This window comes from Vanellus vanellus (genome assembly GCF_965231255.1).
Source record: "Vanellus vanellus genome assembly, chromosome: Z".
NCBI lineage: Eukaryota > Metazoa > Chordata > Aves > Charadriiformes > Charadriidae > Vanellus > Vanellus vanellus.
Window position 1 is genome coordinate 59,871,749 of NC_138908.1, and position 72,089 is coordinate 59,943,837.

The window sequence follows — 72,089 nt, forward strand, 5'->3', positions numbered from 1 at the left end:
GACATTTTGCAAACACAGCCGATGGGTTCAGACAAGATTGTAGAGCTGCACGTGTGTGAGCGTGAAGTCACCTAACAAAAATGCAGTCAAAAAAGAGTCAGGGCCAGCCAAGGAAGTACCAGCAGCATGGCCCTGGAAGAAATCCAAAGAGGGAGAGAAAGTTCTAATTTTGGACAGAATGCTGGCTTAAAACAGATTTGATTTTCTGATCAAAGAAACTGCCTCCTGTTGTTTGTCCTTACTGTATTCAAAGAGACAGAATTCTGTATACTTTCTTTGTAAATAGAGAGCAACACACCCCCCAAATCTCAAACTCTCTGTATTTAACTTGTTTTACATCAAGAAACTTGGCTGAAAGGAGAGTTATGTGCCTGGGGTACTTGATATTTAGTTCACAGCTATTGTTTTTCTAAAATCTGCTGCCTTTGTTAACTCTGTTCCTCAGTGTCTCTTGCACAGCTGCAAATGGGTATTGATCTTTGGCAGAAAAAATGGTCAATTCGAGAGTCTAAACACCACTCATTTTTTTCTCCTTGCATATTGTGCATTGATGAAAACAGCAGAACAAGTTACCATTTTCTTTCTCTTTCTGCACTATGCCCTGGCGATGTGGAGCACCCCTCTAGAAAGGCATAGAATCACAGAATCATAGAATCATCTATGTTGGAAAAGAACTTTAAGATCATTGAGTCCAGCCATTAACCTAACAATGCCAAGTCCAACACTAAACCATGTCCCTAAGCACCACTTCTACACGTCTTTTAAATACCTCCAGGGATGATGACTCAATCACTTCTCTGGGCAGCCTCTTCCAATGCTTGATAACCCTTTCAGTGAAGAAATTTTTCCTAATATCCAATCTAAACCTCCCCTGGTGCAACTTGAGGCTGCTTCCTCTTGTCCTATCGCTTGTTACTTAGGAGAAGAGGCTGACTCCCACCTCACTACAACCTCCTTTCAGGTAGTTTAGACAACAAGAAGGTCTCCAGGCTAAACAACCCCAGTTCCCTCAGCCATTCCTCACAAAACTTGTGCTCAAGACCCTTCACCAGCTTCTTTGGCCTTCTTTGGACACGCTCCAGCACCTCAGTGTCTTTCTTGTAGTGAGTGGCCCAAAACTGAACACAGTATTTGAGGTGCGGCCTCACCAGTTCTGAGTACAGGGGGACAATCGCTTCCCTAGTCCTGCTGGCCACACTGTTTCTGATACACCCCAGGGTGCTGTTGGCCATCTTGACCACCTGGGCATATATTCAGCCAGCTGTTGACCAACACTCCCATGTCCCTTTCTGCCGGATAGCTTTCCAGCCACTCTTGCCCAAGCCTGTAGCACTGCATGGGGTTGTTGCGACCCGAGTGCAGGACCCGGCACTTGGCCTTGTTGAACCTCCTACAGGTGGCCTCAGCTCATCAATCCAGCCTGTCCAGACCCATCTGTAGGGATCCTACCCTACCTCAAGTATACCCTTGAGGGTTCCTACCCTCAAGCAGATCAACACTCCCACCCAACTTGCTGTCATCTGCAAACTTACTGAGGGGACGGTTAGCACAAGGTCCTCATTCCTGGGAGAAGCTCCCTGGGTGCTGGCCTGGGCTTTTTTCAGCCAATGTGAACCCACATCCTCCTTTGTGACACAGCAGCGTTGTGAGAACACCCCTTGCCTGAGCTCACCTCTCAGTCTTCTGGGAAGATAACGGAAATGATCAGCACATTGTGAAAGATGGTCATGGGGATCTGACTTAAAAAAAACATGGTCACAATGATGAAGCAGCTTGGAGGGGACCTTATTGTGCCTGAAGCATGATATTCTTCTATGAATACTCTATTCCTAATGTGGATTTCTTATCTTTTTGGCTTGGACAAATACACTGTACACTACAGAGCCTACAATTGGGTATTAACAAACTTCCAATGATTTTCCCTAAATGTTTTCTTGTCACTGACTTTGATTTCCAATTACTCAACTGAGCAATATGGCAGATCTCCAATATCTACCACCTTGCTTTCAGGGTTGGAATGTAAACCAGTCCCACAGCTACAGCCATAATACAATGGTGTAACAACCAATGAGAATGAGTAAAAATGATGAGAGTGTGAGGGTATGAGCGGTAATAGAAGATCTTTGTTTCAGTTGGAAACTAAAATATAGGCTCCCCATTTCTTTCCTCCTGTTATTCCGAACCTCTCCTTCCCCTTCAGAGAGGGAGCTTAGGAGACTTTTATACAAACACATGGCTCGAATTGGTGCCTTGGTGTTCTTAGATGGGACGGATAATTCTTCTAACTTGCTGTCCTCCAGGAAGAATATTGTGCATCAGCTCAAGTGACCAGTCTAACTCATTGTAGGTTGATGTAGCCTTTTTTTTTTTTTTTTTTTAAATAGGATTAAGAGTTTCCATGAGGACAGAAAGGGAGAGGAAGAAAGTGATCTCATATAACCAGTTTAACCCACAGATGAAGAAGCCCCTTTTAATAGGTTAGCATTCTTTACAGCAAGATGAATGTAATCACAGTGGCACTTAGAATTCCAGTTTAGATTACCACCTCCCGTGGACCATTTTATTCACCAAAGATTTCCAAATCACATATTTGCATATGGGGTAAGCGCTGCTATAGAAGCTGTAACAGCAATTCTCTATTACAAGTACTCCTTTCTATCTTTCCAGAATTTGACATGGGTAATAATGTTTTTGCTACTGGCTAGCACAATGAAGCTGAAGTACAGCCTTGGGTCAAGACCCATATCTTTACAGGGTCAAATTGTTCTTTATCTAGCTCAGCATCTTTGACTGCCTGCAGTGCTGCTCAGGCAGAAGAAGAAGGAAGTTTGCATGTCAGGAAGATTGCTTCCTATTGCAGCATGAATAACCCAACTGGTAGCAAGTTGGCTGTGTGCCATTCAAAATTGAACAGCCAAGTCATACTGGGTCAGGTTTGCACTTTAGCAGGGTTATGCTGTCTAGTCAGACACTGGCACAGGAGCATTTTCCGATCAGAGTCTGCTCAGCCGTGGGAGGAGGAAGAGAGAGCAAAGGAAGTTTGGCGGTCAGAAACCTTGTTTTATCTTCTATTGTGAATAGCCAACTGGCAGCTGGTCAGGGATTCCAAGTTGAAAGGTCTAGTGGCACCTGTTTTAGGTACATCCCTTCCTCAGTTAACGGGCTGAAAGAGTAAGCGTCAGGCAGCAGCCTCAACTGACAGCTAAAGCCGTTTTCCATTTCAGCCATGTGGTGGATTACATTGATCTGCAGTTTCTGTCATGTACACCCTGCCTATGGGCACACAGCTCAGGTTGATATACTCATCACCAGTGGATGAGACGACTGGTGTCTTGGCTGTTAGGCCCAATCTGCTGCCCATTAAAGACAGGGCACAGACCTCGAATGCTGTTCGTACGTGCTGAACTGGCTCCATGAGGTTCCTCTGTACTCTCATATCTGTTACGATTGGTTTGTGGTAAAGTGAAAGTCAGTTCTTAAAGTCAATTCTATTTTCCTGTGGATCATGGTTTTAAAATTTACCCTTTTAGAAACAACATCCCTGAGATGGCTAAAGACAAGATAATTAAAACTTTCATCTAAAGGTGGAGAGTGCAACTGAATCTGCCATAAATAGGAAGCTACTGTTACTTCCTTGCACAGTGAACCTTAACATATTCTTCAGCTGTACAATTAGGGCAGCAAGCAGTTTTGCTCTATATTTTCATTCAGTCTTATAGACTGACTCAAATAACGACCTACTGCTTCCCACTTGAAGAGAGGATGTGCCAGTTGTATCTGCATAGAGGAAAGAATAAAAAACAAGCAAAAGGAAGAAAGAGTAGAAAGGACAAAAAGAGTGCTAGAAAAGACATGGAGCACAGTCTGACTGCACTTAAGGCCAGTGATGCTATTCCTCCTCTCACAAAGGAGAGCTCTGTAATAACAAAATGCATACCCTAACAGAATATTATTTGGATTGTAAAGTCAAATGCTCAAAGGTTGGGGGAAGACAAAGTAAAGATGGTGTGAGGAGGAGGGTTCTGACCAGAAGAGGAATGGGTTTGAGTGCCTCCATGGGTGTGGAAACCACGTCAACTCAGCCACTCAACAAGGGAGTTTCATCAGTGGGAGCAGTGAGGTGGAGAAAGGCAGTGAGGATGCCCAGAGGGAAGAAGCCCTGTTTCTCCAGTGCTTGGAGGAAAAACTGAGGTTTTGATATGTAACTTTGCTTTAAACGTGTTGTAAACCTGTAACGAAAAATGAGAAGAGGAGCTTAAGGACTGGTTATTCTTGCCAGATGTTTTCTGGAGGTGCTAGGAGAAGGACTTGTACCCTGTGGTGGTGAATGACCTCAGAAAATGGAGGCAGGACTAAGTGCAGGGAGAAGCTAGAAGATGTGAAATACACAACTGTGTCTCAGTTATGACTGCACATTTCTCCCCAGATGAGCTCTGGGGCTGGTTTTCAACAAAGCTGGTTGCTCCCAAGAGCATTCATACTCTCCTGAAAGGCATATTTCTTAAAATAATTCCTGCCAACTCACAGAGCAGGTCAAAACAAGCCTTATCTCTTGCATCTGCTCAGATTGAGCTTTATGAGAGAAAGTATAAGTTGTTACTCATGGTAGTGGTAATGCACAGACGTAGTGTAGTCCATATTTGTACGCCTTTTTCATTGCTACTGGGCAACCCTGGCAGCTGTGGTGTGGCCGCTTTGACCCTGGGAGCCATTGGGTCCATTTGGAGCTTGTTACCCTCTAACGTGGTGGGGAAAAGCTTCACAGCTTTCTTGTAAAAGTGATTGCAATGTCTTGCACCCCGGAAGACCAAGCTGGAAAGCTTTTGCTCAGTAACCCATTTGTAAAATGCAGTGATCAGGAGGTACCAGCCAAGGACATGCCTTGGCTGGAGAGGACAGGGCTGGAGGGTGAGGGAGGTGTGGTTGCGGTGATGGCCTTGCCTCCAAGCATGCTTCAGCGTAACTGAATCAGGATATGACAGTACAATATAAGAAAAAAAAAAAACAAAACCACAGAGTAGATATTTAATTAAATATTTTTGGAGGGTTTTCAAGTTTGAACAGTGTAGGATAGCTTTCTACTTGCTGGGCAACTAGGCCTTGTCTTCATGTTAACATCACAAAGACACTCTAAAAAGAAAGACATTTTAGGGATGTTTAATATACAGGTTGGAAGGTGTTTAATATTGGTAAGATTACCTATTTCTTTATCAACCTAGATCTCCAAAATGATTATGTTGTCTTTCCCTGCTCCTCTAACTTTTTTTTCTATGAGTCATGGCAATTCAGGTTGAGATTTTAAGGTCAAAAGTTGAAAATAGTAGAAAACAAAAGATTAAAATGGGGAAAATCTTCAGATGCACAAGCAAATATGTCTTTACACAACACTGTAATTGAGGTGCTTGAGTTGCAGAACAAAGAAAGTCGCAGGTTATTTTTGGCTAAGGGATCTTCAACTGTGCACTTACAAACCAGCATTTGCTGAAGAAGAGTAAGTCTAGGTTTGCTTTATGAAGCTGTTGTTTTGGGATGATATGAACAGGATGAGATGACCCTTCATATCCTGATTGGCAGGATTTTATGGTTACTGTCAATCCAAAGGGATTTTTTTCATGTGTCTTTGAAAGAACTCACATTTGGAAATGGCTGCATTATAAATTTAGTCTGTCTGACTAGACTGCTCATTCATGGGATATAAAGATAAAAGAGAGATTAACAATCTTTGTCCACTATGAGTGAATCTGTGTGTTCCCACTGCCTGCTATTACTCACATACACAGTCTGTAATCTGAAAAGTGCAAACCCCAAAACACTGAAATGGTTTTTTTAAATCAATCTAAAAATGTTTAAATCTGCATTTGCTTAGAAGCAAGGACTAATGTGCTGTACTCGTGGTGATACCTCTTGAAAATTATACTAAGTGCATCTGGCTCTGTCATTCTGTCTGTCTGTCACACTGGGGTATTTTTTTTCTTTCAAGCATTTCATAAGAAAAGGATGGAGATGGCTCTGCAGCAGTAGTTCAGAGTAGATAACCCTGAACACTTAGGAATACCTGTAAGGAAGCTGATCCGTGGTCTATGCACTAGAGTCCTGAAGAGTTAATCAGAAAAAGTAAAATGGAAAAAAGAGGAAAATGTTAAAAAAATATGAAATAAAAAAGCAGAACACAAGAAAATATAATTTGCTGGTTTGCTACATCCGTCAAAAATTAATGCAAGTAATCACTTGCACTTATTCTCCCCAGTATGCATGATAACATCTACACAAAAATTGTTTCTACATGGAAGCCTAAAAATGCAGAACTAAAGCCTTGGAAAAATAAACCTGGAAGTATGTGATTGTAAGAAACTGAGGAAGCAGGTCAAACCATCTGCAAGGTTATTAGGCTCCTGCAATGAGACTACTGGGGCAATGGAAATGAAAAGACCCTGCATTATCCAACAGGGTGTGAGTAGTTGGGTGTTTTCATGCTTCACAGGGATTGGATCTGCTAAAAAAATTCAGGCAGAGGGACCACTGACCTCACTGCTGAAATCAGGCATGTTAGTAGATATCCTCATCAGTTGTTCATTAGTGAAATGGGTGCAAATATCTAAAATGTATTTGTCCTACAGCTGCGCGTTACAAAAGAGTGAGTGGAACAGGCTGCATGAGCATGCCTCATCCCCTTCAGAGTGAAATTAGGCAAGTTTGATACACTTAAGGATTATATAATTAAAATGAACTAAATGCAGTGGAGTGGGTGACATTTGCTCAGTCCTGTTTCATGATCCATTCTGCTGGTTGGCTGTGGGGTGGTTGCCTCCCACAGAGTAATAGTAACAAGTATTTATAAGCTACTGTTGTCGTAAGCAAACATTTCTGCCAGAAATTTTTCAGAGTGGCATTAATTTTGCTGGTGTCTAGTCTCGATTGCTCATGTAAAGTCTACCTCATACAAGCCTTTTAGAACATGTAATATAGTTAATCCCAGTTTAATAAAAAAATCTCATTAGGGGACAGCTTTTAATTTTTTTCCCTTACATATTTCTTTCTAAGCTCCCAGGCAGTGTTTACATGTGCATTTTTCAGACCTGTATCATCTTGGACCTGTCTGGTCTTGGTGCTGCTCTCATAGACCTCCAAGATACATTGCACTAGACACAACCTTCTTTCAATTTTACTGTAACTTTCTTCAAGGCAAGACTTCACCATTGTCAATTTTCATTGTACTTATGTGGCTGGCTGGAGGCTTGATTCTGTTTCTTGTACAAATGCTTTATATGTTGATTTAAAAAAATAATCTTGGCCTATGAAACACATAAAAAAGATCAAGAGCTAGTGTTTCTAGAAAACTGCTATAGCTTGCAGTAGAAAACGGCACAATGTGTAAAGAATTAAGAAGCTTGCAGAATTCCTTGGCAAGATATCACTCTGTACTGGTAGAGGTTTTTCTGGATTTATATCTGCCACTTATTTTGCTAAACTATATTTCTTTTAGTGACATTTCTGTGATATCTTGACTGTCATCTTTATACTGTTCCCATGTCCCTTAATTTTATAATAGCTCTCCACAGGGTAGAAAAGCATTTCTTGTTTTCAAGCAATGCCATCATTCTCATTTTATTGCACCTCATCTTTTAGTTGGCTATTCAGTGTCTCAGTCATAATCTGTCCTTTAACAATTTTTCATTCAGAACTGCGAGGGTCCTTAAGTACTGAAAAAAATACAGCACAAACAGACAATCCCAGTTCCAAAAACACAAGCCAACATTCTCTACTGATGTAAATCGACAGAGGTCTGTTGGACAAAAATGCTCACACTACAAGAGATTTTTCAATCCAGGAAGTAATTCACTGAAAGGGAATGGTGTCTGGCTCCATCCAAATTAAATCATTTATACGATTGGACTGGATATACAGTATTTTTTCAGACAGGGTAAACAGAATGATAGGACACCAGACGGCTTGTTCACCAAGTGTTTTTTCTCTGTTCAGCTGTACTTTCATTGCAGGCTGATCACTAGGGAAATTTATGCTGTATGATTCAACATACCATCATACCGTATCTTGGAAGAGCATTAGCAGTGATCCCTATTTAGTGTTTAATCATTTACAAGTGCTGAAATGACTAACAACCTGCATGTGTTTTTAGATCAGATTTTTTGCCTCGTGAACCAGTGGGCAAAAACATTTAGCTGTGTCACACTACACAAGCCATAGAGTGTATTAATGGGACAAATTTAACAAGAGGTTGTGTATGCAGCCTTGTTACTTAAACTAGGATTTTCATCTGCTGAAGGTCTAACACACTGCTACTTGACAGTGACTTGCTCTTCTCAAAGGTACCCTGTATAATTTCTACCTAACTAGGGTTGTTTTTCCTTCTAATGATTCACTGCTTTTTGTAATATCTTCAATATTAATTTGGCTATCTCCTTGAAAATGCTTTAGATATATGGGGCCATTTCACTACAGGCACATAAAAGTCCCTGTGAACATCTGAGAGGTACTCTTTCTCTTTTACTTCATTTCTGCTTGTTTGAAGACGTAAGTGAGCATATCTCGGTTTTCAACAAAAATGAAAAGGAAATTTGTGAAAAGGATGAAACCCGTTTTTCTAAATTATATTTTTGTGACTGGCAAAGTGAGATTCACTGTTACTGAGTCACATGGGAATGAACTAGGTCACTCCCCAACATCATCCTCCTACTCATGTAGAGGTATCTTATAATCTTTATAGCTGTTGTTACCTGCAATCAAAACAGAAGGGGGAAAAAAAAAAGAAAATAAGAAAAACAGACAGCAAAAAAGGCTTAGTTCTATTTTATTTAGCCACTTACATGTATTTCTAGTGTTTGTATAAGGCTTTTTGCGCTTTTTAAGGTACATACCTCTCAGAATTAGAAACTGAATCTCTCTATTTTCATTATTACTTGAGTTATTTTACGGCCGACATTCCAGTTCCTTTCTCTCTCTGCTGAAAATCAGCTTAAAATGTTCTCTCTAAAGTCTGTTGTCAATTCCATCAGGATCTCATTAAACCAAACAATTCCAAGAGTTTACTCATCACTTAAAAGTGATGCTTTCTATTAGAAAAAGAAACTCTGAGCTTCTGAGTTCAGAGTCTTCTGCTTATTCCTTAAGGTATAAAGATATTCCTGCTTTCTTAATGTCAATCTTATAACATGTTTTGGTATTTTTTCCTGTCTTTTTATACGATGCAGATCTTTGAAACATCTTCAAGATAAGGATTACATCTTTCTTTTTTAGCTTGTCAGAGGCCAAGTTAACAAATGCCATAATCATTCCAGAGCATTCTTCATGTTCTCCCTGCAGTCTGTAATAATAAAGTGATCTCTCTGCATCAGAGGACCTGAGAGCTCTTTTGCCCTGGTCTTCAAACTAGTCCTCCGTCATTGGTTTAGGCTTCCCTTTACAAGGACCACTCTTCAGTGGTGCTGAGTGAAGTATGACCTTGTCAGACCAGCCCCATGCATTTACTATATGAAAGAGCTAGAGCGCCAAGAACTCCAGATCCATTTCAATACAAAATACAGCAGCTTCTCCAGTACGTATTTATTTGCTTAAATTAATACAATACCTAATACATGCTTTTATTATTGAGATAGAAAGCCAGAAACTAGATATTCACAGAGAGTTGGCCCATTTCTTGAGTTAGGGCTTTGAATAGGAACATGGTGTTCTATATGAAATATTCACCACATTATTTGCAAAATCTGTTAGGAGTACAAAACGTTAGCTCTGTTACATCTTGTTCAGCTAAGCAGACATTACTTACTTTCAAAACTGTTAATAATTATTAAAAACTTCTTGGAATAATAAATACAGTACTTATATTACTTCTTAACTGTACACTCAAAACAGCAGAGTCCAGCAGCACCATATGAAGAGAGAAATCAGAGAATAGCTAGTAGACCAACACAGAGCTGTAAAAAGGTGGGTACAGTAGCATTACTTGGTCTTTCCAGTAACTTGTTTTGTAGGACACAGCACAGGATAAATTCTGTTATAATATTATCGTAAAGTGTTTTATCCTTTGAGCTGCTGAACACAGAGCACCCATCTTTACCTTCACACACTGGAGGCTGCCTGGCAGCCAGGAGAACTCAGGTTCACAAGGAGATGGCTGAGTTCTTGTGGTCAGACTCAGAACAGCTTGTTCCAGTGTCACCTGCAACTTCACTTTCTCAGTAAGCGAGTTGTATTTCTTTACCCTCAAATTTTACTAACCCAACTTTTCATCCACCTACTCTGTTCTATGCAGTGTCTTGCAGAATTCTCCCTGCTGCCCTTAACAGCAGAAAAGCCTCGCTTGCCCAGGCTCATTATGGTGTGGCCAATTTACCTTTCCTCAGCATGGCTTCTTGAAGCATCTCAGTTTGCACGAGTTTGGAAAGCATATAAGTTGTATGAGTTTGTGGCCACTCTTATTTGGTCTGCTGCTCTCCAAGAGGATGAACTTAGGCTTCACATAATAATGCAGGGAAATGGTATGGATGTAATTTAATAGAGAGAGGGTGGAGACAGGGCTTTAATTTCATGTGTTGCCACAAGCTGTGTGTTGGTTTGGTTTCTTTTTCCACAACATAGCAAGAAGAAAGTAGATAAACTCAGATTACGAAGAAGGAAAAAAAGAAAATATATCCCCAACAGTCCAGGACTGCAATATCTCTGCAGGACTTCTGAACTTCTGTTCAAAGCAAAACAAGGAAGCTAATCCCTCAAAAGTTAGAAATGGGAAATAGCTTCATTATGAGAGCAAATTTTTATAAAGCATTTTCAAAGCTATTAAAAAGCAAAGGCTGTTACTGTCTGTTCCCGAAACGGTGCCAATGTAAATAACGTGAAAATAACTTATGTTTGAAAAGCAAGGTGCTTGACAATGAAGGCTGTTATTTCACTTTTAATTTGTCCCTTGGGGCCTCTTTGCAACAAGTTTCTTAGACCCAGCTGCATTACGTTCTGCAGTAGAGAGGACTATCTTCTCCTAATCTCTTTGCTTGGGTCACTTGACACTGTCTCTTTATCTCAGTAATAGTTTTGTTTGCAATTCCTCTGACTGGTGACTTACGGTTTTAGATGAGTTCTTTACTATTCTGACATGAATTAGCCGTGAGTGTTTGTGAATTATCTTAGTGTGACTATGTGACTGGGCATAGTCTCAAGGCCTCATTGTAATGGAATATCCTCCGCTTTCTAGGAAGAATGCAAGAAGAGGGGTTCACATTACAAATTATTCCCAAATAGCATGGCCATTCTGGGGACTTCTACTCCTTTCCACCTGTTTGTATGTGGTTGGCCATTGCTTTTCCTCCAACGAGAAGTGGGATTTTAGAAGTCAATAAATTGCCTGTGGTGATGGTGTTGTTGAAAGTGTTTGGGTTAACCATTCAGACAACCCAGAACTGTTTGCAGTTATTTCCTTTCCTAAGGATACATCTGGCACTTTCCCTCATGAGGTCTGTAAGGAACCTCTGGACTCCAAAAATCCAGTAGACATAATTTTTGTGGTTACGATGTTATCTACTGGGAACTTAGCTCTGCTGAAAATGTCTCCATTGCTCCACTTGCCTGGAGTGCTCTTGATATGTAATCATTTGTCTGTTTCTTCATAGGGATTGTCTAGCTGTCCCATAACACTCTCCAATGCACAGGCAACAGGGCTTTGCAATGGAAGGGCTGCATGTCTTTCTACTTTACCCACCACAGAAGCGAAGGGACTTGCTAAGTTCAACTCATCTATGTGATCACCATTCTAGAAATTGCAACCAGGTTCCTGATTCCTTGCTTATTCCTCTTATCATAGGAACTAATAAGGCTGCAAAGGTGGAGCGGACTGGTCTTGAATCGTGCACAGCTGGAAGCTACACCACCTTGAGAGAGACATTTCTAAGAGTCAGTGGCTCCCAACTCTTGGCTGTAAATATTCTCGAATAGGAGCTTTTGTCTGGCAGAGACAAAATATTGCAAAAAAGGTAACCAAAGCACTTGTTCCAATTTCTAAGAGACAATATCCTAGAACATGCTGATTTTCTACCTGATCATTTCCCCTCTAGTCTAAGAAATAATAGCTACACACATTACTCTGAAAATTTTCTGAATCTTCTGCTTGACCACAATGTCTTCCTTGAAAGCAAGATGGCTCCTTTTTCAAGAGGAGTTATCTTGCAGTGGAAGCAAGGAAGCTGAATGTATATGATAAAACAGTTCATCACTGAAAAAAACATGGCTATGTACCTGTGAAATTTTGAAAGAAATCAGTAATTCCAGGCCAAAAGTGACCTACATTCCACTTCAATTTGGTGCACCCTTTTTACTTTAAAAAAATATGTGCATTAGCTGTAGAGTTAATTACACTTAGAAGAGTCATCCGTATGTTACAGCTTCTTTTATCAAAAGCTTTTCATGCTTTTTGTTCAAAATCTTTATTATGCCATGTTCAAGCCAGGAAAAACAAAACCAACTTCTGCAACCTCAGACTACACAAACCCAGTTTTATATGATGAATAAGGGCTGCTGCCCTGTGAGCGTTGATTACCTGGTAGGTGTGAGAATTATTAGTTCTCTAAGGTGAGTGGTTTCTTATAATGGCAGAGAGCTGCAGCTACATGGCTCTAGACTTAGCAAGCCATAAGTATATAACTATATTGAATTATTACTTGCTATATATAAAGCATGATAGCAAGGTATTTCAAATCAAGAACTTGGCAGGTAAGTGAAGAAGGTAGTAATACTTGGAAAAGATGTACCAGATATGTAGATTTTAATATTTTGAGCTGGGATGTCAGAATGACATAGGACTAATTAAAGGATGAATTAAACATTTATTTCCTTATAAGCAATAGGATGGTATGGGGCTGTTTGTCATCTATCTTGAAGATACAGGAATCAAGGTGCTGGTCAAACTATTCATGCAATTAATAGAATGTGCTTAATGGAATGTGCTTTTAGCATCTTTGTTACGAACATATAATTGCATGGGAATCAGAGGTTGAAAAGTTGGGAATGACTCAGTAAAAAGAGTGCTAGTGGAATTCTTCTGAAAGGCCTGGAGCTTACTAGTCAAGCCATGTTGATAAGGGAAAATTTCTAACTCCGATAAGAGGAAATCCAAAACCAGTTTTCCTTTGTGAGGTACTGCCTGCCCTGTAAGGGCTCTTTGCTGGCATACCTTCTAAAATAAAATCTGATCAGACCTGTGTATTTTGAAATCATCCTTGCTAGCCAAGATAAACTGAAGAGATAAACAGCAAAATTGCATCATTTTCTCAATGAAATTACTCTTACTGCTTTATGTTTAATTACAGCAAGACTTGCAAATGCTACATGCTGCTGCTGCTCGTTAGATGTATTGGTCTGAACAGACAGTAGAACAAAATGTCAACACAGTCCATGCTATTTCACTTGAAGAATTGCTGAATACGCCTGTACTGACTGAAACATAGCAAAGCACAAACATCCCTTGTCCCAGAGGAAAAGCTTCTGTGGCTGTAATAAATTACAGTCCTTTCAAAGCCTTACAGAGCTGCCTTTCACTATCTCACAAGTCATTAGCATTTCTTCTTAAATTGTTTCCCATTTCTCATTGTAAGTTGTTGAACTAACAGTCACTTCAGTACATGAAAGTATTTGGACTGTGTTATTTCTAACAGTGACAGCACTTTCATGCACACCATGTTTAACAGTACTCATGCTTATACTGTCAAATACTTCGTATTTTCAGATTTTTTTTTGAGACATATGGTTAGAAGTGTTCATATATGTTTAGTCAGATAATAAATCAAATGCTAAAGTATGTTGGTTTTTGATAACCAGAACATTGCATATAAGTCTCTACCACCTCACATAAGTGAAAATAAACTTCTGTACCCACTCCATTGCCTGCTTATACATCAAATGGATAAGTATAAAAATGTTATTGTTCAATATCTGTTGCATTTCTTGGTGACCTTGGACTGTTTTATTCTTTTAATGTATGTGTTTTACCTTAAATTATTTTTATTAATTTGGTTTGTTTATTTCTAAAGACTACTACAATCTTCCAGGCTTTGGTAAATTACAGTTCATGTTAAAAGCTATCTGGTTCCCATTTTCCAGCTGCTTTTAAATGTCCTTTTCAAATGCCTATAAGCATTGCTTGTTTTTCCATTTTTCTTTCCAGCAATTCTTTCAAACTCTTGTTCCTGTGCTTGAAATACAAGTAATCAGACAGAGAGTGGCCAAGTCTGGCCTTTTCAAAAGATCTAAAGCTGAGGTGTTCTTTGTTGTTCGCGAGGTCTCTCTCCCCTTGGCTCTCCTGTTTGTCTGAATTTCCTATTCTCTTCTCCAGTCCTCCCTCACTTAGCACTTCTTCCCTCTCATTGCAGTAGGACTCTTTGAAGTCCTTCACCGTGCACTCAGATTTGCCAGACAGATCTTGAACTGCGTACAGCTTGTTGTCATCATGGTGGTACATGGCAGGGCTGTACCGCTCTGCCTCATAGCAGTTGTCTTCCTCTTCTTCCTGACATGAGCTTCCCTTGGCACTCTCTCCATCCGAATGAAATGAAATTCCCTTTCCTTGGCTTTTCTGGGAAAGATCAAAGGGCTCTTCCTGTTCCAAACTTCTCAAGACATTTGTCTGGGACAGAGCAATTCTTCCTCTTCCAAAACCTTGTTGTGGTTTGAGGGGAGGACAAAAAGGAACAATTTATATATAGGAAATTTTACCACATGATACATGGTTAAAAAACAAAATGTGAGGCGGCCTTCTATTTCATATTTTACCTTTTTTCTTCCACTCAGCTATTTCCAAGTATTCTACGGCATCTGCTTTGAGATGCTGTTAAAAGGAGTACTATTGTATACGCTTCACAGCTAGGTCAGGACACAGAAAACATTGTGCTGTGCATGCCAGACGCTTGATGAGGGAGCTAGGAATAAAAGTGAAGTGGCCTGGCCTCTTGTAAACTATTTTTGCTAGTGAACCTACCCACTTCCTCTTTCCTTTTTTTTTTTTTTAAATGAAAACTTTGATCTAAAGCATCACAGGCCATAATCAAAGTCCCAGGTTTTGTACATTTATTTTCTAGAGGAGTCGAGCAGATTTAAAACATGTTAATGTGTTTGTTCTATGGACACTCTGGATCAAAGTTACTACCTTAAAAATGAGAAGACAATCAAGTCTCAGCGGCCTATGACCTCCACTCTCCTTGAATTTTCCTCATTCATCCACTGAGAAGCCACTCATGCCACTGAAAAACTCTGTGCACTAGCCAGTGCTTCAGCTTGAGGAAATCATTACAAAAAAATAATGATCTTGCGATGTGCAGTATAAGTCTGAGCCTGGGCCTGGTTTGTCTTAACATGTGTCAGAGTTTCTCCTTTCTTGCTATAAATCTGGACATTACCCAGGAGGCATCTGTGGACTCAAATACGCTCTGAGCATCAGGATGCACCGAAGAAGTTTCAGGCACTGCAGGCATAGCCCATCTTCATTAAAAGAATGGTGACACTACTGGGATGAAGATCAATATTCGCCAATAGCAATTATCCATGAAAGCCACTATTTTACTCGCTTTGTTTTGTTCTGTTTTTTCCCCTCAGTAATTGAATCCACTTTCTGCAGGATCTATGCAGCCTCATTAGATACAGCTGCTACTTTGCAACAGGTTGTATTTGTTAAAATGGTTCATGAGCAGGTGGCAGCCCTTACAAATTGTCTTGTGTCTGATAAGCCTCAAGGGCTGAAGAATCTCTGTGTACTGAAAAGCTCTTAGGCTGTCTTCAATTACAAGCAATTGTATAACTAGCATGGTGCTGTAGGAGAGTTACAGAAAAAAAAAAGAGCCGTTTATTTCTTTACCCGTTAGGATCTTTGTAAATTTTAGGTCGAATGTCATTACAGTGTGTGCTTTACGTATATGCTAGGCTGGCCTAAAACCTGAATTTGAGGAACACGAAGAAACCTTACCCATGAAAGAACTGTTTATCCAGAAAGTCTTAACAAACAAAATATTTTGGATACTCAATCTCTCAAAACGATCCTCCCTAATTCCCCCACTTCTTTAGATAGCATTGGCATGTGTGCCACACGACACTCACTTTAGAAAGTGTATGTGGAGGGTGCGAGATAGGAAATACTTTGCAGAATACCCTGGGTAGTCAAAAATCCATATACTTTGAGATGGGGGAGGAGTATCTCCTCCTGTCCACATGCTTCTTTGTAAACTGGGTCTTGAGCCTATGGCCTTCGCCTAACATCAGCTATGTCAGGATGGTACAAAATAACCGTATCTTGAGCAGAGAGGGTCCTGAACATAGAGCCATTCAGGCTTCCATTCCCATTCCAAACTGGAATCCAATAAGCAGTGAGCAAGACCCATGAAATCTTCTAGGTTTTTTTGCTTCTGTCAGCTTTGAAGGAATTTATGATTTATGATGGATCTCAAACATGAGAAAAAAACTATAAAGTCCTAACCAGAGATGTGCTTGGGGAAAAATATCTGCTTGTCCATGGCTGCAAGGCTGTGGTCTATCAGCTTCTGGGAATCAAGCCCCTTGAAACTGTAACATTTATTCAAAAATAATGGAACTACTCCCTCAGTCAGGAAGATCATGTCATCCAATCATTCCCCTGGCCAACTACATGTGGCATGGTCTCACTAAGGCTGAGTCTCCCCCAGCTCACTCCCATTTGTGTCTCAGGGTACCCACATACTGCGAGAAGCTCTGCAGTGCTGTGGATATTGCACCTTCTCACAGTGATGGATGGGGAGCACTGAGCTTAAGTACAAGAACGTTTGGTATAGCTTGATAAACCCTCTGCTCTCACACTACTGACTGTATTCTCCCTAATACCTGATGGCAGCAACTTAGTGCACTAAAATTATTTCCTTTGTGCTCATAAATACTGTCTCATTTTGTCTCCATCTATTAATCCATCTCTATCTGTACCTCTGTGTCATCAGATATGTGGTCTGAAAGGTCTCTGAGACAAGGGTCGTTACCTTGGGGATCTCTGATCTGTAGCACTGGAGTAATATAGATAGTTAATAACAACTTCCCAGGCCTATGGGATTCAATCTCTTCCAATAGCATTGGATCTATGGTATGGGAATGTGGATCTGTGGTATAAAGCCCCTTTGGGTTTACTGGTACACAACTTCAAATCTCTCAGAGAATAACCTTGCTGAAAAATATTACCTTGAGAATGAAATCCTCTTTCCATGACCCCGTGTTTGACTTTCATGTGCCTGGTTAGGTTCCCCTTCAAGGTGAATTTGCTGGGACAGTAGAGGCACTTGAAAGGCTTACTGTCCGAGTGCAAGTGCATGTGTCCCATTAAATTGTGCATTCTGTTAAATTCCTTTCCACACAGCTGTCAAAAACAGTAAAAATGAAAATGATTAGTTCAAAGGGGTAGTTCCAAGGAGAACATTTTAAAAGGAAATAGGAACTATCTACTTTTCTCAACTTGAGCCCTGGCGGCTTCTTGATGCAATTTGTTTTTTCTTCAAAGACCCAGGCAAAAATCCTACAGACAAGAATGTGTGGTTAAGTCTGATCTCTCTCTGGCCTTCTGCACTGCTGCCAATTTTTAAATTTGGTGACTAGAACACACAGTCAAGGATTCCCCAAAAGCAGAGAGTAGTGTTGCAAGGAGCGGAGAGGCTTAAGTGAATAAACTGGAAGGCTCTTAACTTGAATGAAATTCAAAGTATAACTTACTGCCCTGGTGAACCATTTCATTTGCAGTTTATAAATCTAGCCCTTAATCAAGGAAAATGCCAGGCAGAGATGGAGATACAAAATAAAACCAAGGAATGGTTTCTGTGAAACAGTCAAGCAGAATATTACTTCTCCTTAAGTGGAAATGAAATGGCTGCACATTTTGCTTAAAGCTAGAAAAAGCAATTCCCTTTTTTCTTTGTTTCTTGCTCCCCCATTTTTCTGTGATCCTCTTATCTTCTGTTTACCAACTTCTGTGTTTCAGTGTCTCTGGTGAGTAAGGTGGAATTTAAACAGTCATGGGGCTGCAAGAATGACTCAGCTTTCCCTGAAACACATTCCTGCCAGCTCAAGCCATTGATCATGCAAGTTTCCCTTTGATGAAACAATAAGGGTGGGTTTTTTTCATTGTTGTTGTTTATCTAGATGGGTCCTTTTGTAGTCTGGTCCCTTATAAATCAAATCTGTTTTCAAGACATGAGAGTTTGACATCACTATTACAAGCTTCTAGTCTTACTTGTCTTCTGGCCTTTCCTTATCAGGATTTATAATTTTATTCACATTCAAGTGGCTATTTCCATCTTCTGCAAACTTCTGTGTTTGCTTTCCACTTCAGGTCTTTTTTTCTAATGGCTTTAGACAAATGCTTTCACCATCAGATTTTTTTTCCACCCCCCCACAATCTTCATTACTATATGAGCCAGAATCACCATTACTGAGCAACTGAAACTTACATCAAGCAATGTACTCCTCTGGGAGAAAATTAGTAAAAACCAATTACCGAGATTCCACCAAATTCTTGGTCTAATCTGCCTTTATTTTGGTAGTACAGAAGGTCTGCTTTTTGATTCAAATTCACCAAACCATCACCTGGAATATCTGGATGAAATGTAGATAGTGGAATGATCCCTGGTGAAATAACACTGTATCCTAGCCTTTGCATTTTAAACCATCTCTCGAGGGAAAAAAGAAACAGTGCATTAATTTAAAAATTTGCAGACGTATTGTTTTTAAATAAAAACTAAAGCTGAGTCAATGCTGCGAAAAGGAGTCTGTAAATACTTGCTTTTAAAAAATATTTCCTTCAGCTGCACAAGTTCTCTTTGGTTATTTGCTCTCTGTGATTTTGCTAAAATGAACATTCTAGCAAATAAATTTATAAGTGAAGTGTTCACCAAGACAGTGGAGGGGAAAAAAAAAAAAAGAATAGCCATTAAAAATGAGTTATTAATTTATAAAAGTAAGACATCTGATTCCAAATGTCATCCATGCACTTAGGAAAGAGGACTGTCTCTTCTTTGCATTCAAAGAAAGCTAATATGCTGGTTGACTTACATTCAGGAAAAATAAATGCACTAAAAAGCCATTCTGAAGTGTTGGGAGGAAACAAAGAGGAGAACACTGATGAGCACAGAAAATCTGCAAGGGGGAACAGCAGCTGATTGTATCTTGACAGCTGCTGGAATGACCTCTGACATGTCAATATCTCTCTGGCTACAAGAATGCCAATGATAATACCTCTCTATTACCTCTCAGCAGAAGGCTTCTGGTTATCTGTTTGTATTGTGGCTGACCTGTGTTCTCACCAGCTTTTGCTTTCTGATAGCTAGGTCTTTACTTCTCTATCTAAACTGGTAATCAGGGAAAATCATGTGGAACAGGTAAATGGCTAGAGTATTTCATGCAAATCTATATCTTTGTAATGTACTGAGTATTAAAATGGATATAGTAGGAGCATTTATATTTTTTTCTGTCAAGACAATATTTATTTCTGTTTCTTCGTAATGAAAAGACAGGGGACTTTGTAAAGGATAGTTTCTTACAGCATGTAATTTTTGTCTCTGTATAAAGGGGGTAGATTTTCCATTTCCCTAAGTCATGCACAGTCTTAGGGATGTGTAATGTGTTCCTGTCCTGAAATCTCCTCTGGGGACATGAGGAAATGGTATTAAAGAGGAGAGGTGTGGCAGGAAAATGAAAGAAATGCAGATATGAAAATTGTTTTTCAGAATGATGGCTCTGTGTGGCATGGTCTCTGGGTAACCTATGCATTTCTAAAGACGCTAGACAACTTTCAGTCCACGATCCAGAGGGTGAAGGGAGCAGATTTTGGGCTCACATGCTGGAATACAGCCACTCAGAGCTATCTGGGGTTTCTCAGCTACTGCTTAAAGAACAGCCTGAGTGTGCAGACCAAACTAGGAAGGTGTACAAGATTTTCTTTCTCTGTGACCGGGCAGGGGTGTGAGCACTGATAAACAGAGTGTGAAAGATGATCCTGAGCCAGTTGCATGAGAGGGAGCTCCAGCAGAAGTCACCACAGAGCACCTAAGCACTCAGGGAGATGCAAGGCTCATGCAAGAGATCTTGGGATAGCAGGAACAACAGGGTTTACTTGTGGACCTTTTGTTAGGCCGTCTACTTTAGTCAAAATAAAATACAAACCCTGAAGGGAAAGACCACAGCTGCAAGTCTGCTGAACACACTTTGTTGCACTGGTGAAATGAACTTCAGTACAGTTTGCTAGAAAAGCTGAATTATTTCAACACTAGATTTTGACTTCTGAAGACACCACATGAAGTATCTCCCTTCTAGATTTGTTAGTCTGTTTGGTTTCTTCCCAAAGTACTTATCTCATATTTTCCTTGGTTTTGACTCCTGATCTAAACCCATGATTTTAGATGGGGGAAAATGTGGAGTTCAAAATATTTGCTGCAAAGTGTATTTGGCTGGGCTGAAGAAAACTTCATTGCATTCTTTATTGGAGGTCTGAAACATTGCTGACTTCAGCACTAAAAGCAACTGTAAATTTCATAGAAGCTTCCTCTACAAATCAGAATTAGCAGTACTGCACCCGTTGGTGCAGCTCCTTCAGAACACTTCAGTGGGTTGTGTTTTGTTTTTTTTTTTAAACAGAAATAAACAAGGCAGCATGGGCTTAGGCCTTTAAAAGCTACAGAGAAGTTCACTCTTCAGAGAAAAATCAAACACAGATCCAGGGTGCAGCTGGATGAGGAAACAGAAGGGACAACTATTTGCTACTCCCTCACTTCAGATAGTCTGTGCTTAGCTGTGATTAGACGCATAGGAAAGCCTCATGTTTTCTTTTTCTGTGAGAAAAAGGTAAAGAAAACCATTGCATGTGGTGAAGTAGAAAGGCTACTGCTGTGCTCTCTTTCCCTTGCATTCTTCTTCTTCTTTTTTTTTTTCTTCATAAGAAGGGTGTTCCTTTCCTCAAAGAGAGAGGGAGAGGGAGAAAGACTGTAAACTGTCCAAAAGGACCGTGAGAAAACAGGAAGCTTTGAAAAGTACAAGAGAAAGCAAGATGAAATCTATTTGCAGGCGGTTCCCCAGGGACATGTGAGCCATTGTTAAGCAGGCTGTTCATACAGCTATATCCTTCCTTCTGCTGAGGAGGAGCTTGGTGCCAAAAGGCTGCTATCTGGTCATTGCCTTAACCCTCTGAATACCAGCCAGAAAGACTTGCTCGAGTCTTTCAAGGGTTCTGCCAGAGAGGCAAGGGATGTTCCTAACACCAAAGAGCAATCCCTGATTCTGCCTTTGCTTGTTGTTACAACCTCAGCTCCGTTCAGGGGCACTGGTCTTGATTCGTGCCCCTTCAGCCATAGGAGAAACTGGTTCTCTGTGCTTACTTGTTTCTTTCCTCTTAGGAACATTGGGTGGGGACAGACAAGTGAAAAAAAAAAATAAGAAAAACAGGTGTTCCTGTAGAGCTTTTGTTACTGGCTGGAAAACACACTGGTGGTACTCTGGCTACTGGTTCAAATTATTGCCATCTCCAAGTTTTAATCGTCTGTCATCTCAAACCCTAGCCTGAGCACAAACTTCCAGCTAATCTGCACACGCCTAAAAAAATAGTGTGGGTCCAGATACTGCATCCAGAACAGCTGATCAAACAATTGAGCTTCTTTTCTGAAATTTGAGGTGTCAGAAGAGAACTTTGACCAAATGGGAACAAAAAGACAGGTTTGCAGGTATTCTGAAAGAATGAAAGTGTCCAGTAGACTTGACACGGAACTACCCAAGCATTTCAGTAACAGACATTGTTTTATCAATATAGGCTAACATAAGTCCTAGTATACAAAATAACATTTTAATAGGACATAAATTAAAATGGAAAAAAATGCTGAAGTTGAAAGGCTTTGCTGTTATGTTTTCAAAGTGAAATGTTTCAAAGTTACTAAAGCAAAATGAGGAAGTCAAAAAGATTCATTTTTACATTCTGCTATTAGAATTATCACTGAGTGCCATATTTTCCTATGACATTTTGAAGTTCTACATTTTTCAAGAGAAATTTTTCATTCAGCTGTGCTTCTCGATGAAAAGTTCCTTTCAAGAAAATATTTAATTCCATAAAGATGTTGGATGCAAGAGTTCTAGAAATTGCTTCCAGATCAATCTTCAGTTACTTAGGCATAAACTGGGTAATACGCTCCACTCTGTATTTATAGACCTCTTAGAGCAGATCAAAGTGGGAATAAAACCTACAACCTTTGACTTCACAAGGTATGACTGCAATAACGAACCAGGTAGGCAGCAAAAGGAACAGATGTAGTGTCCAATACTGAGTAAGAATATAAACATGAATAATTCATAAGGAAGATATTAGAGATGAGCATGGTCAAGAAAGCCAAAGCCTCGAGGGGTTTATGGGAGGGAGGATAAGAGAGGATGGAAAAGGAATGTCGACTTCCAATGTGCTGGAGGGAGGCAGCAAACGAATTCACACAGGATCCTAAAAAGGCCACATGCTCTCAGAAATTTTTTTTTGTTGGGCTACCCATGTCCTGGCCTGAATTTCATTCTGGTAATTACACCTGGCCCATTCAACCCCTTCTGCAGTTGTATTTTGCTGTGGTTTTCTTTGAGTCCTTCCCTGAACTGTTGCATAGCATCACTGTGTGAAGCAGTGGCTGCTGCTTTTCCATGGTCCTCTGCGGCATGCACGGCTTGATCTATGTTTTTAGTCAGTGATTCAAGCTATTAAGCACTTAGACTTCTGTTTGGATGGCTGTACTGAGCAAATGTCAGGTATGTTTAGTGTCCTCAAACCGCCGTGGCATTTAAATGCTCATGAAGCAGAAAAAAAATATTTGAGGATGAAAGTTACTGATATTGAATGTGAAGGGAATAAACCACAGATATTTGCCTCTGTTATTTTGTGCTACATAAGTAGAATCTGGATAAAGAAAGAAAACCAGGCTGCTTTATGCTAATTTAAATGCAACTGCTGTATGTGTTTACAAGTCTTGTTTTTCTAATTCTACCATATCACAAGATTATAGTATCACAGAAATTATCCAGTGGGCCTCTGCCACCAAATGCACTTACCTTGCATTTAAAGGGTTTGACATCAGAGTGAACAATCATGTGGGCCTTGAGAGTCTGCTTTTGCACAAAACTCTTGAAGCACAAGTGGCATTGATAGGCTCTGATGTTGGTGTGGATCAAGACATGTCGCTTCATGTTGGCCAACAGAGTAAATTCCCGGCCACAAATTCCACATTTGTGCTCTTTCACCCCCTGTAAGAAAAGAAAAGAAAAAACAAACAAACAAACAAACAAAAAAAAACCCAGAAAACTGAAAACTCTGTAGATGGAAAATTTTCTAGATCATTTAATCTTCAGTAGAGCAATTATGAATTATTCATTCTGCTTTAGCAAAGCAGGTAATACATTTTTTCACTTCTAACATCATTTGCTCAAGTAATAGATACTTATGAATTTTTTTCCTGGCAAACTCTTACAAGAATCTGAGAAGCAGAGAAGGCAAATAAAGTGGAAGCTTAACGAAATAATGTGTTTTGTTCCTATCAGTAAGTTTACAAATCCGTGAGAGGTAGTCAGCAACAGAGCTTCTCTGTCCTACTCTGCTGCTTACGTAAAGTATTGGTCAAATGCATACACTTACTGACCAAGAATTAAAGCTATCCAGTCAAGAGACTAAAGTGGTGCTTGCCTTTTATAAATGAACATCATTGAATTCTAAAAAAAGGCATAGCCCTGTTTTGAAGAAATCTACAGAAAATAATCTGAAGTAACCCACACATAGTCAGGCAATGTCACTAAAAAAAGGATATATATGTTACGTTCAAGGACGAGAAAAAAAACTGTTCACTTTTAGTGGGACCTGCCCTAACCCTGATGGAGTGATCTCATTTTATCTGGTGTTTACAGAGCATTTCTAGCACCTTTTATGCCACCCAGTCAATTTACTAATGCATAATTCAATATTCTTGCTCACACCCACGTGGTCTAACTGCCAGCTCCACAAAAAGTCATTTAGAGCCTATAAAAATCAATGAATTTACCACCGCACACTTTAAGAGTTTGAGTATAACTTGCTGAAGGTAATGACAATTTACTAGTGAAGTGGAGAGAGCAATTATTCTTCCTGCAGGCCCCTGTTACAAAGATGACTTGAAACCATCTCTACAGTCAGTAGTTTTCACAGTTAATTGCAAAGCTAAAACTGTGAACACCAACAGTGGTTTTAAGTGTCTGCCTATTTGATGAGAGGCTGCATTTGGGCAGCTAAGTACTGTTAATTATGTTCACAGCTGAATCCACCTGCAGCTGTGGACAAAGAAGCAGAAGCTCTCTAAAAGCTCAGGGGCATTGCATTTCCTGTGACAAAAAAATTACCAAGTCTTAAATTAGTAGAATTTTACATGGTAAATCCAAAAACCAGGGAATCTCCAGAAAGAGCTGAAATTATAATCGTGTAGTAGGGAAGAAAAAGCAAATGTGGAAGTAGAGGGTGCTGTCTTTTTAAAGAAAATTTGTCTATAAGACTGAAATGCTGTAGTTTTCAGCATTTTTAATGTTTTTCATATAAAAGCCAAAACTCAAGTGTTAAAGGAAAAATATTCAAAGCTGGAAATGAATTTTTATAAAATATGTGGGGTTTTGACTTGTCTTAACAACATTTTTGTAAAGGTGGATAAGCCCATTTCAGACATTCTTGAACGGAACAGTTACATTTTTCCTATTTTTGAAAGTGATCTTTCCGAAGTATTCCAAAACCTGCTCCTAGCCTAAACCGACCCTGCTGTCTTTGCTGTCAGCAGTGGCATGACTGCCACTTGGTACGAATTGGCTGGAATTGTGGTCCTGCTTGTCTACTTTTAACTGGCATTCTGGATAACTTATGCACAAAGGGGAATATTATTTTTTTAGGTTGTTTGGGTTTTTTCCCCCAAACATCTCATTATAATAATTCTTGAAAATCTGATGAGTAATAATATACTCTCTTTTGCTGCATACAGTCTACTGCAAATCCAGCTACTTCCCAATTAAAGAAGCAAGTCTTCTACTGGTTTTCAGTAGAAAATTTCTGTTAGAATTTTGGGGGGATTATGCAGCTCTACAAAGTTATGTGATGCTACGGAAGGTCATTCTGAGGACAAAACCTAGAAATGGAGAGATGAGTACAGTTTGGGGAACGAAGACAGGTGGTTTGATTGGACTTCTGTTGACAACAAAGCGCGTTTCTTAAGACTAACAGAGACTTCTAGCTTCTACTGCTGCCGGCGCTGCTGGGGCTTTTGCTCTGCATAAAACTCTCCAGCTGGCAAAGGGCCAGCGTGAGGCTCTATAGACTGATTACCTTCTTTCCGAGGAGGTACGCACGTGTGTGTTTGGTAGCCTGTAATCCTTGTGCTACCTTCCGACGCAAGGTGAGAGCGCAGCCCGTTGATGGCTTACCTTGTGAGTTAGGGAGTGCTGTTTGAGGTGGTGGGGCTGCACGAACTCCATGCCGCATTCAGTGCAGATGTACGGGCGGATATCTTTGTGCTTCATCATGTGGTTTTGCAGCTGGCTCGGGTACTGGAAGGTCTTATCACACTCAGTGCAATTGTACTGTATAGGGCCACGGTGGGTTGTTAAGTGTCTCTTCAGCTGGGCCAGGGTTGGGAAGTCCAGACCACACTCTACACAAATGTTCTCTCGGCCGCTCTCGTGCTTAGACTCGTGTGCTTTCAGCTCACTGGGGTAGGCAAAGCCTCTGCCACAGATCCTGCAGTTGTAAGGCTTGATGTCACTGTGCTGCATCATATGTCTCTTAAGGTGACTGGTTTGGGTGAAAGCCTTGTGGCACACCTGGCACTTATGTGGCCGAGTGCCCTGGTGTGTCAACATATGAGTGTGCAAGTGGCTCAGCTGCTTGAAAAGCTTGCCACATCGGGTGCAGGCATGTGGCTTGATGCCACTGTGCCCCAAGATATGGGTCACCAAATTGTACTTGGATGTGTAGGACTTCTCACACATGGGACATTGCCAGCGTTTCTGTTCACCCCCGACATCAACATAGTAACTGTCATCTATCTGAAGGTTGACATCTACTCTTTCCACTTTCTGTTTATTTTCACCACTTTCTTTTACTTCAGCCCTCCTGAAGGGCGGCTCTGGAGGTCTTTTCATTTGAAAGGGGTTCCTGAAATGAAAGTTTGGTGGCACAATAAAAGGAAACATTAAGCTAGGGTGGACTTTAGGATAATAAGGGTAAGGAGCCTGCATGAATGCTGGGCTACTGGGCCATGCCACGTTAGGCTTCACTGGTTCTTGCTTAATGGGCTTGGCTCCAAAGTGCTCCAGAGTTCTGTAGAACTGAAAACCAAAGTTGCAGAGGTCAATCATCTGGGAACTGTACTTGGGCTGTGCCGGCTGCTGGAACACCAAGGGGAGACTGGAAGGGCCTATGTCATTGTGATCTTCAGGTCTGTCTGGTGGTGATGAGGAACCCTCGAAGGCGATAGAAGGTGGCATTTTTGTTGGCATGCTCTTGCGTTTCCGAGACCCTCCTTCCAAGGACCCCTGGAATGTTTCCATGTCTCCAAGAGGGGGAGGGCCATAGCGGAAATGTGAGAGGTGTGGTCTGAATTCTTCACCAAATGGAGTTGTTCTGTGTGGCTTTGTAATGGGGCTTAGCGGCTGCAGGCAGCGGGAGAAGGGAGAGGCTTGGGTACTGTCCACATTAAAATTTGTTTCTTCGTTCTTCATCATATTTGATTTTTTCTGTGTTGTCCAAATTCCTTAAAACAAACAGAAAAGCAAATCTCTTTATTTTTTCCTGTTTTCCTGGGTTTAGCATTTTATTGTCTATTTTATTGTTTTGGAGGTTGTTGAGTTTTTTTCACTAAATGCAACTAATGGGTCTAAGGCCCCTCTAAGACAAAAGCCTTCTAAAGCAGAATTAAATTGGTTAGTGGACAACAAAGAGGCTTTGGTCTTCCTGTCGTAGAATTAGTGGTTTAAATCAAGTTTGATCCATACAACATCTTTGCAACATAAACATGCTGTACCATGACACACTACTTTACGGCTGAATCTGCATGGCAATGTTTCTGCTTAATTTAATTCAGCCAGGCTGTTTGTGGGCAAAATCCTGTCCTTGGCTGTGCATGCACAGGCTCTAGAAATTGGCGGTGCATCTAAAGGATATGGCACTACAAACAATAATGTGCACATTTATTATGGTTGTGACATGAAAAGCCAAAGCCAAAAAGTATTAAACTTCTTTGTATCATTAACATGTGCTGCTGTGAAAGAAAACAATGGCCAAGTGATCTAAGGACACTGTGTACCATCAGGTTTTGCGCTGTGTTTCCTGGCTTCTCTCACTTTGTATTGTAATAAGAAGGCGGAGATTAATTTATTTTCTTTGTTTTAATCCCAGCAATATTTACCTGGCAGATTTGGGGGAGGAAAGACCTTTGACGACTCTCCAAATTACATTCAGTTTTATAGACTTAATCTAGGGGTTTTTTTTGTTTCTAAACAGGTGGGCAAAATCTCCACTATAAAACTAATTATAGAATTAACATCAACAACGCCCTAGGTCTCCAGAGTAATTGACACCTAAGAATGCTCCGTGTCTTTGTAGTGGTACAGTGTGACAAGGCAGATTAATAATTGCCTTCTGGCAAAATTTTAATTCCCACTGATCATACAGGGAGATTCTCCTGAATTTGGGGTTCATCTAAAATATTGGTTATGAATTTGGTTCATCTTAATTAAGGCTGCTGCCTTTTGCCTTGGTTCTCGAGGGGTGCACTTATCTGCCTGTGTGTCTGTCTTTATCTGTGTTTGTGTACACGCATCTATCCAACCAGGCGGAGGTTATGTTGGAAAACTAAACATATTTTCCCTCTGTCACCTGTGACATGCTGATGCTATTTATAACACTGTTCTTGGAAATGATGGGTGGATGGCACGAAGGTGGTTGGAGTACTAAAGACACTCCTGTTTCTTTTTCAGGAAGCTCTGTGCTGGATAAACCTGCTTCTAAAGATAGATAAAAGCACATCTCTGTGACCTAGTTAGGCTGTGGACAAGAGAAGGCATCTTAAAAACCTGCTTGCAAACAGCTTACTTCCTTCTAGCAGGGTAGACTGTGGAACTGTCTTTGAGACACTGTGTGAAGCCAAAGGCTCAGTGACAAAACTTTAAGATGGAAAATTTAGACAAAGGAATCAATCAATGCCCAAAGAAGGAGTAGTAATTGAAGCAAAAATTGTAGGAACTCTAAAATGATGATTCAAAAACACCTGTGGTGGCGGGAAAGGGTAAAAAAAATTGCTTACAACTGGGACAAGTACCTAATAATTTTACTTTCAGTCCCTAGCTCACTGATTTGCAATAGTATACATATATATACGCACACTACATATACACAATTATTTGCGTATGTATGTGTATATATGTAGTGTATGTAAGTGAGTATATTCCATCAGAGAGGATTGTTAGGAAGTATTCGTTCTGCTATGTTTTCTTATCACTCTACCTCCCTGGGCAAAATAAGTAACAGTTAGATCTTGAAGATGCTTTGGGTGCAAAGGCTTGACTTATTAAACAGGGAGAAGGGGAATGGAATCCTCTGAATACTGAAGACTCCACTTCTTTCCAAAAGGGAAAAAAAGTTTGGGTTTCTTTCTTTTTTCCAGAATACATTTTAAGAAAAGTTAAACTTACACAATTTGAACATTAAATATGCCTGTAGACCAAAATTTTCCCTTCAAAATATGGGCCTGTCCCGGAATATCTTTCATCTTGTGTATCTAATTCCTTCCCAGCAATATGAGTATAAAATGCTTCAGAAAGCCCATAGCAATTGAAAACCCAGATATGTTATTTACTGCTTTTGTTAGAGTATTGAAATGCTGCCAAAAATACACAGCAGTGACAGTGAGTTGTGTCTATTTGCTCTCTTGTCTCTTGGCTGCCGGTGACTCCCTTCTTCCACAGCATTTTGAAATGCAAAATTTCAATCTTTCTGGAACATGGAGTTATGGCAGAGGCTGTAGAACTGCTTGAAATTACTAGAAAGACATCATTTCTTTGCACTACTGACCTTTGGCTGCTTTTACTGAGCATATGGCTTTATTCCACTGTCCATGGCTACACACATCACGGGACCAAACCTGTGAGGGAAAGTGTTTAAACAGTCAGTGACCAGCACAATCAGAAAGGTCCTATCTAATCTAACAGGAGAGCAGCTAAAAGGGGAGGGAAAGTACAGATTTACAATCTAAATATGGATCACCTTGCTGCTTTTTTTTTCCCCCTTCAATCTGCCAAACCCTATGATGTAGAAATTAATTGAGAAAAGATTAAATGTAGCATCTCTTCTCATGTCCTTTGATGTTGGCAGCAAACTTGTGCTAATTTGAATGGAGGCATGGTCTTCACCTTGACCAGAACTTGATTCCATAAGATGTGTGTCCTGAGGAAACGTAGAAGAGACTGCAGATTTGACCACCATGCAAGAAAGAGTTAAGGAGCGGTCCCTTCTTCTTTAAACAACTTCAATAGAGAACTTTAAAGCTTTCAATAGCACAGTTCCCCAATAATTTTGTTCTATCTGACTCTGGAGTAGCTTATCTCATTTTAATATTCAACATCAAACAAGGGAGGGGGGGAGGACTGAAGAATTTTTGTTTTAAATGTCTTCTAGGGACCTTTTGTGTTTCCTGTATAAACGCTTCAAAAAATCCTTCTTTTCTTCAGCACTTGGTATTTAAAATGTAATGTTATGTAGCACAGCAGTTTGTGATTCTAAACACTGAGGTTAGTTTAAATCTGGACAGACTTTAAAAATTCTACCTTTTATCAGTAGTTTTTCAGCTCCTCAGTTTTGAAAACTTGTCAGGAAAGCTCACTGAGACAGAAGTTTCTATGCTGTATTGGCACTTAAACATAAAAAAAAACCTGTAAACCTAGCACTCCGAAGCTTTTCAGAAAGTCAGTTACTTTAGAACAGACAAGCATCCTCACAGTTTCTTTCTTTATGTAAATACGTGTATTTGAAAACACACTATTTTGAAAAATAGAACAACAAATAAGCTCTTTCCCTCCCTTTTCAAAAAAGGAAAAGAAAGACTACAGTGAGTTCAGATAGTTGTTAACCTATTTCCAAAATAGAATATCTATGCAGCAGCTAATAATGTTGTTAACTTCCATGAAAGAGGAAGAGACTTTAATACAGAATATGAATCACCATTTACTTTCTCATTTCCACTCATCGTATTTCTACAGACAAAGGATTAAAAAAAGGACGTAAATCATGCTATTCACTCTACAAGCATATGCATTGTTACAGTCTCCAGTTAATATTCTGCAGTGAACGCAACAGCAAATTTTCTTTAGACCTCTGTAGAACCAAGATTCAGCTTCCTGTATGAAAGTGCCTCCTGGCTATAGACTAATAATAAGCCCACACATAAAAATACGAGGTTATGAAGTTTCTCAAGCTTAAACACTCACTACTACTGTTCTGAATTTGTCTTTGGGCAGCACAATGATAAAACCAGAAATGAGACCAAGATGAGTGAAAGTGATATTCACCCTTTGTCAAAGGGAAATAGGCTACTTTATTAGGAGTTTTGCACTTGTGTTTGCTATTTGAGAAGAAGATGAAACAGAAGAAAGGAAGTCTAAATGTGGCTGAATAGGCTGAACAGCTTCTTACAGCTGGAAGAGAAATTGCACGTTTAATTGAACATGCATCACTGTAGAAACCATGCTCTGTAGGAGTTTGCTTCTGCTTTGCTCTTGGGGCCTGAGATATTGGCATCTATAAGGGAAGAATAACAACTGTTTCTGTGTTGGATGTGGTGCGGATCAGTGACAAATGACACAGTATTACATTTCTTGAGCTAAAGTTGAGAGTTGGAGAGCTTCAGCCTTATTGAACAACCAGCTGGCTTTTTTTCAATCGCTGAGTTTTGTAAACTATTATAGAGAGGTTTATGGTTGTCTTAGGAGGTTTCATGGGGTCTCTTTCATTCAGTTCACACTTCCAAATAGGTTTTGGTTTTAAAGATATTCAGTCATAAAACTGTTGAACTAAGCGCCAAATTCTTTACTCAGTTTTCACTCATTTGTTTTTATGCACAACCTGCATCAGTCTCAGGATCTGACCAAAGAGGCTTTACTACGGTAATCTCATTTCAGCAGGTTGAGTTATTTGTCAGAATTTGAAAATGCCAGGAATACCTATACAAACATGAATGTATCCATTACTGGTAACCAAGTATTTTCAGTTAGTTCTGATCCCTCCTTACCATTCTCCCTGCTAGTTTCAATCAATGGCAGCATGAACCCTCCATAAGCCCCTTTTTTCTTTCTCTTCCACTTGTTTTCTGCTGCCTCCACTGTGTGAATGAAGTCATGCAGTAATGTTGTCATTCCCCATTTCCTTTTCTATTGGGAATTTCGTAATTTTGGAGAGTTGGAAAACAATCATGTGGATGTTGTTAACCTTTAATTTTCAAGTGTATCCTGCCTGTTTTGCTGGTTTTAGGCCACTCTTGAGTACAAAGTTGGACTAGATGGTAGTAATGTTCCATATCTGCAAAATCTGTGCACCTACTTTTCATTTGTACAGACAGATTTTTGTTTGTAGGTGCTGCCTCGGTGAATGATGCAGAAGTTCTAAATATGATCAAAAGAGTCAGAGTTAGTTCAATACGTGGTTCACTAGATATTGGTTGAAACTGACATTGTTATTCAATAATGGATTATTTATACAGGTTTTTTTTTAAAATTAAGGCATTTCATTTACTCTAGGCTTTAGTGACTACAGTCATTAGAGGAGGGCAGAAGGTAAAAGAACAAGTTCAAACCCATACCAGAACTTGTCTAAAATCAGTGTCACCCCTACTCTATTCTTTAGCGAAGTCTGGGCAAGGTGTGTTTTCCATCCATGTTCTCCAGGCATAAATATCCACATTTCAAGCACACAAATTTGAGAAATGGATTCCATTAACATATACCGAGTGTATCTTAATATACGCAAGCTGAGTATTTAAACTGAGTACATATTAATATACCGAAATCAGCTTTGAAGTCTACATTATTTGAAGTGCTACATTATTTGAAGTTAACCTAAAAGATAATTTATATTTGAAATGAAGAGAGCACTTTTTCTGCCACAGTGTGGATCCTGGAGAATACAGAATTTTGGACTACCTTGCAAAAATAAACAGGCATTTAGGGAAAGTATCCAAAATCAATGAGTGCAGATACTGATTAGGGCGACACAAATGTTGGGGAAGCCGTAAAAAAACAGGGTTGAGGTGGGAATAATAACGTTGTGGAGTTCAGTCAAATCTTTTCCAACACCACTTCTACAAACACTTCTTTCCGCTCTCTCACATGCATGTAGACTTGGCGTCAAATGAAGTCCATGATTTAACCATCAGCTTAATTGTCTTCTGAGATAAGGCTTCATGTCCAATGCCTTTTATGAGATGGATGTGCCTGATTAAATGGATAACACTATCAAGATTAAGATATTGCCATAAATATGTCTCTTCCCCTTTTGGATTACCATCATTAATAGAATTGGAATTGGAAACAAGTGAAAAATTGTTCATGAAAATGATCTGGAATGACTGAAAACGAGAAGTGGACCAGATCAGGTTTTTTCTTCCTACATTACCGTGATAGTACTGAGGAGCTTGGCGTCTTTTCACTTCTCCCTGGGAAATTACCTTCATCTGCTGGTATCAGGCTTCAGGATAAAAACTTCTTCTTTCCATCAACAAATGTGGGTTTTTCTCAGCAAATGCTTGGTAAAGGAAAACTGATAACTCTGGTAACTCTTCCCAGGGCATAATCAGAGCTCACTAAGACTTATGGAAAGACTTCCAATGAACTCTGAAACTAATCCTTCACAGTTTTCCTTGTTATTTGTTATGGGTTCTATTGTCCAAGGAGATATGAACCCATCTACGCCATGACCAAAATTGAATACTTTTGACAAACGTATTGCATACGTGTAGAAAAAAATAACTTATACCCTGAGACAATATGCTAACAGATGGTAACTTTGCAGACAAACTTAAAGGAAATCATACAATTACACACCTAAGAAACCTAATTGATTAAAAAATCTGACACATTTAAACAGTTTAACATGACACAGTAAACATGCAACAAGCAATGAATTTTCAAAGATATCTTATATATCAAATATTTTTTTTCCTTCACTGACAATTCTGGCATGTCTTCCTTGCTTCATGTTTGAAGTTTGATCATTTTAGGTATTCATTCTGCTCTAAGGGTTTTCCTCTGCAGTGTATCTGGACTAGTATTGTCTGGGAGATGACACCAATATAAAGAAATGGGTCTTCTCTCAGAAAACTGCTCTATAGAAATACCCTCCCTGCTTTGTCTTTGTTATTCCCAAATTTTAACATTTTAACTTACATCATTTTTGTTTTATTTTAGCTGGGAAATGCAAAAGTGTAAGAAACATACCCATTTCCCTGCACTGCCTCTAGAGTGGCTTTTGGATTTGTATTGGATATACGCGTAACTTAGTTTTGTACTCAATTTTCAGGGAGCAAGACACTATGTGCACTTTTATGGGAGTATAGCTACTCTGGTATTTCTTGTAATAGAGAAAATGTTTAAAATAGTTTCAAAATGAATGCACATTAACTTTTTTGTAATTTACAGATCATTTTTGTTTTGATAATTATTGAAAGTGTTAAACTAGATTCCTAGATTTCCTCCACTGAAAGTTTGGAGCAGTCCCACCACCCATCCTGCCAAAGCTGGGGCACTGTTCGTGGCATTAGATGTGCTTGTAGAGTGTTTTATGGCATACTTTGCTTCTTAATGGTGGCATTGATTAAATTAAAAAAGAAAAATGCCTGGTGCTGTAGATACTTTTCTTCTCTCCAGTATAAGTGCTGTGTTCTCAGTTTAACAGAATGGTTTGCTATCCCTCTCGTTGCTTTTATGTGTGCTCTGTCCTTAGTTTAGCAAAACGTTTGCTATCATTTTCATGACTTTTCTGTTGCCTAACAAGACAGTTGGGTGGAGGTCACAGAGTAGTATGGCTTGGTTAAGCACTGAACATCTGCCATAGGGCCTTATTAGTAATGCCCCTAGCAGTACTTCAGCCTCATGGACCATCTCTAGTCATCTCAATGTACATACGAAGTGCCCTTTAAGTACAGTTTAGGCTTGCTGCTGGTTTGGCTTTTTATTTCTCTTTTTCTTATCCTCCTTTCTCCTTTTTTTTTCTCTTTTCTTCCTCTTTGTGAGTTTTCTTAGTTCTTCTCTTATGTTTCCTTCCCTCTTCACTTCTCTGTTCCATCTGTGGTTCACTCCCTCTCTGCTTCTCTGTTCTATCTGCTAAAATGGTCAGCAACAATAACCTGGACAACGAAGTGGATATTAAGTCCACAGGCTCTGAAGTGTTATCTGTTTACACAAAGTTCCCCCAGACCACAACTACACATGGTGGGAGCCTGCAAGGCAGAGCAAATTATCTGGTCTAAAAGTGTTTAAGGAGGAAAAGATTATATGTCCTCAGCCAAGCATCTCCACCTGCCTGATCCTATGGTACCAACAGGGAATTCAAGGCTATTTTGGAGTGGGGAGGAAGGGGAGAGGGAACAGCCATTGGCTGGAAGTTCTCTGCCTCTGGGTCCACAGCACAGCCCTGCCCCATCTGTGCCCACAGCAGGGTGGGCTCTGGCCCAGCCTCTTGCCTTTCTCTTTCCCTCCACAGAAACATGCTAAGTACAGCCTGAAACAGAGCTGCTGGTGGGGCACAGGATGGTGGAAAAACAGCTGTTTCAGCTCAGGCTTGTAATGTAGTTAACCCAAGTGTCCTGATTTGAGGTAAAACAGAACCAATTTTGTTCAGTAACTTCGCTTCTTAGCTAGGCCTTTTCTAACTACTGAAATTAACAGCATATTGTGCAGACAATGTTCACTTTCTCAGAGTGATAAGACTAAACCACAACACCAAGATACTGGTCTTGTGAAGAACATAAGAAACAGGAAAGAGTATCATGACAACTTTCCAACATGGCCTTCAGGCCTCCAGCTGTCTGTGGCTCAGAGATTTCCTGATCCAAAGATGCTGCTTGCTGATTTTTTTCTTATTGCATGAATGATGGATGTGGATAAGTTATTTAATATGAAAATCCAAAGACAACTGTTTCTTGTGGGCTGAGGGACATGTGGAGACAGGTAGCGTGTCCTGGGGAAGTGAGATATCTCTGAGTGCTTTGATGGAGGGTCTTGTACCTCCAGAGATTTAGACAGGAGCCAGGGCAGTGAGACCTGCACTGTGCAGGAGGAGAGATGCCCATCTACGCTCTTCTCAATCTACCTCTCCCTGAAACACATCCATTTCTTCTCCTGAAAGTCCCCTGAAACTCATGTGTACCGTAGGTTATTTCATTCATGCCCCACTTTCCATCTCCCCACCAAATCCCTGAAGAGCTGACCCTGTCCATCTTCAATTTCTTCCATCTTTAGAAAGCATTATTTTGCCACTGTAAAGCCAGATAACTTTTTGCTAATAGCCCTTTAATTGCATAGTCTTTATTGGTTAGGGCTTTTTAAATGTACAGTGCCTCCTTATTTTTCTTTTTTGTTTTTTTTTTGTTTTTTTTTACCAAGACAGGAAAGCCAAATACATTCATATTCTGAACAGAAGTTTGGGGGATAAGTGGAGGTGAACTATTGCCTCAAGTAGGCTAACGAGCGTGTGGCACTCAGCTGCTTTTGAAGGCGCTCCTGTCCTGTCAAGAAGAAATTGGCTTAGGTATCCCAGACTAGTTTTGATTGTTTTGAAAAGAAAACAAAAACGGAAGGCTGAGTGCTGAGAGCTGTTGTCCGGGAAATGAGCACAGGTTTCAGTTTAGGCCGAGGATGTACCTTAACAAATTGTGCTCACCCATACTGGACCCTCAGTCCCTTCTTCTGGAGCTTTGGCACTGCAGAGAAGGGATTACGAGGCAGAATGAACTGAGAGGAGCCTGACACCACAGCCAAGCCATAAATGCAATCACTCAGGAGGGTGAAGTGCCTTTAACTTTCAACAAACCTGGAGAAGCAATACCTGGAGGGGAGCCCAGACCTATCTCTACAGGGGATGGATCCTACAGGACCCTGACTATCCTGTCTGACTTATCTCTGCTCCCTGCCCCTTGGCACTTGCATTTTTGTCTTCTAAATGGCCCAGCTCCAGCCAAAGGAGAGCAGGATTGCCCTCACAATCTCTAGTTAGGGCACTCCCTTAAGAGGCTAGAGATGTGGGTCCAAATTCCTCGGGGGTGGGGGGGGAGAGGGAAATGAATCAGTCTCCCACCAAGGCGCTGTTACATTTTGCACTGAATCTGATGTTGTTGGTGTATATTCAGCTTCATATTCAGCTTCATGTAAATATTCTTATAGGACTGGGTCCTCAAGAGCATTTGGGCACAGGTATACCAAATTTCCAGACCCTGCCCAGAGCTCAGGGCCGACAAGACCAGATTGGTTATGATGGTGACATGGGGAGAACTTACAGTAACAGAACTTCAAATGTGCAAAGTTTAACTGGTGCCAGCAGACTGGGTGGAAGTGCCATTTCATCCTGCCCTCACTAGTTATAATAATTAACGACAGATTGGCCAGTTCAGTTAATTGCTCAATGAAACAATGGCAGTAATTCATCCTAAGTAACTGTCCCTGGCATCATCCATATTGTACTGAAATGAGTACGGAAAATCTGTGGTGTAGCTGAGAACAAGATTTGGGATTTGGCTGTTATGAGGTGATGCCAATAAGAAAAATTTCTTCCTTTTCTTAAGTGGATAAGGAGCTTTCATGTCAAATGCTGGAACCATGGATCTGCCCCTGCCTTTATAAAGTATGTGGAGTCATTTTAATCTCTGTTTATAGAAGTCCTATCACTCCATCCTTGTTTCCTGTCTACTTCCCTATCTGCCCCTGCAAATTAAAATAGTACATTTTTGGCACCATAGGAATCCTATGTATTAAATAGTTTTTCCTCTGGAAAATTATCAAATTACACTAATGCAGTTTTAGGATTTCTTTTACTCACCAAACAGATACTATAAGAGACAGGGTGAACAGAAGAACAAATAAATAATACAAATAGGAGGAAAGACATGGTAGCAAAATACTAACATTTAATAGAGTGTGGAGTCCTTGAAAGAACACTTTAGACATAATCTTTCCATCTACAAAGCACAATCATTAAAAACTATAGAGTGAAGTGGAGACAGAGTATTTTTGAGCTGTACGGTAGTATTATTTTAACACAAATAATAAAGCTATGCAGAACACCCAAAATTAGAATGATCAAAAAAGTATGCCCTTCCATAACTCTTATGCTGTCTTCCTTGGGCTGTTGTTTTGAAAGTAAACCTTTCACTGGCATTCATGACCTTTAAAAAGGAAATAGATTGAGCTTTCCTTCCTACTGTAACCCCAGTGTCGTTATCACCTCTATGGAGACCAGAGAGATGGTCTGATCGCCTGCCACCTCTTTGTTATCTTAAAGGGTAGATAAGGGCCACCATCAGCCTTGGTTCTTCAAGCCAGCCCACTAGCACCTTCCTACACCATCAGCAGTTAATTGCACTTTCTAGGCATTGCATGTGTAAAGCAACAGGTATCTCAAATAAGAAAGTACCACGTAAAATGTGCACATACGCTTGGAGAAGGGCGGAGGGAGAAGATTATTGTATGGGAGAGTTTTCATATAAAGACTCCAAAACAGATTATTTTTTTAACAAAAATATAGTTTTACTTAAAAATGGGGGAGTATTATTAGTCTTCAGCAGGACCATTGTTTTTTCTATTTATTTTGTATTCAATTCTTTGTTTCACACAATTCAAAACTCATAGTGAAACTGAAGGTTGCTAAAGTGGTAGGTATCGTGTGTTCCAGTAAGACATGCTATATCCTACAGGAACCGAAAGAAGATTTCATCCAGTAACTGACGGAATTAGGAAAAATGTATCTGCTACTGAACACTTCTCTTGGTGTCCAGTTCATTAAAAGTAATTACCAGATAATGTTTTCCTAATCATTTAGGAAAGATTAATAAATTTGATTTCAGCTGAAATTTGAGTAGGCTTCTTGCTGGAAAAGTTGCTTAGCTGAAAAGACTGATTAATCCCTATTAACCCCTATTACTCACTTGTGATTAAGCTGGCTAAGTAATGACTGAGACATTTCCCTCTGAACCAAAGTTTAATACGAAACACAGCAAAGGAATTGGAGATGTCAGTGCCATTCCTAGGACACCACTGTGTTTATTCTGTTGGTACTCAAATAGAAAAAAAAAAAAACTAAGAATGATGAACAATGAGACAGAGTTAAAAACGGCTCTTAAGACAAATTGCTGGGGCATTGAAGGAAACTACTTTTGATACATTTGCACTGTGATTAAGGAGCTCTGCTTTCCAGACTGCCAGAGCATAATATCTGTGTTAAAGCATTGAAACCATGCTGAATATATATTTATTGTTCTGAAAATGTATATCACCTTCACATACATCTCGCAATTACATTTAAATGAGGGTTCATTTTTTAAAATCAGTTTATTTTTGTTTGAAGATAAATTTGCTTACTTCTTCAGTTCCAGCATAAAATGGTATTTTTGACTGTTCATATGAAGTGCCTGCAAGGAAGTAATTTAAGATAACTTCCTCTCTGACTTTGCCCTTCACCTGTGATGCCAAATTTGAATCTTCTCCTTGACTGAAGAGCAAAAAGCAAATAGTTTCCTTCTCTGATCCCCAAAATGCATCCTGCCTATTGCTTTTAATTATTTTGTTAACTTCTAGAAAGTTTTAAAAATAAACATTAGTTTGTTGCCATAACTAAAGAACATCTGAAATTTAAAATAAATTTTATGTTGCTTCTGTGATTTTGATCAATTGGGAAACAAATCTCTGTGTAAATCAACTAACAGGGATAAATTCTTGAGGTTAATTATTTTAAACTTAAACAGATTTAAAATGCCAGTTTTACTGAATTCATCAAACTAGCATACGGAGTGGGAATGGCAGCTCAGACTTAGCCAAATGTCAGCAGCAGAAACTGGAACAGAGACTAGAGCTACAAACAAATAAGAAATTACGTTTTGCCAATAAAAAGAAAAAAAAATGAGAGTGAGAAGAAACTCAAAATAATTTTAAATCTGAAATTCTGAACATTTCCCAAGCCACTCTAGTACTGCTCCTTCCATTATTGATGCCAAAGTCTTGTTCTGGGTAGTAATCGGTTCAGGTTTTCACCACAAGAAAAAGAAGACTAACAAAATCATCAAACCGCTGTGACTCGATGACTAAGAGTAGCCAACTGTCAACATAAAAAGAAGTTTTGTAAAAAAACACCGTATATATTAAAATAACTCTTTCTCTCAATATCCCCATCCGTCCCAGTCCCAGTCTCCCCCCACCTCCCCCAACATTCTATTCAGGGCTTTTTCCCCGTAAAAACGCCGAAAGCCTGGAAGATTTTATAGAAATTATTGCGTTGGGGGTTTGGTTTGGGGGCATTAGCAGGTAAGGCTGTGGTATGGGCAGGGGGACATTACCCAGAGAATAAATAGTTGTGTGAATAGTTGTGTGAATTCTGTTCTGACTTACTGTCCTAACCACTTTCAATGCCTTCCACTGAGTGCCATGTTTATGCATTTTTTCTGTGTCTAGTAATGAATGAGCTAGTGAAAACCCTCACTACAGTCATTAGAGGGAATCCCAAGTCCTGATCATTTGGCTACAGTATCCAGTGTTCCAAAAAATTCATAGAATCATAGAATCATAGGGTTGGAAGGGACCTCTGGAGATCATCTAGTCCAACCCCCCCCCCAGTGACATCTGTTCATTTCTTTACCTGTGGCTTAAGCTTAGGGAGGCGTCCGTTTTTGTGGGACATGAAAAGAGAAACTAATGCATTTGGGATCATAAGGCTTTAATTAATATTTTGATTTTTCTGGCAGATGGAAGAGGAGATACAGAAGAGGAGTCAGTCAGCATCATTTCTCTGATGTATGTGACTATTTCCATAGCACCCTGATAAAATGCTATCTATAGACATATAAAATTATACTGGAAACCTTGATAACTTCGTATAGTGAGTGCAGCATTGTGCAGAAAAACTGTTTGATATAACATTTGTTATATAACACCATGATTCCTTGTTGTGGTGCTGCAGAAAAAATATTTTCCTGCACCTTTATGAATGGATAGGTTTAGTTTCTGATAAACCTTCAAGCACATTATTGTCAACTTGCTCTTCCTCTACAGTTTTCTGGAGTTCCTATCACAGGACAATAGTTTTTGGACAAATACAGGACACACTTCATACCTTCATAAACCTGCAGTAGGGAAGCAACCTAGTGTGGGCTGGTGCCTACCAGATTGTTCAAACAAATTTTTCTATTCCTTAGAAGCTGACAGATGCTCTAAAAACCTTTCCTTTTCACCTACTGATATGGTTTTCATTACACATGTATTCTAAATACTTTTAAGGAAAAGTAGACAGGTAGACAAATATTGTGCTACCTGGAAGTACTGTATGAAAGACATCCCCTTTACAAATAATGCTTTCAAATTACTTTTACCCGGAGCTGAACCCTCAAGCTGAAACACTGCTTTAGGAAGCACCTCAGAGAGATGACTAAACATGAATTAGTAACTATATTCCAACATGTTCTTCCTGGATATCTTTAGAGCAGGTATATTTAAGTTTGGTTTAAATCTAGTGCGTTGGGTGTTGGTAAGAGCACATACTCTTTCTGATTTACGGTGTCTTTAGTAGCAGATCCAGCATAGGGCCCTCCACAAAACAGAAGGTCTTTCATCACTGCAAAGAGTCTAGCAGTTACACTGCAACCCTAACCAGAGAAGATGAAAGTATACGTGGCTTTTGTACAGTCAGGAATAGCAACAAAGCAGTGAAGAGGAAGGCTGGAAGTCACCTTGTACCTCCCAGCCAACACACTTCTGTCTTATCAGAGGGCCTGGTGTCAGAATAAGCAGCTCCCTGAGAATGGGAAAGCCACATGCTCCCATCCCAGAGCCACCACACCTGCTCCTCCACCCTGGGAACACCACCTTGCAAAATTCTTTCCACTTGGAGAAATCAGGTGGTTTCTATTCTTCATCAGGCCTCCAGACAGAGGACCGCGTGGGTAATGACTGCTTGCTGTGCATTAGTATTCCTTGTAGTACAGCACAGTCTGAGAATAACAACCAAAAATGTATGCCCCTTCTCATAGCCTTGCTTTCAATTTCAAATCAATTGCACTTTTCTCTAATTATTTAGTGAAAAGTGATGTTATCAATGTATGAGACTCTGTTTACCTGGTAGCTTTTCGTAATTAAATGGAACTTCGGATTCAATGAACATTTGTATTTTTCAGTGTTCTCTGAATTCTAGCGCTGCTAATGAGCATAAGCAGCTGGAAAGTTGGATGTTTCCAGGTTTAGTTTTTATGAATATTGGCAAGGGAAAAATAGGTTTTCAGGAAACGCACTTTTTGTCCAAAGGCTTTTCTTTTAAATCACACTAATTCATGCACACCCACAAAGTAGAAGGAAAATGTGTCAGTGTTTTAGCTTTCACAGCAGAAGAGGGAGAGAAGATAAAGTTAGAATAATATTTTTTTTCATCCTTCATTCAAATAATTAGTAATGTATCTTTCCAACATACAAAGCAGGAAATAAGGAGTGAAGGTAAAAAAAAAAAAGCAAATAGTCATATAATTTCTTCCCGTAACCTTCAGAGCACAAAAACATTTTCTTTTAATATATGATTACTTAGCTTAATTGCTTCCAGTGACATTAGAAGTCTTTACAATACATTAAACATTGTTGGTTTAGAAGGAAAATGCTGTGTTTTGCTTATCAAGATCAGGGTAACACTAGTATAAACCCATTCATTTTACAAAAGCAATTAAGTTTGGAAGGAACTAAAACAAAGATTAAATAGTTTTTCATTTGATCATTAGTATTTTAGAAGCCAGGTGAGAAGGACTAGTCCCTGCCAGACAAGCATAAAGAAAAATCACACATCCAGCAAGCAGCTCAAAAGGTGTTTTACATAACCAATAAGTATTAATTTAGGCCTCTTCATTGGATGAAAATGTGAATATCATCCATAAAATTCCACTGCATTTTAATAGCAATGGAGAGTTGTGGCCTCAGTTTCAGAATATCAGCCTTTCAGCAGAAAGAGGATAACCCCAGGTCATCTTTTTTTTCCAGATTTTTTTCTTTCTCTTTAAAAGCTTCACATTATTTGTCTCATATAATTCTTTCTTCTCCAAGATGACATTCCTTCCTTTTCAGTGGTCTTCTGGGATGGTAAACTAGGGATGGTAGAATGGGGAAAACTACTGCATTTAAGAAGAAAACGCTCATTTGGTTTTAAAAAGTGGTCTATTTTAAAAGATTGGTTGGCGTATAAAATTAGTCCCTCAAACAAATTAATGTTACAACTATCTGTAGCAGTCTACAAAGAACTTGTAAGGTCTGTTTGAAGAAGCAGTTTGTTTCAGCTGTTTCAGCTGTTCCTGGGGAAGTGCTCAGAAGCTATAGATCATTTCTCATCAATGAATAAGAAACTACTTTTTCTTACACACCTTTGCCTGACTTGTGTCCTTGAACCATGGCCCCAGAAAAACCATATTACCTTATGCAGCCTTTACTGATTTTGCTTCTCAGGGTGTTTTCTGCTGACACGTCTGGCTAAGTGGAGTGGTCCATTCAGATAGATGTCTTTCGACATCATTGAGGCTTTGCCATATCAAAGAATGGAAACAATGTAAGTGCTATCTGGGGTAATCCATACTCTTCTGTCACTGTATACGAGGCTGATCTTGGGTTGCTGCCATGATTCATCTCCCCTGTGCTTCTCCCATTCTAAATCCTGCGTATCTATGCGGTGCTACCAGCAACAGCCCCTAAAAGACATGCCAATATGTTCATCTGTGAGATGCACATCGTGCCTCTCAGTCCACCGGTATTTGCTCGACATCCAGACAGTCCTAAGGGAAGGCTCTTATTGATGTCCTTGTTTGAAAGAATGCAAAAACAATTAAAAAATCCTTAAAATTCAAAGAGTCAAATTATCTGCTGGTCAAAAAATCTATATTAGAGATACTAGGAATATAACTCCGTGCTACTGTTCTGCATCCAAAACTCACATTCTCAACAGTTTTCACTATTAAAGAAGCTGGTCCTAAATATAAAAAGACAATTGACATTTGCAGAAAGTTTCCTATCAGTTTCCATGCTTTTTGAATTAGACCTGTTAACTTGGAATTTCCGTTGGCTACAACAAAAATGTTTCTGTAACATCTTTGCCACCATTGGTGTAGTTTTGCTTGTATTTTTCAGAATAAAAGCAAAATCTGTCTATATTTTGTTTCATTACAATTGAGAACAAATCAAATGGAAATAATAGCTTTACATAACCCTCTGGGAAAATACATACACTGACTGACCTTTTACTTATGTATGCTATATGCATAAATGCAGCTCTTAGCAATAGGAGCAATAAGACTTTAAGCAAAATAAACAGAGCCTCTCTCTTTTTGTTCTTGGCTTATTGCTTCAATATTTTCTTTTTTTTTTTTTTTTACAATGTTGAGGTGAATAACTGAAAAGTCATTTCACAAATATTTAATTTGTGACATAAGATGGTAGTAGATCTGTACTCAATCCAGCCTCAGACTATACCCTTTTCTGCTTGTAAATATCTCACCAATTGGGATAAGGATAACACGTCAGCCGAAAATCTCCTCTTCCTGACACCTCAAGAAAGATATTAGTTGTGTTACAAATTACCACTATACTAAATCATGTTACACTTATCCCAACAATAAATTACACAATGTGAAAACAAACTCCAAATGATTGCAAAGATGTATTATTTGAAGGAAAATTTAACCCGATAGCTGAAATCTAAGAATGAAGTTCAAACCTCAAAGTTTATTTTTAACTGTCAAATTATTAAGCATTCCTTTAAAAATTCTCTTTCTGTATAATCATTATTGGGGAATAGTTTTAAAAATAACATGTACTGCTTTTGGCTCCCTACTATGAATATAAACACACATATTATTTATGAGTTTCAGACAATCTCTCAGAGAAAAAAAATTATTGTATAAATGGTCGAAATCAATACTATACTAATGTTTAGTGTCTTCAGAATCAAAATCTGCACCTAAAGGCTGCAACTGGCTCTTACCTACATGGTAAACTGAACTTCTGAACTAACCCGATCAAAACCTACAGGTGATTGCAGTCCAGACTAACACTCTGCAATTTGAACAAAATGCCACTATGAATACAGAGTTTATGTATTTTGTTAATGTTTAGGAGACTCCCCTACTTCTCACTTGAAGTAAAAAGTGGTTTTCCGGATGTTTGACATGTACCTGTCAAAATAGCTGTCAAAATCATCTCTTTAATTTGAATCAGTATTTACTCATGTAAAACATAAACCCAGGTATCCCGAGCGAAAGATGTGGCAAGTCGTTTTCATGGCAACATCTGTCATTTACTTGCTATTAGCAGAGGATTCTTTGTGGGTTAAGTATAACCAAATAAACCTAATGATTGGTACCAAACTAGACTGAGCTACAACATTAAGCTACAGAGTTCAAGAAACAAGTTATTTCCACCTCCTTTGGCAGAACCCATCTGCTGCTCATAAGGCGAAGGGAATCTACGACTTACCGAGAAATCAGGCTGAATTTGGGGTACATCACTCCTTCCTATGGAATAACTTGCAGAGAGACAGCAGATAGAGGGGGAAGAAAATCCTTTCCACTAGTTGGCTGAGGGAGGGGTGGTGGGAGCAGAGGTCTGTCCGGGGGCGGGAGCACAGCCCAGGTGCCCCGGTGGGAGCAGGAGCGGCAGTGGGAGTGGGACTAGGAGCAGGAGTGGGAGCAGGAGCAGGGCAGCTCGAGCTGCCTGCTGGCCCCCCGCAATGCCTGCCCGCCATTTGGAGCTGCTCTGACCGGGCTCCGGGCATCCCGCAGAGGACCCTGCACTTCAGAGAGCTACGGCTTGGAGAAATACTGGATCAGAAGATGACCAAGCTCTCCTTCTGCAGAGAAATGAACACCTGTCCTAATTCTTCCCTCCACCTCTGCATTCTGCTTTTATAAAAACTTCAGGGGGAGGATTTTTCTCTTCCAATATTTGAAACATACTCTCGCATTCAATCGCTCATTTTACACACCACTACTGATACATTTATGCCCAACATGAAAAATATTATTGGTATCTACAAACAATGCATACAACAAATAAACATTTGAGTACATCCTATTACTGATGCTGGTGATCGTCCTCGGTGTTGTTACATACTACACAACAGGAACTTTTTCTTTTTTTTTTTTTCCCAAGTGAGAACCTGGGACTATCTTACCATGCCTTAAATGTCACTGCTCCTAGACTGATCATATACACAGATGAGTAGAGATAAACATGTGTAATCATAAACACAATACGGTTTGAAGGGGGAAAAAAACTAGTAATTCTTCTCCCACTATAGCACAGGTTGGTGGGTTGGAGCAGACTTAAGTAGTGAAAGATGATATATGAAATACATAATTTGCATATGACACAGCTTCTCTCTTTATTTCAGCAATGGCCCAATGAATCTTGCTAAAATATTCAGGATAAAGTTAGTGAAGCCTGTAACAAGATTCTGGTAGCAGAAGCATTATATGCAAAATTCACCACAGTTTATGTTATGAATATTATCAGCCTCACTGGAAAACACTTTCTTGTCTGCGTTGGTTAAACCGTATGCTATCACCACCAGTATCTAAAAACCAGACTATAGCCATCTATAGCGTAAATATACTGCTTCTCAATGCATATGGTTATTATCTTTTTATCAGTTAAGTGTGTATCTGATTAACTCCTTTTCGCAATACAAAAGCATATATATTGCACTTCTAAATAGTTAACTATAAAAGCGTTTTTACTTAACTTACCAGTTGTTGAAGCTGGAAGGAGTCTTGCCCTAAACTCTCTACCTGCTCTCATGTTGGTAATCTCTGTCTCTCTCTCCCTCTCTCCCTCCCCCCGTGCAGAGATTGCAGTAAACTTAGAAAACTAGCAGGGACAGTGTTTCAAATGACTTAAGAAAGAGAACAGGAACAATCATTTCGTTCTCTTTTTTTCAGATGAGTACAGTACCTTCAGAAAGAAGGAAGGAAGGGAGGGGAGAGGAAGTCAACAACCCTTTGCTTTCCTGCAAAAAAATAAGGAAACAGCAGATAGCAATCTCATTTTCTCTCAAACAAAATGTTTGGAAAAATAAATACATCCAAACCAGAAGGAATTCCTCAAGTATTATATCTGCATTATTAGCTTCATAAAAACTACTTTATAGCTTGCTATGTGCAACTACATTAAAACAAATGAATTTCCAAAGTAGTAAATAGGAATAAGACACCCATATCTTATGCAAAGCAATTAGCCATAAGCTTGCACAGATAATGCAGGCTTTTACTCTAGAGAAAGAACGATCATAGATGTATACATGTGTCTTGTTTCCATGGTGATATAGGTACAAAAATTCCTAAAACCCCTCTTTACTCTGATCACAAGCAAACGGCACATTTGATATTTATGGAATGCTGTGAAATAAAAAGGGTCACAAAAATGGTAAGAAACATAGCTTGATATTTGAGTAACAAGTAATTTATCTCAAAGAATCTTGTTATAGAAGGCATCATGATTTATCCAAACAAAAACAATGTGCTCTGTTCCAGGACAGAATTTATATTTTATTCAGTTTCTTTCTATCACCATTAAACATATTTTGACAACCAGATACTGGCCAGCTGGCTGGAGTTATACTTGGGATAAGTTTAGTCCATTGTGCTCCACCATGGTTTTGCTTGCTTATATGTTTTGCCCTAACTATCTATCATCTGAAGTCCACTTACAGGGATTAGATGCTCCCTTTTTCTTTTCCAACTTTTTTTCTTTCATTCTAATATTTTTGCCAGTGAATGCTCTCACACCGTCACGAGAGCTATGTTTTCAGTTACCCTTATAATTTGGTACAGAAAATGGGGCTGCTCATCAACGAGCAATCTAGGGTTGAGTTCTGTGACAGTTATAAAAGAAAAGGCATTTCAAAAGTCCCTCTCCTATAAACTGTGCATCCAGGCTTTGCTCTGGGAGCAATAGCTAGATAAATGCTGCTGAAATAAATTGAGTTGCTGCGGTAAATCAGCATGTTAATGGGAGGACAAGTTGGTACTCTAATCTATAAAGATTATTTTTTCTTTTATTGTACAATAATGAGAATTGATAAGCTGCAAACCACAAAAGGAAGTAGCTCTTTGGCACCTGTATTCCTTCATGCAGTTCCTGGTGCTATTTCCAGAAGATGTCTAGCAATGATTTGGCTGGAAAGGCTTTTATTTTAATATTCAGAAACTGAAAGCTTTGATAATGGACATCAGCAGCTGACAGAGCAATGCAGGTGCCACGAGTGATCTCTGGCCTTACATCACCACCAGTGTTTCCTGAAATGAGCAAAAATTTAACAGGAGGGTGAATTTTAAAAGAAAAAGAATGTAATGCACTTAGAGTATATACTGCAAACAAAGTCCTTGATACTCCCTTGGAAAAGGAGACCCTAATCAAACAGATCTCTAGTGCATACCAAGCACAGGGAAAGTAAAGAAGCATGGGAAGACACCAAATTAATGTACTGTCCTATGGGGTCAGTCTAACAGCTCAAAAAGATTGATTTTGTTTTGAAATTATTTTTTGAGGTCTTAAAGATGATAGCAGCTCCCAGGGTTTTTTAAGTTTGTTTCCTTTATTTATTTGCTAGGCGTGCTGATTTAATGAGACCCTGAAGAGTGTGATTACATATCATTTTGTTTCTCTCCATTGGGAACACATTGCAGAAGTTTAGTTGAAAACCTATACTGTTCAAGTTCGGATCTTTCTTATATAAATCGCTGAGGGTACGTGATAGTCTGTGTAGTCCTCTATGAAAGACTTAATTGTCAAAGATGTCCTGTACTTCTTCAAATAGCAGGTTTCACTTTCTTGAGGATTGCAAAGCTAAGAAGCTGGCCACAAACATCCATGTGGCACCTTCAGCAGGTTATAAGACTTTGCTGTTCTGACTGGAGGCTGTGAGAGCCCCTTACTTCAGCAAGGACAGCAGTAGATGTAAGATCTTTTCTGATCCTACGTCAGCTCCCATTGTCAGCAGCCTTTCCACCACCTAGGTGCTCAGGGCTTACTTAGTTACACCATCCAAGGTCAGGTAGAGCAATCGTGCTTCCCAGAATGCAGCCACAGTAGCACTTAACTTGGTCTTACTTCTGCCAGTTTCTCCCAACTGTTGCCAGAAAATCACAACCCGAGGAGGAAGAAGCACTGAAACTGTGATTTTCGTGCCAGAAAAATACCTTTCAAGGACATTGCCTGGGCAATTACTGACTGTGGAGAAATAAAAGAATGGCTGAAATCATTGGGATCTATAGTCATGCAAACCAAGTCACAATAGGTGACATTATTTTATGATATTTAAACACTTTTTAAGGGACAAGTTCATCTGTTTTTCAGAACATAATTCTGGAAGAATTATTAGCCTTTTTTTTTTACCTTTTTTCACTGTGCTGTTACCAAAATGAAGCCACTGATACAAAGTCAGAAAGGTACAGTGCCAGCCTCAATGCAGCTAAGTGAACAGCTTCAGGCATAAGTGCTTCCCAGATCCAGCACTTAGTGTCTTGTGAGGAGCAGCCAGGAAAAAAACATTCTTGTGGTCATGGTCAGGATAAATACTGAGGACCAGGAAGATTCCTCTAGTACCAGTCTGTATGATCAGACCAGATCTTCAACCAGACCGACATCTAAGATGCTAAGCCCTTGATTTCCTTTTTTTTTTCTTTCTTTTTTATTTTAAACTCTAGTAGGGAATAAATTGTGTTTCAGAGGCTCTTTCCAATGACAGCAGGGCTGCTTTCATATATGTTCAAAATAAGGATGAAATAGACAAGTTCAGCATGCTAAAAAAAATTTGAGCCTCTACCCAGCATAGATAGGAGAGAACACAGAGGTAACTGCAGCAGCATTAGTATTCCACTTCATCCTGAGAAAATGAGACCAGAGGCAAAAAACAGAGACACTTACTGGTTTGCTTGATTGCTTTAGGACAGTAACCATATACATCTGAACCGTCTGTGAAAAAATAAAACTAATATCTGCCTTCCAGCCTACAGTATAACTGTAGCATTTTAATGGAGTAAAAATAATACACTTCTCACTTAGAGGCACAAAAACTGAAGGACACCTAATTGTTTTCCATAAGTCACTCTCTGCTGTGCTTTCCTGCTTTCTTTTCTGCAGCACATGTTTACTGTAGACTGTTCAGGAATGAGCTGGCAGAATGCTAATGGGACCAGAGACAAGGAAAGCAGAGTCTGAAAGACCCCCCCTTCTGTGCTGCAGCATGTGGAGAACGTGCCTCTGGTTACCAATATTCTGTTATGTATCGCGATTTGTTGCTTTGCTACGCATTAAGCCTGCATACGGTGCTACACAATAGCATATCTCCAGGGCTGCATTTTTTAAATCATTACAGTCATGCTATATGTATTTCCTTTAGTTTCTCAGATTAGAAAATATTAGAATATCAGAAAATATTCCAAAGGTTTTACACTACTACCTGTGTCTCATGACCATAGTACGATCAGAGTATTCTGACGACTATGTGTTTATACAGCTAGATTGACTACTCTGTCATCTACATATTTTGTACTGTTGAGTCAGGTAATATCTAATTAGCACTTTAATGAACTATTAGCGGTTGCAGACTATAACCTTTGGACCAATCACATTTTTCAATTGTTTGGGGGAGAGAAAAGTGGGAATTTGTATTAAAGACGGGAGCTTTCCTGGCAATAAACACCTTATTATAATTTAAAGTGGCCTTTATAACTCATTCAGGGCCAAACTCATTTCTGGTAAATGACATTGGCTGCAGTCATTTAAAGACAGGCTTTTCCTGTACTCACTATGTAATCATCACAACTACCTTTATTAAAACAATACCATCAAAAGCTATTTTAAAATAAGATGGTATGATTAAGAGGATGTGTTTTCATCTTTTAACATACATAAAGTTATGTGAGCAAGACTGTGAGCCCTATTCAGGTCAGAGGTGGGCAAGAACTTGGCTTTGGTCAGTATGTTTGAATTTGGTGTCACGTTTGAAGATCTGTAACATGTGGAAAGTTGCCAAAGTATCCACCAAGTTTTTTGGTGCTTTCTCAAAGCTGGCCATTTGACAGACGTAAAGGCTGCAGTTTTACCTCTACTTAGACCAGGAAATTAATCCAGCATTTTTTCTGGTCTTTCTTGGTGATCATACTTGAGTAAGAGTGTTCATTTACTCTAATGTCCACTAAGTGTACTGTAACACCTGAAATTGCTTAATGTTCACAGGCTTAGGCTGGGAATCTAATGTTGTAAAATGTGTCACTCTTCAGAAAATGTCAGGAAAAGGCATGTTTGCATCTTCTTCCCTGCGCAGTGATGCTTCTTACCTTGTTAGCTCTGATAACAAGACAGCATTTCTTCTGGAAGGCTGACAGGATATTTCAATATGAATTTGAAATGAATATGAACTAATCAGTCTGCAATTGCAGTCATTTTCATTTTGGTTGTTTTAGTCACAACCTAGCTAATGTAGTCTCTGCCTTATATGAAGTAAACAGTAGTAATGATTTTTACGATAACCTTTTTTTCTTTAGTTTTTGATCTTTTTCCAATGTATTCAATGATTGTGCTACAGTTGAAGTGCTGCAGGCACTTAAAGAAGGCCCTTTCTGAGAGCAAAATATAGTGAAAACCCATGACCACTGCTAACAAGTAGTACCCCTCTGATTTATAGCGACTAGGCTACAGAGCCAAGAAAACTCTTGGGAAATCAGTAGTACTCCACACCTGTATGAATTATGATAAATTGTGTCTCTAAGGCTTTTTTAAACTCTCTGTGCTTTACAGAAAGAGAGAGGTGTTTAGGTTGGGTGCTGGGGGGGGTTGTTTCTTCATTTCGGGTTTGGGTTTGGATTTTCTTGGGTTTTGGGGTTTGTTTTGTGCCTTGAAGCTTGGGAAACACTAGGCAGGGCAAACACTGTACTCCTGTAGTCCTCATTCATTCGATGCTGCTACTCACTGCTGTAAGACTTCCCCATAACTGAAGAGAATTATGTTAGGTCCCACATGCATTAAAGACTACAGCCAGTAGTAAGATATTGTAAACTAATCGACTACGTCTGACAGTGCATATGGATTGACACATGAGCTCACAGGAGTTCAAAGCAGTTATCAATAAATAAAAAGTGAGTGTTAAGACATCTAGCCAAGAATAATTAGGGGAAAAGAAAAGCAGAGCTTTTAGGTCTGTTAAATTTCCTCTGTTCTTCAAAAAGTTTAAATAGGTTTTGTTTTCAATCCTTTTTTTTATTTTAACAAAACACTTTTGCTGGGACTGCTATTGTTTTGTGGAAAAGCATTTGGTTATAACTTAAAGCACAGGAAAAAACCCCATTTACAGGAAAAACCTCAGACTACACTAGAAGTCTTGCCACTGGGATTTCTTCAGCTGTACGTTTCCCTTTTGCTCATCAGGGCTGCTCACTTCAGTACATACACCAAAAGCATACCCTGACACAACACTGCTGGTGGTCATTCTGTATATGCATAATGCCAGAACATGCCTTCTAAGAAGGTATCACTCGGTAAACAGTGTTGCATGATTCCTGAATATTTCTGAAGAAGCTCTCTGTGTCTCTGTGTGTGTAGTGACCGTCAACAGGGTTATTTTGTGAGGTAGCTTTAATTATTTTTTAAAGCCCATTGAGATTTTTGACTGACAACACTTGGTCCTAGGCAACAGCTGTTAAAAAGGAGGATGAAAGAACAACATGGGGCAGACCTGAAGACTGCAGTTACCGAACGGGTATTATCTCTGTGGTCTCAGGCTTGCATGTTTGTGTGTTGAATTTTCTGCAGTTTTTTTGTCTCCTGCCAACCACAGACTTGAAATGCTGGACATCTTCTCTTACTGCTTGAGGTAGAGCATTGGAAATGGACTGCAGCTAGAAGCACTGTTCACAGCGACTGTCTGCATACTGTTTACTGCCTTTTGCCCTCTCCTTCCAATAAGAAACGCTTCGTAACAGTTGCTGTTAGGTCCAATTACTTCACGCTGTTCCAAGTCTCCTAACTTCATTTGACTGGTTCTTCCTTTCTCACTAATAAGTATCACAACCGGTCCCTTTTCACAGGGATATACGAGCCCACTAAAGCATCGTTAGTGGTGCTGTATGGTTTCCGCCTCACTGGACTGTCCCTTTGAGAGACTTTCTCAGCCTAAAACACTATCAGACCTAGACAACAATGTCTGATCATAATTCCCTTTCTTGTGGCTGGTGGGTTTTTTTGGTAAGACTGAAGTCTCAGACCAAGAGAAAATCAAATTATTTGGCTGCAGACATTCTCTAGCCTCCACCCCCAGCTGCATAGGCTGTTCCCCAGGCTGTTCCTCGGCGCACTCTGCCTGCATGGCTTTTCTGTTTAAGAGTGAGACCAAAAACTCAGCAGTAAAGTGAACCCAGACATGTGCCCTGGACAGAAACTGCAGCGAGCTCTGGTAGGTGCCAGCCTGGGAAAAGCTACCTAGAAGCTGAACAGTCAGTTTACATATGGCGTTGTCCTTTTTGGCTTGTCATAAGGCGTCTGACATAGAGTAGTTTAATAAGCTAGGGAAGGAGAAAAGAAACCCAAATGAGCTCCTGAATCATCCCTCAGCGTGGGGATGCCATCAGACAAGCCTGTTGTTCCCTTCTCAGACACGCTGTTTGCCTTTCTTCTATTCGTCTGAAACCACCTACATTGCAAAGGCTGTTAGTTTGCATAATGCAGCAGCCCACATTCAGCAGGCAGCGAGCATGAAAAGGGCAGAAGGAGAGATTGTATGTTCTCTCCTTGGCAGCCGTCCCATCCGCAGTGGTTATATCTGCACGGTACGTGCCCAAGCGGCTGCAAATTAGACGGTTAACAAACAGCAATAACATAAGGAACGGGATTCTTCTCTGTTCTCTTTCTTAATAACTTTAGCACCGTAGCTCAGGCTGTGGGAGTGAATCAGCACTCTCAAGACAATACCGTAAATAGCTGTCAACGGGGTGTGACTGGTAGTGACATAATTCTCGTGCTCAACTGCAGTATTGCTTTCGTTAATTTTCCAAACGTAAAGTTACAATGTGGATTAAGATTTTTATAATGCATGACAAGATTGGTTCCAGCCTGCCCTATATAACTGTGAAGATGATCTTAATCCCTTACATCAGCATGTGTCTTGTGAAGTAAACCAAAGTATTTTTGATCTTCTGGGTATTTTTGGATTTACTGTGCTGCCAGAGCATTGCAAAAACCGTCACCAACTGTTTTTCTTGTAATCATTGTTTTTCTTCACGTTTCAAGAAAATAAAGTTGCAGGTAGTAGAAACATATTTTATACTGCAGAAATAGCATAACAATACATCCAGGTTTTCTTTGGTTCCTGAATTAATTGCTTTCTAGAGGAAAACTTTTAGATCACTTATGAAATTATTCCTGTTTATTATTTTTGTCTTTAAGTCTAAGATGAACAAAAGTTTAAACTTAAATTGCTAAAACATAAAGTGCTAAAATTTCAAAGTTGTTATATAGATTTCATCTCCTAAACCATGTATATTCCCAACCAACAGCCCGAGTTTTGATTTTGCGTGCAAGAGGAATGTACATGCAGGCTTACGACACATCTCTGCTTGGCCAGTCTGCATGTCTACTTTTCATGGTGATTGAAATCACAGAAAACCTTGTGCTGGTCTGAGTATATTCCCGTTCGCATGTGCACTAGGAACTACTCAGAGCAATACACCTGGCTCTTCCAGCTGCTAGCCTGGCCAGAGAGTATGTTGGGAAAGATAGCTGCATTTACTGAAATGGCTGACTTCCATGCAAAGTTTGCTTTCCAGATGAAACCAAATCAGAAACTGAATGCCTGGTTCTGGTTATGTCTTGATATTCTTCGCTCTAAGTAAACAGAACAATTCTAGAGTCATGCTGGGAAAAACCTGAAGGTTTAAATATCCCACATGTGGGAGAGGGAAGGTCCCAGGAGGGGAGTGAGAGGTTTCTGCTAAGAACAGAAATAAAAGGCAAGATTGTTTGGGGTGGCTCCAATTCTGGTTCAGAACCTAGGAAACAGATTCTCTAGGGGTGAAAATTGTCACGTAGCAGCTTAGAACAGCAGGGAATATACCCTAAACCTGAGTAAAGGAGAACAAGATCAAAATTAAATTTCCACAATTCCATCTGAATATCTGCAGGATCAATGTAGCTAAAGAAGAATATCAGAATCTGATCTTTAAATCAGGTACAAATCAAGTAATTTTGCAAGGCTGGGGGGGGAGATAAGATCAGGCAACTTTTTGCATGGGAAAGAGGGACTGTCCTTGTAAGAACACATGTGGATATTTTTTCCACAGGATGGCATTTTCAGGAATGTACACTGAATATGGTTCACCACAGGATTAAGAAAAAAACACTCAAATAAGTTGATTTTTTTTTTCCAGTGTCTAGAATCACTGACAAGCTCTGTGCCACACTGAGCAGGGCAGATGGGGGATGCAGGGTGGTAGTCTCTGACGGAGAGATGCCCACACGGTGCCGATTCCTTGCATCAACATCGTACAATGACTGCACCACTCCTTTAGCATGCATGGCCGGGCTGGAAAGTCGCACATGCTCAAGGTGTCACAAGAATGCCACCACGTGTCTGCGTAAATGAGGATCCCAACTCCCTAGCGAGGGACAGTCAGATATTTTCATAGCAAATTCAATTAACCATTTTTGCATTGGCAGATCTAAAACTTGATTCTTTAATTTCAGTAGTATTTTTTCAAGTCCATATATTTTTCATTATTTCACATGTTTGCTTAGTGTTTGCCTTCATTCAGTTCAGAAAAATAAGATTAATCAGATATAGCATTCTGATAAATCAGGGTCGGTATCATTTATTTGTTTTTACAAAATCCAAAGTAAAAATTATCATATTCATAACACATTAATCTGAAAGATATTTCAGTAATCTTTAGGTTTTGTAAAGCTTATATTTTATTGGTTTGGGGAGCAGTAAAATTCAGATTTGAGCTACCTATGGGCTACTATTAACATTTTTAGTATGACTAGAAAATAGCACACTCCTAAAACTTCTTTAACGCAGTAAGAAAAAGACAACACGCAGACTATGAAGATATTTTTTGTTTTTTTCCATTCCTGCACAGCCACCTGTAACATAGATTCCCTCTTCGTCTTCTTTGCCAACAGCTGTCACTAAACCAGATACATGGAGAGATCAACCACACAAAGACCCTCTATGTGTTAGCACTAATAATGTGCTCCTATAATCAACTAAGCAAACAGCTCTCAGTCTCTGGTCTGCCTCATCATTTTCACAGGCTTCATAAAACGCAATGTCAGTAAAGGATAAGATTTCAAGCACTTTGCGGTTGCAAGACAAATCACATCCTATTAGAGAACAAAGCGGGAGCTAAGCACTTCATAAAAATATCAGCCTATCTTGGAAAAGACTAAAAATGTTGGTTTGGTAGGCTTTTTATTGTGTTCTGTGTGCCTTCATTATAACAGTCCTAGCCTCATGGGTCCCTGTGCTATTCCCTTGGCAGACAGAGGAAGGTCAAGCGTGGTTGTTCATGGGGAAGGGGTCCATCCAGGTGAGCACCACAGAGAACTTGATGGCGCAAACGCTCATCAGTGCTTGCTGATGGGGAGACCTCTTTGCCCCCAGTCCGTCCGTGAGCACAGCAGGGGCTGATCCATCAGGAGAAGAAATACTGAGGGAGTTCTTCTTCATGCACCAGCTAGCGGGTCCTGGCACTTGAGCTCAGGAAAGCAGAGCTGTAGCTTGTGCAACTGTGTGGTCTCAACATTTTGGGCCACTTTGGGCTCGTAACTGGGAGATGATGCAGAAGAGGGGAGCCTGGATGCTTGAGTTCCCAACAGAGTTAATGGAGAGAGACAGAGCTGTTGAGAAGACTAGTCAGAATGCATACGTTAGATAGCTAAAATTAGACAGTGTGAATACATCTCTTGGGTGTTAATACTGCCTCAGATAGGCTCTAATTGTCTTATGAAGCATCCCAGCGGTTGATCACAGTTTAAAGGAGAAGGTGGGCCCACAGAAACCCCCACTTTTCTCATGGCTGTCTTACTTCTGTCTTCACCTGGCCATAAAATGCCTCTATGCCCTGGGATACCCTGGAATATGAGGAAGAACATGAGAGAACCCACTGTAAACTCCCACATGTGACCTTCCTAGCAGGTTCCCCGGTGCTGGCAGTTGTTCTTCCAGCTGGGCTGCAGAGGGGCAGGAACGAGCTACTGGTGGCAGAGGGAATGAAAAGCCAGGACAGAGCTGCAGTGCTTAGGGCAGGAAGGGTCCCACAGGTGGTGCTGAGGTGTAGAGACCCTGTGAGTAACCAGTCCCACCTGGCTCAATGATTCATCCATCCCAAAGTAAAGGAGTAGTCTCTGTTTGCCAGGTCACTTGGAAACCACAATGTTGACATGCAGTGTGCATGTAGCGTGGGGGAATGGGGGCAGCAGCACCTTGAGCAGGTTCTGCCACCACAACTTCATGTCAGGAAGCCACAGACTCATGAATCAATGACCTTCTGAAAGGCAGGTGGCAAAGCAAGGGGAAAGATGACATTTTAAGCCCTCATCCAAAGGCCCCCCTGCAGTCCTTCAGAGCTCTTGGATCAACAGTTCCTCTGTGCCTTCAGTGAGAAGAGGTCCCAGGATGGCCAGAGACCCTCAACCTCTCTCCCCCTTAGGCAAGGGTCGAATGAACTGGTCTTTATTTATCCTCGTCCTAAGCTTTCTTCCTAGTTTGCTGTTATGTGTCTTGGCAGAACCTGTAGAAATGTAGGGACTATCCCTCCCTGCCTGCTTGTATTTTCAGACCTCTTTTTTTCATGGTCTTTATTTTCAGACCCTGAAAATAAAGAAAGGCTGCCTTATCTACTATATATATATGTAAAATCTATTATGTAATCTTTATTTTGGGTTCCTGCTACATTCATGGGGTTTCTTGCATCCCAAAACAGATTTAAATTGCACACTATATTTTGCATGATGTGTCCTTAAGAAAAGGGGGGAAAAATTGATGGATATTCATCTTTCATCTGTAGTTTTGTCTAGATGAAGGCTAAACATGATACCTAGAAATGATAAAAGAAAACAGCCTGAGGATTACAGGGTTCAGCCTTTGCAACAACTCTCTCATAGTTTTGGGAAAGCTAAGTATTATCTCCAGAAGTTATGTGGTGTTCTGAGAGGGTAGATTTCAGGTAGAGTATTCTAAAACCAGTGCCCGTTACATGGCATGACCATTGCCTGAGCCACATGACAGGAACAGCACAGTCTGGAAACTGTGCTTTGAATCCTCCTGATTTCATCTCACCAAAGTTACAGGTCTCCACTCAATCCATTTTGATAACTCATTTCTTCTAAAATTTGAAGTTAATAGCAATAACTCAAATTACTTGGTTTAAGATCTTGATTCCTTTCTGTCATGTTTGTTATGTTAGCTCAAATATATTAAAATGTGATCTTATTTGCTATTGCAGAGCAGCAACTACATTGTCAATATTGAACAAATACTTATGATGACTACATTTCGAAAAGCATGGCCTTAAGTGAACACTGTCATATTCATGTATTGCAGCCTTTTATATCCTTATTTGCTAAAGCAAAACAATACATTTTGTCAAGTTGTACTAATAGAGCATTGCGCTTTGTGTTGCATTCCCTAATGAATCAGTAAATTTTCTTAACAAGTTTTGCACAAAACCTCAGATAAGTAGGTTGCAGAAAATAGTCCTAGTGCTTACAGTATCAAAAATTTACTTGCAATATGCTTAAGTAATTCTCCAACTACCATTTAACAAAGGAATGATTTCTCAGCTTTACAGCAAATTACAGCAAAATATGACTCTGTAGTTCCCTAAACATTACCCGGTGCTTGCAAGGTGCTGAATTCCCCAATCCTCATTGAAAAGAAGTGAGGATGTTTGGACACATGCTTGGTAGGGGCCTCCGCTACTCCCAGGCAGGGAAACTGTTACTCGAAGAGTCAACTACCCAAGTCAGCACCCCGAAGACAAGCCACTGTCCTCATCTCCACAGCAAACCCCCATCCTTGAGTGTTTTGCATAAGCTGTGGTTCCCAAGCAAAGTCTTTCTCACCAGCTTTTAAAAGGTATCCAGCTTATGATTTGAAATGCTAAAATTCGCCATTTAACCAGGCAGATGATGTTTGTGTTATTACCAATTGGAATACAAAACTTTATGCGATTACCTATTGGAATACAGAAACATTTTAAGTAGAGGTCATCTGTCAAAGACTCCTGTGCTATTCTTCCAGCCTCTAACCTGCCTCTGATGAGTTGCCCATCTGCCTTACATCAAGTGTTTCTTTCACCTCAAAATTAAGTATTTAACAAAAATGGCCTTCAATGGTTATTGGATAGAAACTCTGTAGCTTAATATTTATCCTTCTTTTATAGTCCACCTGATTTTAGGAATAGATTATACTCAAATAAACATAATTGCTTCTTCAAAATTGTTTTCTATATAGTGGGGGGGGAATTCCTCTTGTTAAAAGCCTGGTTCTGAGGCTGGAAAGTAACAAAACATAGAATTTCTGACAGTCTGTAAAACTTTCCTCTTTTCAGGCTCACATTTACAGAATTAATAGGCCACCCCTTATGATTTGAAATGGGTCATAATGATAGACTGTAACAAATTGTTTAAAACCTACCAGCACGAAAATACTACCAGTAAAGCTTTGTGAAGGCTCACATGAGAGGACAGTTTGTTCCAGCTCTGAGACTCAGCCTTTACACACTTTCCTTGTCGCATTGCACCCAAGGAAGAAAAAAAATATTGCTGTTACTTTGCCTGTTGCACTCAAACTCTCTGGAGGGCCTCAAAGAAACCAGATTTTCTTCTTTCCATCTCCCTGACTGCTTTGCTTTTCTCCAGACAAGGCCCCTTCCAGCAGATGGGCAGAGCAGGGAGTGGGGCTTTGCAGCCGCGGTCCACAGAAGTGCCCCAACCCATCCCCAGGCACCACGAGCTGGACCTGTGCTCTCCTCACCCAACCTGAAACCAGGGTCAGCATCACATTACTGCCCGTCCCCAGATCAAATCCGTCTCCTGCTGAGACGAGCCGGGGGCAATATTTACCCAACGTGCTTCGGTGCGCCTGAGCGCCAGAAACGAACCCACAAATCTGGCAGTGCACAGAGTAAGATAAGCGCTGTTTGCCTGGGCTCTCAGTTGCGTGGGGCTCCTCTGTCCCAAGCAGGAAAAAGCATGAAAGCAGCATAGCTTTTTGGTATCCCAGTTAACAGACCTAAGTCTCAAGAGCTGGCATTTGGTGTGCTTTGGTGTGCTTTTTTAAAGCCAAGCCATTTCTATAGGCAAGTCGCTCTCTTCCCAGAGATCTCAAAGGAAACAAGAGTATTTCAAATGTAGGTTATTTCATTTGAACTAGAGCTTTTTTTTTAATATTAGTTCTTATTTCTGTAGGTTTTTGACTGCTAAAACTTGGTTTAATCCTTTTGGGTCTCAGTTGATACCGCTCTGACTTTTTTGAAATCGAACCAGAGATAAACTTGATATATGCAAGGGAAAACATGGGTTTATGAAGAGCAGACTTTGCAAACAGCTATGCATTTTAACAAAAAATATCTATACTGCTAAATTTCTGTGTTGATAGAGCTTTTTGTTTTCCTGCAGAATATACAGGGGTTGAAGTACCTCACCAGTTATTCCACTCAGTGTTGAGGCTAGGTGTCCGAGATAGATGTAACCAAAGCAGCCGCTGTGTACTTAGCAATGTTGTGCAACCATTTTTGAGAAGGGAAATTAAAAACAGCACACTCAGTTTGAAACTACAGGACAACTAAATGTCAGCACAAGAAAGGTAAATAAGAATTTAACCAGGAGAACATGTACTTGATCTCTTATTATTGCCCAAAGTGCGCATGAGTTTTAGTCAAATTTATGAATCCCATACGAATTTATCACCACGCCTGATTATGAATCCCTGTTTCAAGGGATAACCTGTTACTACTTAGTTACAAGGAATAAGGCTTTGGAGTAACTTGTTAACCATTTAAGAAAGACTTGTAGTGGTCAGGGAGTTTCACAAGAAGCTCCACAAAACAGTGGGGGTACTTAAGTGTGGCAGTACATTTCGAAAGAAAGATTGAAAGATGTATATGTGACACCGTATCTTTCATACGAAATAGCAGTAAATGTTCTTTTAAAAGCTTTAGGTCAGTGAAAATCCACTACAGCTTGTATTTGTCTTGAACTGCTTATATATTTTCAGTTCTGATTCACATTTTCTACAGCATCTGAGCTCAAACGGACTCTATACATCAAATTTGAAAGAATATCCTTTAGAGAGTCACTTGGTGCTGGTTCTGCATTTACCTCTGTTGTGGTTTAGGCTAAATCAGCTACTGGGGACCTGGGGGACCCCAGATAGGACCTACAGATGCTCCCCTCGCCCCCTCTTCAAAGAGAGAGGCAGAGGAGGAAAAAGAGACTTATGAGTTTAGAAGGAACTAAACTACTTTAATGAAATATTAATAATAAAATAAAAAGAAATAATGAAAAATATATACAAAACCGTATCAAGTTCCCGAGATGACAATCACATCACCGGCTGGCACTGGGGCAGTCCCAGGATGGACTCAGTGATGGACGGGAACTGGATTCCGGATCTGTATTCAGGATGGGGATCACAGGCAGACAAACAGACAGAGTTAGGACTTTTAAAGGTGACTGGACACCACAGTGGAAACTATAATGTAGGAAACAAGCAAGCCATGTGGACAGAAAGGCATTAGGCACAAGCTAATGCTTATTTTCTGCGTCTGCATTTCATGGTATGGAACTGCAGCAGCAAGATGCTGCAAGCTGACATCAACCCAGAATTATGACAAACTGTAACAGCGTGAGCACGTGAGCCCTCCGCAGCTGCCGAGGAACCGCGGCACATCTGGGGATAGCAGGAGTGCAAAGACACCAGCCAGGCCACTTGTAGCTTTTCTTTTTTGCATAAGGGAACACATCTGTCTCTCAGCATCAGCAGAGCTGCACTTTCACAAAAGCACGCATCTCCTTGCAGTCGCTTTCCAGTACTGTAAGAATGGTGAAAAATTAATGTTACGCTACAGCTGCTCCTCACAAGGGCATTATCTGGGCTTCCAGGAATCTATGTAATGTCAAGGTACTTTGCTTGCAGTCAGCTCTTTTCTGTGTAGGGATTACAGATGGTGAAAGTTAACTTCTAGAAATGTGTAAGTATACAAAAGCTTAGTAAAACTGATGAAACAACTGGTGCTGCTGTCTCTGAATCTGGCTCCTAAATGGACTTTCTGGGTTTCCCAAGAGCACTTTGGTTCAACAGCAAAAATATTGTGCCCCACTTTTCCTCAGCTGGAATTGTGGCACTGAAAATATAAAAGGGAGAGAGCACAGTCCCTGAGACATCTGTGTAGGGCCATTCCCCTTCAGGGGAAAAGAGCTTATCTGATGCTGTGAGCATGTTGTGAGCGTCCCCACTTCGTTTCCAAACTCCTGCTGAAAGCACAGAAATACAGGAGTCAACCCAGCGCTCCACAGCAAACCAGCACTTGTGCCATATACTATGAAAATCACTGCTCTTCCTCTGTGAGTTGTTAAACATTCATAGGTCATTGGTGAGTGTGTGGATATTTTTTCTCGGGGATGTTCTCTGCAGTATGTCAGTGGTTATGTAAATATGACCCCTAGTGTTCAACTTGGATGGCAATAATTTAAGAAAATCACAGCCCTTACTAGACTTGCCTTAAGAGGGTCATCTTTTCTGATTATCCTAATATTTTACTCCAAAAAAAAAAAAAAAAAAGATTTTTTCTTGCTTGTGCAGTAAAAATTGTTGAAGACACATTGTTTTCAAAGCATAAGTACTGAAGAATCACATGAGGATTTTAGTCATAATTGTTAGAGGCAGGGAATAATCTACATTGAAAAATTTTATTGCAACATCTTCCCATCTGCAGAAAATGAAAACACTAAGCAATGAAGCAGCTAATGGTGGAGCATCAGTGGAAGCAGACGTACACTGCCATGTGCTGCACTACAAGGGTAGTGACAAAGACTCTATGGTACAACGGCTGGTACAAGAAATGGTGAGATAGCACTTTTTAATTCTTGCTTCATTCTTGATGCTACTACTAGTTTTCTCGTATGCTTTTCAACAGGTCATTTAACCTCTCTGTTCTTGTGTTGACAAAATACACAGACACATTTTTTTATTTAAGGTTTTATTTAAGGTTTGTGAGCTTTAACAATTGTCTGTAAAGCTGCAGGAAATTTTGGAATAAAAAGCAAAATTAAATTTAATTGCAACCTGTTATTTTTTAACTACGGGACAAAGCAAATCTACATATATTTTATTTGATTTAAACAATCAGAGGCACTATGTGGGATGTGCAAGGCCATTAGGTAACAGTGCAAGTTGCGTGATGTTCAGGGAGGAAGGGGAAAGGTGTAGTGCTTTAGCATCTAGGCTGCAGATGTCTGATGCCAGCTCTGCTTTGAGAAAAAGTGGACACAGTTCAACTACTGCTTTAGCCATGTTCCTTTCTTCCTGCTTTGATACTTGCTGTATTGCCACGTTTTTTAAAAGGACCAGTAGTAAAAACATGGACAAAACAGTGGTCACTGAAAGTTTGGAGAATCAGCAGTGACAAGCAGGTTTGCAATGTGGTCCTCTGCTGATGGTTTTAAAGTATGTCAGGCTGTGGATACAAACAAATGATTTATCACACCATGGTGTAAAACAATATGTATGACATGTATTGCGAAAACACATAATTCGGGGCCTCCTGCTTCCTGACTGTGTTTGTTAGCTCTGTGCACACAAGCATCTTGCAAACTCTACTACTTTGCATCTTGTTCAGATATGGAATAGCTCCAACAAACTCATTTCTGCTCTCATCTGAATGCCTCAAGCATTAATGTGTACCCCTAATGTTCTCTCAAAGCCCTGTGGTTTCTTCGGCTGAGTATTGCTATCACCAGAAAAATCACTGCCACTTCAGCTCTGGCCTACGGAGCTCTTTTACATTAAGCTGCTTCTTACAGTCTCAATATGTAAATATTTCTTTTTGCCTGTTCAAATTTGGTCTCCCTGGTAGAAAAGCATGCACCTCCTGGAGGCAGAAATCAGATATTATTTTTAATTTCAGTACCACACTCCTCTTAATGCTTTTAAGGCTAAATATGGAGTGCTACCACTTTCCATTGCTCCCATCTTACTTGCCGGTGGCAGTGAAACAGGAACCAGATCTGGACAGTTACTTTGAAAAGCAGATGGTACATGTTGTAAAGGATCTTTCCTTTACCCACTTTTAACAGCTTTTTCCTTGATGCCTCCTGCCACGAGCTGGGAGGAGCCACAGGACAGTGCACACGCCTTGCATATCGGAGTGAACCAGTTTGTGTTTACAACCAGAGTGAGCACGGTCTTCCAGGCTTTATTTTTCCAGTTAACATAACCTGTGTCCTTTCTGCCTGAGGATAAAGCTCACTGTGGGTGTACGCAGTGTGGGATTCCTTTGCCTCCTTAGGCCGTGCAGCTCAAGGGTCACACCTCTCAAACTGCGCCTACTGGAACCATTGCCAGTGGCACCAGAACCGGAGCAGGGACCTGTCACCGAGGACACCATTTACGGTGGCTTCCTCTGCAAGGCAACACTCTGCTGCAGGACCAGAACTGAGAGGGCTGCAAGGAAGATCTCTGATGTTCTCTCCTGACCTGACAAAGTGCTGATGAGGCCAGTGCTGGTGCCCCAGTGGGAGCGCAAGTGAGAAAGTGAAAACCAAGGAAGGCCAAGGTATGGCTTTAGGGGAGGCACAGTCCCACAGACAGCAGGGAGGGCATTGCCACCAACAGAACACCCAGGGTTCTCTGTGGAGTGCAACACTAAGTGAAGGAGCATCATCTGCACTGGTACTAGCTCCAGGGCCTAAATCTGTCCTTGTGGAGCCATGGGATTCTGTCTGGGAACCACGGCTCACATCAAGCGCTTTTAGGGAAATGCAGTCAGCTGCAGAAACACAAAATTTATTTGGTCAGGTACAGATCTTGGCACTTTGCCGTTGAAGGGAAACCTGCCGCAGGCTTCAAAGGGAACAGGAAAAGGCCCCTCCTGTGTATCTCTTGCTTTGGACAAGGATGATGAAAAACACTCAAAGCAGCCGCAAAATGAACACATTTGGACGATATCAGCAGAATCTGCAGTTCTGTGCACTGGCTCCCGGGCAGGCCGGCAGGCAGCCAGCAGGGGTTTTCTGCATGCCAAACATTCCCAAACATTGTGGAAAAATCTTCCTATCCTATCTTTCCCAAAGCCGCTTGTTTTCCAAACAGTGATTGAGTGTTGGCAACGTGGTTCTGACTGGCTGAGTGTGGGCAGCCCTGTTTGTGCTGCTGTGCTGCAAGGTGAAAGGAAAGCTATTTTAATTCCAGAGAATAAAAATGGCAGAGCTCCAGTTTTCACCTTCTCTCAGTCCAGAACTTTTATTGCCAGTGAGTGTTAGACCGTAGGTGTATCTGCAGCTATCGCTGTGTCTTTCCAAAAGGTCCTGGATCAGTTTGGGGTTTTTTTTTCCCATGTGATTGTTGGGGGTGTTATCTTTTCCAATTTGCTATAAAGCGTAGATTTTGGGGAAGTTTTGAACACACCTGTGCTGCTCTCTTCTCATGTGCTGCTTATCTCTTACTTGTCTGTGCCTTTGCCTGAGTGCTGAGCTGTTCTGAGGTTCTTGTCTCGTTATGTCACAGACAGCGCTGTCACAGCACCCGCATTGTGCTCACCCTTGCCAATGCCTGATAATGACAATAGTTGTGACTCCACATGATTTCAAGGCAGGGTGAAAAATGTTATAGCAAAGACAGGTCACATAGCATCCTATGGTGGCACTGCAAAGCCATGTTCCCTCTTGCTCAATGACTGACTGGAAGTGCCTCTGGCATTTACCAAAATTTTCCTTTCCCCTTCACATGTGTAGTGCAGCTCTGGTCATATAACATTTCCATCATTGGAGTGGACGTGACGCTGCCTGTGGGCTGTCTGAACAACCATCTGCCCACAGCAACCTCCCTGCCTGTCCCCGAGGATCCTCAGCACAGAAGGGGATGGGCGGGGAAGGTTGCAGAGTAGAGAAGGTGTTTTGGCAGCTAGCTTCAGTCAGTGCCCTTTTCTTGAGATGTATGTCTCATACGTGCCTTTTTTTAGAGACTCAAACTAGGGCCGTAAGAAATAGCATGGCGGCAGAGAAGCGATTTTGTTGTGACATTCTGCCCTCACTGAAGAGCAAAAGTGATTGCTCCAGACCAGCTGCTGCAGGTACTTAAACTACCTCAGATATTCGTGTCAGAATAATATAATAAAATCACAAACCCTATTTGTTATTGTACTGGTGAAAGAGGCAAGATATGAGCTTTGGACTCAGTATAATATCCTCTTTCACAAGAAAAAAACAGTGACCTTAAACACCAACAAATGGAAAAGTTCTGTTCATGCATTATTTTTTGAGGACTGGAGATAAATATTCTGCTTTAGTCCGGCAGATTTAATGTTTAGAGGGAGACAGAACACAATAATATGTATTTAAGATATATGAGAGCTTCTTTTAAAAATGATTGATTTGATTTCTTTGTTTGTTTGCTTTCCCACTGTAGTGCTTTCGCACTCCTAGAGGCTGTAATAAAACTTCTGAAATCCGCACTTTGGCTTTGGAATTAGAAGAAGGAAAAGATCTTTTGGATGGATGAATTTGTTATTTCAAGTTTGATCGAAAGGCTCTGCTGATGTAAATTGAGCTGTGCTGACTTATACCAGAAGAATATTTGGCCCAACAACTTAGTATAACATCACAGATGGCATATTATCTGTGATTTGACAGTAGCTTGTAATTCCATTACAGTGCGAACCACAGTTCGTTAAATAAGACATAAAACCTACATTTTTCTCAAGTTCCAGAAAAATGAACAGATGAATTCAGCAAATAATGACTGCAAAGCCAAAGTGGTTATGTTCAGCGTTAATAATAATAAAAAAGATTTGTGCAGTCCACTACGCTTCTGTATGTCTTTCTGCTAGAGATTGATGGTGCAGATAAAACTTAATGTCACAGAGAGCAGGATTTCCTTGAGCGATACAAATGAGAAAGACATGTTATTAAAGCAGCACTGCATTCAGGCAGAAGGTCAAGTTCGGTGTAATGTTTTCCATTAAACAAGATCAGACGTTGTATTGTCCCAAGCCTGTACATTTCACAAACAATGTCAAACTTCATTGGCATGCATTACCCCGTGTCTCCTTATAATGTACAGCCTGGCAACAAGCCAAATGCAGATCTTAGGAGTCTGAGGACTTTGTGGTAAAGCTTCTGAGATGGTGTCAAAGCAGCCTCTGAGCCCAGCAGGTACCTGGGTAAGTGAAAGAGGTGCCGACTAATGTAACATAACTCCATGGAGGGACTCCTAAAGGCAAGGAAAAGAATTGGGTAAATGAAGGAAAGGAGCTCAAGCAGCTGGGGAAACTCCAAGGCAACCACGTCTCCTAGCAGGCTACAACAGGAGATAAGCAGTGGTGGCAGAAACCCAGCCTCTTTGCCTGGAGGAGTAAGATGTTACTGCAGCATCTGTCTACCGCTGTCCCTGTCCCAGGTCCCAGCAGTGGCCATACAAACTATAATTACTATCAGGCAGGCCCCCACAGAGTTCCCCTTTCTCACCTGGATGTTAAGGAACACTTTGATCAATGAATCTCTGCACAGAAATACGGGCACAAGATAAAATGGGTGCAGAGGAGAATGAATGTTTTCCGCCTCAGATCAAAATGAGATCCAGGGAAACATGTTAGAAAATCAAGTCAATTTTTTCCTTGCCAAAGAAACAATATCAGTGATCAGAAGAACAAAAACCCCGAGTTATTTTGCTGAGAGCACCTCAGATGACACATCCTTGTGTTAACTGGAGCATGTTCAGCATAAGTCCATTTAAGTCAACACTTTTTCTGTATTTACTGCTCTGTAATTGAGAAATTTTCCATGTTCTTTCTCTTTCTGTTTTCCTCTTCTTTTCTTTCCTTCCCTGTAGGCTCTTCTCTTCAGTGCTGCCTGGCCTTACTGAATCCTCTGAGCCTCTTCAGGCCCGTATTAAGACAGAGTCCTCCAAGCACAGAGACTGAGATCTCTTTTCAAGACTCTAAGCATCAGTGCTTGCTGAGTGAAGCACCCCCTCACCTTTCATCTCAGATCTCCTGTAATCGCAAAATGTGACAGGCCTGAAACCATCCACCAAAAAACTCAAATGTTAACACTACAAATTTAGCCACATGAGGGAATATGCACTTGTACCTGGGTATGTGTGTGGGCATTTTACATCAAAGGTGAATTACCAGATTTGAAGCTGATCATTTTGCTCTTGGTTATTGATCCGGTTTCTTCATTTCTTGTTGATCTGAGGAAAGTACTGTATCACAAGCTAAACTCACAGAGGTCACTAATTTACTCTCAAAGGCATTTTTGTATGTTACAGCTACACTGTCATTTTGTTGTTGTAGTCTCCCATTTTCTCCTTTGCAGTATTATTATTTTTTTTATAAGAATGTCAAGAAATGTCTAAGGGAAGCACTTGATTATTTTTCTTGATTATCAAACATTATTATCATCTTCCAGTGCTTCTGCATAGCCATAGGTTTTGCAGGTAAGAGGAAGGACTGCATTGACTGCAATGAGTGCTGCACTGGGCCAAGTCTGAGAGTCAAGCCTTTGGTAGACGGACTCTTTTTAAAGTTCAGTTTTAAGGCAAACCTGAGTTTAAAAACAGAGACCTGCTGGATCATTTTTCATTCAGCTTGTGAGTGAGGTGAAAAGAACACCTGGTGGTACCTATGGGGAGCACGGGGAGTGGGTGAGTGAACAGCTTCCCTTCCTCCCCTCCCCTTACAGACACACGTCTCTGACTTTTGTACGGAATAGCTGCTCTTGGTCTCCTTTTTGCTTGCCTGGGAACGGTATTTAGAAAGGCCTTCAGGAAGCAGCCTCCTCAAGCACTCTCCTGATCCAAGTGTTCTCTGATTCATGACTCATTATTTTCTTTTTGTAGCATTTTGATGAGGTTTTTGTTTTGATTTTGCTAATACAAAACACTCCTAGTAATCAAGTGCAGAAAACGCAGTTAGTGGTTAGAAGAGAAAAGCAAGAGCCAGCACATCCAGGTTCTGCTTCCCAATCAGCCACTGACTCAACTTCCAGACTGTTGTCGTAATGCTTAATTTATTCTTGTCCATGAAGCCCTCAAAGATCGTGAAATAAAGGGCATTATGTAAATGGGACACATTATTGATACTGTTCTTAGTGTTCATCATAACTGAGGATGGAAGGAAAGCCAAGTAAGTTTCCCAAAGAGTACAATGTTAGCATTAAAGTGTGTTACTGAAAATAGACGAGAAATGTCTTTCCAAAAGCATAATTTCAAGGTTAGCTATCTTCTTTTAATATGAAGGAAAGATTTGATTTAGAAAATTAGGGCCTGACTCAGTCAGCCCTCCTGCATGTAGGTAAATTCACTGTGACTGAGTAGTTAACTAGATGAAAAAGGGGTTGCAGAATCAGACCCTTAATATTTTCACTTGTAATTGCCTGCAGTAGGGTTTGTATTTCAATCAGTTACATTCATTTAAATATCCCGGGGTATATTATTTCTTTGAACTATACATACAATTAATATTAGTGAGACTTAAGAGCTCACACCACAAAGCTACTACAGACTTTTAGCTTTGCTTCTGATGATTTCCACCTAAAGAGCAGTACACTATATGTTTAATCTGAGTAGGCTGTTTGTACAAGAATATCTTATTGATTTTCGTGTATTTCACTGATTGCCAACCATTCCTGTTTTGGGAGTTTGATGAGGAGGTTCTGCTTGACATTAAATAATATGATGGAGATGTTGAGAAAGGAAATTATCCTGTTTAGATTAAGTAATGTCTTTGCTTTGAAAAGTTGTCTGGGTTTGACAGAAGTAGAATAAGAATTTCACTAAAGCTATCATACATTGGAGGAAGGGATGAAAGGATTTCTGGTGCCTACTATATGTGTTCTCAGGCTGACCTGATGCCTCTTAAACTATATTTATTGATTTCAATTAGGAAAAAAATATCTGGTCCATATGATGGGAACATGACCTTGAGCTGGATGGAAGAGGTAAGGAGACTTAGACTGGGGTCTGAGAAGGGACCTTGCACTGAGATGGCAGTTGGAATGAGACACTTTATACTCCTTGCCCACAACAATGCTGGGAAAGGACTTGCTGCTTTCTTGGAGAAAGCCTTGGAGACAAGTGGCCCAGAAACAGGTATACCATAACTTGAGGACCTTTTCTAGAGAAGTCACCTAAAGGTATTTTCTATACGCATTCTCTTAAGGGATCGCTGCAGATGGAGGTGGGTGTTTTGCATGTCTTCTCTCTCCTCTTTGTATTTAGGGAGAATTTCATATCGAACTGCAACTCTACAGTGAAACTTTCACAAGTTCATCTAGTGTTTTGGACTTTGGCTTTTCTATTATGATTTGCACAAGACTCAGTGCTATCTTCAGCCATAGCTTTTGAAATAACATTGTGATATGAATCTCGATGTTCTTTTTTTTAAGTTACTTTAACTATAAGAACTAGAAAAAAGCTTGAAATAGGAACTGTAAGGGCATGGACACCAGCTACCCACCAAGCTAAAGTATTTCAACCAGATCACTCTGCAGGCTCCTCCTTCTCTAACATGCAGGACAGAATTTGTCCGTCTTCCTTTTCACGGGTCTTCTGTAGCCTTTTTCTCTCCCATTCAGTGTGATAAGATCAGGTCCCACATCTGATCACTCACAATGCTATCTTACAGTGCTCCCACACAGGATCTTCACACAAGCCCTTTATTGCTTGTCATGGTTTAAGCCCAGCAGGCAGCTGAGCCCCACGCAGCCGCTCACTCACTCCCCACCAGTGGGATGGGGGAGCCGATTGGAAGGGTAAAAGTGAGAAAACTCATGGGTTAAGATAAAGACAGTTTAATAGGTAAAGCAAAAGCTGCACGCACAGGCAAAGCAAACCAAGGAATTCATTCACTATTTCCCATTGACAGGCAGGTGTTCAGCCACCTCCAGGAAAGCAGGGCTCCATCATGTGTAATGGTGACTTGGGAAGACAAACACCATCACCCAGGACATCCACCCCCTTTCTTCTTCTAGGGGTGGACCTGCTGGGAAGTAGTTCTGAGGAGAAGGATCTGGGGGTCCTGGTAGACAGTAAATTATCCATGACACAGCAATGTGCCCTTGTAGCCAAAAAGGCCAATGGAATCCCGGGCTGCATAAGGAAGAGTGGACCACTCTCCACCATCTTTACCAAGTCTTGGGAAACGGGCGAGGTTCCTGAGAACTGGAGGAAAGCAAATGCCACTCCAGTCTTCAAAAGGGCAACTATAGACCGGTCAGCCTCACCTCCATCCCTGGGAAACTGATGGAACAGCTTATCCTTGGTGCCCTCTCAAGGCATATCAAGGATAAGAGGGTTATTAGGGGCAGTCAGCATGGCTTTTCCAAGGGGAAGTCATGCTTGACCAACCTCATAGCCTTTTATGAGGAAATAACGAGGTGGATGGATGATGGCAGAGCGGTAGATGTGGTCTACCTTGACTTCAGTAAAGCATTTGACACGGTCTCCCACAGCATCCTCATGGCTAAACTGAGGAAGTGTGGACTGGATGATCGGATAATTAGGTGGACTGTGAACTGGCTGAAGGAGAGAAGCCAGAGAGTCGTAGTCAATGGGGCAGAGTCCAGTTGGAGGCCGGTAACCAGTGGAGTGCCTCAAGGGTCGGTACTGGGGCCCATATTATTCAATATATTCATCAATGATTTAGATGAGGGAATTGAGTGTACTATCAGCAAGTTTGCTGATGACACTAAGCTAGGAGGAGTGGCTGACACGCCAGAGGGCTGTGCTGCCATCCAGAGAGACTTGGACAGGCTGGAGATTTGGGCAGGGAATAACTTAATGAAATACAACAAGGGAAAGTGTAGGGTCCTACATCTGGGCAGAAACAACCCCAGGTTCCAGTATAGGATGGGGAGCTACCTGTTAGAGAGCAGTGTAGAGGAAAGGGACCTGGGGGTCCTGGTGGACAGCAGGATGACCATGAGCCAGCACTGTGCCCTTGTGGCCAAGAAGGCCAATGGCATCCTGGGCTGTATTAGAAGGGGGGTGGTTAGCAGATCGAGAGAGGTCCTCCTTCCCCTCTACTCTGCCCTGGTGAGACCGCATCTGGAATATTGTGTCCAGTTCTGGGCCCCTCAGTTCAAGAGGGACAGAGAGCTGCTGGAGAGAGTCCAGCGTAGGGCAACTAAGATGATTAAGGGAGTGGAGCATCTCCCTTATGAGGAAAGACTGAGGGAGCTGGGTCTCTTTAGTTTGGAGAAGAGGAGACTGAGGGGTGATCTTATTAGCGTTTATAAATATATAAAGGGGGAATGTCATGAGGATGGAGCCAGGCTCTTCTCAGTAGCAACCAATGATAGGACAAGGGGTAATGGATTCAAGCTGGAACACAAGAGGTTCCACTTAAATTTGAGAAGAAATTTCTTCTCAGTGAGGGTGACAGAGCACTGGCACAGGCTGCCCAGGGAGGTTGTGGAGTCCCCTTCTCTGGAGATTTTCAAGACCCGCCTGGATGCAGTCCTGAGTAATGTGCTCTGGGCAATCCTTCTTTAGCAGGGAAGTTGGACTAGATGATCTCTAGAGGTCCCTTCCA

The 72,089-nt window shown here is 40.4% G+C and overlaps 1 protein-coding gene across 2 annotated transcripts; it reads right to left on the reverse strand.

The window, feature by feature from the left end:
* Positions 1–14,021: 14,021 nt before the first annotated feature.
* ZNF366 (zinc finger protein 366) lies at positions 14,022–46,108 on the reverse strand (the record flags this gene model as incomplete). Of its 2 annotated transcripts, XM_082497834.1 has the most annotated exons (6): positions 14,022–14,658; positions 17,191–17,365; positions 23,068–23,259; positions 25,444–26,771; positions 29,090–29,159; positions 46,029–46,108. In XM_082497834.1, 4 exons carry the CDS (start codon positions 26,740–26,742, stop codon positions 14,123–14,125), a joined length of 2,202 nt encoding a protein of 733 aa, XP_082353960.1. In that variant the 3' UTR covers positions 14,022–14,122. The 2 variants fall into 2 exon arrangements, with proteins under 2 accessions (XP_082353960.1, XP_082353959.1); XM_082497833.1 differs by lacking the exon at positions 29,090–29,159 and having other exon boundaries at positions 46,029–46,080.
* Positions 46,109–72,089: the final 25,981 nt, after the last annotated feature.